The sequence below is a fragment of the Pinus tabuliformis genome, chromosome 9 (assembly GCF_031772625.1).
Source record: "Pinus tabuliformis cultivar Carrire ecotype Pingquan chromosome 9, CPIR1, whole genome shotgun sequence".
Classification (NCBI taxonomy): Eukaryota; Viridiplantae; Streptophyta; class Pinopsida; order Pinales; family Pinaceae; genus Pinus; species Pinus tabuliformis.
Window position 1 is genome coordinate 1,752,587,654 of NC_142307.1, and position 72,089 is coordinate 1,752,659,742.

A 72,089-nucleotide genomic window follows, 5' to 3' on the forward strand; every position below is an offset into this window, starting at 1 on the left:
CTATGATGGTCTACTAGAGTTGAGTTCATGCAGAGGTTCTTGGTTCACTAAGTCTTCATGATCCACACAGTGGTTTGGTCACATTGTCGATTGTAGAGATGTTGATGCTCTTGGTACTTGCAAAGGATTTCTACGTGTACGGAACAATGTTTTCAAAGAAGTTTTCATGTTGTCCACTACTCATATCTGAAGATGAGTTGCAAATGGTTTTGTTGAAGAAGGTGTTGAAGTGCAGACTATGAGGTGTTTTAGATTGATCGGAATGTGTAAACTTGAATATTTTTAATAATTTGCAAGTTAAATGTATATGTGTTTTGGGTAGAGAATAAACAAGTAAATTTTAACCACAATTTATAGCTAAAACAGAGACAAAACCAGCATATCCAAAACACATAACATAAGCATGATAAAGGAGTTCACCCCTCTCTTGGGCTACATTTTCTGGTCTAGCTTCCAATGTAGGGCCTCTTTCATTAAAAATGATCAAAGGTGTGTTTACATGCTTTACACAACTTAAAAATTAGAATTTATGTCTCCAGTGGATCTAGGACTATCAAAAACCCTTATTTTGGTTCTTTATGCACGTTATTTGGCCAAAAACTAAGAAATTTATGCTTGTTTCTTCATTTTCCCAAATTTTGTTGCTAACCATCCTCCAATTCACCCTCAACCTAGCCTGAGCACCCCAAAAAGTGGAACTGGAACACTAAATATAACATAATTCCCTCTTGATGGGCAAATTTGTAGGACTGTTAAGGGCTCCATTAAGCCCCTAGTCCCGAAATTCATGGTCGCATGACGACCATATGACCGTGAAAAGCACTAAAATTTTGGGGCTCTGTCTAGCCCCTGTCTCTGCATGCCCTTAGTTTTATGCTCCCAGATGTGACAATGGTTTGTCCCTCTCAACTCAGTCGCCCCCATGGTTATATGGTGGGTCAATATGACCTTGGGGTTGGCCCCCAACCATTTTGCACCATGGTTTTCTCTGCTCGGTCATGTACTGGCATATGATTGTGCCAAAAGGGTTGTGAGGGTTGGGCTAGGTGTTATAGACATATTTGGGCACTGCAACCCCAATCACATATGTCTATAAACCAAGGGCTTATAAGTCCCTAAAAGTGTTGTTTCATACCCTAAAGGAGCAAGGTCAGCTAATTACATCATCTCCCAGAAGTTTTCCATGAAAAACCACTCAGAACTGGTCAAAGCAGGACCATACAGACTGCCCAGTGCAAAGGGTGTGATGCATCTCACCTGCCACATGCAAAAAGTGTGATGCATACTAGAAATCCCTTCTGTAGGGTGCGATGAGCGAGAGCAGACAAATGGCACAAGCAGTTTGCTAGGTGGAGACCCTGAGAATCTTCTAGAAGCTGCTCATTTGACACTTGCCTCCCTGAATTTGCCCAAGGATGAGTAAGAGATCATGAAATCTCCAAGTGGAACCAAGAACTATCAAAGAGATGACACTAATCAAAATCCTAGAAGTTGACTCACCCCTCTGCAAATATCTATAAACGAAGCCCTCATCCTAGAGATCCAGAGGTTCAAATTTGGTAATTTGCAAAGAGGTGCTGCTGGTTTCTCTTTGAAGACATTGTTGGGTGATCATGCTTTGTGTGAGGTGAAGAGGGCTTTCAAGCTGGGAGGATGGTGCTGGGTCAGACCAAGTGGTTGTAATCCTCTCTTCTACTACTTTCACTAATAAAGCTATTTGAGTTTTCCTCCATATTCTTATGTATCTCTGAATATTGTGTTGATATATGCATTTGTATGGTCAATATATATCTGATCCTATATTGTTTACAGTGATAGATCTCTATGCTTTTATGGCATTATGTTGTTGTGAATCTACAAATTCTCTTTGAAGCGGGACAAGTAAGGAAGCAGTGGCGAGATTCTGTCAAAGGAGAAAGGAAACAAGAAAGGAGCCAAGCGAAAGACTGAGGTTGGTACTCTCTACTTCTTTCTCGTCTCTCTCCCATAAAGGAAAAACAAGTGACTTTAATCTATTTGTTTCTAAGATAGCTACCTATCTTATTGGGACTAGTAGCTCTAAATAGACACTAGGTTTCCCGATAAAAAAATGGCAACTCCGCTGGGGAGTGATTAGTTTAATTGCTTGTCTCTATTTGTTTGATTCATAAACCACAAACAGAGCCTGAAATTAAGCCAGCTAGCCTTCGAACTACATTTGATATGCAAGTGCAAAGTAGATCAATCCTACTTCAGTCAATCTCTGGGTTTGTTTATGAAGTAAAAAGTTGACTTGTGAACATCCTAAGTGCCCTAGAGGTAGCTTGAGTAACCTCATTAGATCCGCCCCTGTACTTTGTAGTTACGGACTATCATTTGCTTGGCCTAAATCCATGAACTAAGCTGCAAACTGTGACCAAAAACCAAGTTAAACTCTCATCCCTGGACCATCACACCTTCTCTTTGGCAATCTGGATGCATCGCACCTCTCGTGTGCAGTAGGTGGGATGCATCCCTGTTTTCCTATGTTACAGGTGCGATGATCAGACAAGACTAGTTCTGCCTCCAGATTTTGGTTTTTTCTTCACTCTCTTTAGCTTTATTCAGGAGTTTTGTTGTCTATGATCAGTAGACCACTATTAAAACCCCCTTACTTTGCATCATCCAACCTCCATTGTGCAAATATTTGTGAATTTTTTTATGTATTTTTTTCCATTCACAGTTCTCATTTACAAAATGGTAGCTTAATCGAACTGTCGTCTTTGGATTTGAAAGTGTTGCAAGTGTCATTTTCAGGAAAGGAAAAGAATCCTTCTCTTTTTGATAGTCGATTACACTATTACTCTTGTATTTTATCTGAATTAATAGTACTTCAAGTGTTGAAAGCAGTTTTCAATTCAAAATCTCAAATAGTCGTCTTGTCTCCCTTTTGTTTTTTTGAAAAGAAAATCGTTAGTATTGTCACTTTGAAAGAAGATATAGTTAAGATTTGTGCTTAGCATCCTTTTTGTCATTCACACATTAAGAAAGTGGATAAAAGATACATGCATGTGCATTTTCATTTAGACTGCATGTTGATTTTGATTTAGGACAGTGCATCTAGTGTGTGCTCTTTGCTCTATGTTGAAAGGATTTCGTTTCTCTTTCCTTAGTAGCTAGGATTTTCATTGTAGAAAGAAGATTAAATGACGGTTTATCATCTTAGATTGCATTTTAGGAATTGTATATCTACATCACGTGGTGAACCTTAAAGGAAAACTTCTTAAGAAATATCAACTATAAAATGAATTCAATGAACATAAAATGCTTTGGAACCTAACGCATAGCATCTAGAAGTCTATGCTAGAGATGTATTCCGGCATCATAAAGCTTGGTAACTGTCGCTTTCATCATAGGTTGGGTGATTCCTCCTCTTTGAGATGACAAGTGCCAGTACGGACTTGTGCTCCCACGTACTGTTGAGTATATATTGGGAGACCACCATAGGCTATATCCTTTATCCTTAGGAAGCTGTGTCTGCAGCCCTATCAATTGCAATGCCCTGAACACAACATTTGGGAAGATTGACTGCCGTACCGTAAAAAGTATTCTGCAGTTTTGCGATTGGTTTGGCAATCCCTCTGTCTAGATTTCCAGAGTAGTATCTTTCGTTCCTTTTCAGACTCCTTAAAGGAAAAGGTCCATCTGATCACTTGTCACTTTAGGCTCATTAAAAATCGAAGGCGACTAGAGTCATATTTAGCTTTTTCTTGACTATTAAAAATTAAAAAAGCAAGTTGTGTCAAAGCATCTAAAATTTATTTTAATTGGAATAACGTCACTGTTCCCCTGTTGGTCTTAGGTTGATAAAATGGAGTCCACCAACCAAGGATTTCCCCTCGGTGGAAATCCTAGTCCTTTCTCCTCTTGGGGAGATGTTGGTGAACCTTATATGGCCACATTGTCCCTTCCAGGATTGACAATTGGCCTGCCGGTATGGCTTTTCTCGACCTTTGTCGTTCAAAGCACCATGATTCCTGAACAATCGAGTCAACAACTAGATGATACTAGAGTTACCCCCAACATTCTACTTCGTTTGTCTCTCCCTCTCCTTCTTCCTCTTCACTTGGTGAAGATGGTAAAACGAAAAACGAAGTAACTGAGAAGAAGAAGACAGTGAAGGAGAAGAAGAAGAAGGAGCCAACGGCAAAAAGGGGCAACTGTGCATCATCTAGCGAAAATCCACACACTGCACTGTCCAAACCTAAATCTCCATGTGTCATCTGCAAAGGAGACCACTATCATCGAGATTGTCCTTACATCCCACGGATCTTAAGGGACTGGTCTCCCCGCTTGCACAATCTGGTGTCGTGAACCTCTGACAATCATGTTGAGAGTACACCATCAGCTAGTGAAAACAAAGTCACCAGACAGAAAGGAAAATCTAAATTTCCCTGCAGACTGTGTGAAGGAAATCATGCCCTCCACTATTGTCCCTTCCTGGATGAAGCTAAAAGAGTCTTAGATAATCGTCCTGCATCACCGCAGCGACTCCCTCTTGGATACAAGAAACTCTTGCCAAATCCATTACTAGTTGAAAATATGACTAACCCACCTTTGTTGTCGGTCAAAGCACCTATCATTGAAGATAAACCCTCTGAGTCCACATCGGACCAAAGTCAACAGGTCGAGACAGCAGTCGACCCCATCTTGGCTTCAGAAGATTTACCTTTAGATGATACAGTCACCAAAGAGAATGAGAACGACACTGTTCAAACTCTTTTCATAAAGATAGACTTCGATGAACATGGGGGCAATCTGCCCATTCCTTTACTACAGGAAGGAAGTTCATCATAGTTGTATCTGGTCATTTATTCGGTCCCACCTCCAAGAAACCTAGTCGTTTCCTTTGATTGGAACCTACTAGGCAGACCCCGTTTACCATCAAATGTACCATTCCGAATCATAGTGCAAACTTACAAAATGATCATGGTTAGTACCATCATTAATGAAGGGGCTTTTGTGAGTATCCTTTCCTCAACTTCTTGGAAAGTGCTTGGTTCGCCATCACTTTTGCCTGAGATGCGAAATCTGACAGGCTTCGATAAAGGAACCAGTCGACCATTAGGGATCCTTCCAAGTTTGCCTATAACTTTGAGAAGGAAAACCATTTATCTAAACGTAATGGTAGTCCAAGGACCTTTAGATTACAATCTATTCCTTGGGTGTGACTACATTTATAGCATGGGAGCTATTGTTTCCTCACTCTTTTGAGTAATGTGTTTTCTGCATGAAGGCAGAGTGGTCCAGCTCGTAGACCAGCTTTCATTCCCTGGTTCACACATAGCTAATAGTCAAATGCCATCCCTAATAGGTCTTTTTATGCAAGGAATGTCTCTTCAATCACCAGTCTATCCATCTGATGAATGCAAGTGATTCGGTGGTTGTGACTGAAACCCAGGGGGCATGCACCCTAGTCTGCTTCGACAGGAAAACTTCAGGTATAGGGTAGGTTTCCACAGAGGATATATGACTGGTCTGACACACCCATCCATTTAGGAAAATGGGATTATATCGAAATAAGATACCTCTATTAGAAGGTAGGTTTCCCGATAGAACAAATGTTTTGTCTGCAAATTGAAGGGTAACCTAGAAAAGGTAGGCCTTTCCTGATAGAACAAATTTTTTGTCTCCAAATTGAGGGGTAACCTGGGAAACTCTACTTCGCTATACCTGGGGGCATGCAAACCTTTTTGCATGAAAGTGAAAAGTGACCATTTATTTTCCTAGTTTGTAGATTCTTAAGCCTTTAAACTCGTAGGATCGGTCGTTCCTAGCTTACATAATAAAAGGAGTCAGAGCATAATTTTGAATGGTGCAAGCTCCCTGAAAAAAGAACCTATCGATGAGACATCCTTATTATACGACTAGCACGAGTAGTTTTACGCGAAGTTCAAGCTCGTTAAAAATTAAACCTAGCAATGAGCATATGTTCCACCAGAGTTTAAGCTCATTAAAAAATGAACCCACCTTCGGTAAATAACCATTGTGAATGATTATCATCAGCTTTTGAGCCTTGGTCGTGTTCTTACCGTCACCTCCACTCTGTTTTAGTCGATCATTCGCCTCCATTTGATTGTTTACCCCTTTTTGAGGAACATCTGCGACGAGTGATCCTATTAGCCACCTTCTTTACACTGTTGTGATTGAGAAAGGTCCAAGCCTTACCTGGAAATAGCTGCTAGCTAAAAACATCACTCGTTCCTCAAAAAATGAGTCTCCTTTAAGCTCTTTTCATCTGACTTGTAAAATATGAAAAGATTACCGAGCAATTGGCCTCTCTAGCTCATTAAATTGATCAAAAGTTCTATCCCTCCTTTAGATTTTAATCTTTTTGGACCCGAGGGATCATTACACAAAAATATCGAGCGTTTGTCTTGTTCGGTTCATTAAAACTATCGAAAAGTCATCCCTTTCGCATTGTTTTATACTTTTTCAGACTTAAGGGATTATATTACGAGAAAGGAATATTGGAGTTTCCTTTCCGTCTCTTTTCAGACTCTCTAAAATTGAAAAGGACGAAGTTATCCTTATCGTTAAACTCGTTAAAACAATAGCGACAAACTTGTCCATTCAGACAAGAGTGAGTTTCACTGTTGCTAGGCTCGTTAAAACATGGCGACGGGTTTTCCTGAAGGGAAAATTATAGAACAAGCATATGTTATCCTCCTCAAGCTTGACAAAAATAAAGAGATACTGGTTAGAAATGACTGGGAAAAATTGGGAAGAAAACTTGAAGAAACTTTATTGGTAGCAGGTCGCTCTTGAACAGGACACTTTTCACTCCATCACCATGATTGAGTCGGGTTGGGTTATTTCGTTCACCAGTCATATCACCATTGGTCCACCGTACCATCCACTTTTGGGGTTAACGCTACCAATCCGTTTCAGTGTCACCGATATGTTCAAGAGAAGTCGCTCAGAGAACTCACCTACCCAGCTTGTGTCTCATCCGCTACAATACCCTCATGCTTCATTCTTTCATGACCACCACCCTGAACCTTGTATCATCAGATCATTTTCACCTCTACAAAATCATTTGCTTCGTTTCGTGTTGTAGATGTGGGATCCATTAATGCCTTCCTATGATGGATCACTTCTTGTCGACATCAGCTCATTATCCAAGAAGCCAACCTAGGGACAACCTTTCCAGTACTTTGAAGCTTGCATACCTCAATAGCAAGTTTCTCACTTCCAGTGACAAGTTTACATTAATGGCCTTCGACCGAAAGATTTTGCGTGGTGTTCGACATCGACTCATGTATTCACACCACTTGAATTGTACTTTAGTACCTTGAGGGTCATCATCATCATCGGTGATTCCTCTCGCATCTGTTAACAACTTACATCATTGGTTGGTAATCAGGCGATGTCCTTCCATGTTCGACATCAGAACATCTTCTCACGTGGATCGACTTGTACTTTCAGGTGAAGATTGAATAAGTTTTGAAGACCCCAGATCTAGTTTCATCCATCTGGGCTGCGATATATTCAGGAAAATAAAGACATCAAATGTACATCATTGTTGCACAGATAATCATCCAAACTAAGGGATGATGGCTCTACTAGAATCATCAGTCTGCACACTGACGGTTGTTTGTCCTATGTAGATGAAAATGAATTTATCAAGTTGAGCATGGGAATGCTTGCCTCAGCTAGATCATGAAAATATTATGAAGATAATGTATTGTATTGTATCTTATTACAGGTCACCTTCTAATGCAAAAAACGACGGATCCTCATTATAAAGCATTTCACCCGACATCAAAAGATTTACAACCTCATGCTTTAGGGGGCAACTGTTATAGACATATTTGGTCACTGCAACTCCAATCACATGTCCATAAACCAAGGGCTTCTAAGTCCCTAAAAGTGTTGTTTCATACCCTAAAGGAGCAAGGTCAGCTGATTCATCATCTCCCAGAAGTTTTCCATGAAAAACCACTCAGAACTGGTCAAAGCAGGACCATACAGACTGCCCAGTGCAAAGGGTACGATGCATCTCACCTGCCACATGTAAAATGTGCGATGCATACTGGAAAGCCCTTCTGTAGGGTGCAATGAGTGAGAGTAGACAAATGGCACAAGAATTTTGCTAGGTGGAGACCATGTGAATCTTCTTGAAGCTGCTAATTTGACACTTACCTCCCTGAATTTGCCCAAGGATGAGCAAGAAATAAAATATCCAAGTGGAACCAAGAACTATTAGAGAGATGACACTAATCAAAATCCCAGAAGCTGACTCACCCCCATGCAAATATCTAAAAATGGATCCCTCATCCCAGAGATCCAGAGGTTGGAATTTGGTAATTTGTAAAGAGGTGCTGCTGGTTTCTCTTTGAAGACACTGTTGGGTGATCTTGCTTTGTGTTAGGTGAAGAGGGCTTTCAATCTGGGACGATAGCATTGGGTCAGACCAAGTGGTTGTAATCCTCTCTTCTACTACTTTCACTAATAAAACTATTTGACTTTTCCTCCATATTCTTATGTATCTCTAATATTGTGTTGATATATGCATTTGTATGGTCAATATATATCTGATCCTATATTGTTTACAGTGATAGATCTCTATGCTTTGATGGTATTATGATGCTGTGAATCTACAGATGCTCTTTGAAGTGGGACAAGTGAGGAAGTAGTGGAGAGATTGTATCAAAGGAGAAAGGAAACAAGCAAGGAACCAAGCAGAAGACTGAGGTTGGTACTCTCTGCTTCTTTCTCATCTCTCTCTCATAAAGGAAAAACAAGTGACTTTAATCTGTTTTTTTCTAAGATAGCTACCCATTTTAGTGGGGAATAGTAGTTTTGAATGGACACTAGATTTCCCGATAACACTAGGCCCTAGCCCTTGGCCCCCCGCCCGTGCTCCTATGGTCCAAAGATGGCCATGGGCTAGGGCTTATCTCGACCCCTCCCCCATATGTGCATCCACCAGAGTTTAAATATACCCATTCAATGATATTTGAATAAGGAACATGTTAGCATGATGGTGTTGGCCTTTGTTGATCTATGTGAGGTCTCAGTTTTGAACCCCATAGAGGCAACTCGACCTCATAATTAAATTTTTGTCAGCCATGAGGAGGCCATGTGGCATCCATTGGTTGGCTCATGTGGCATCCACTAGTTGGCTCATGTGGCACTCCCTCATTGGGACACCATGACAAACCATCAACCAATGAAAACAAACCAAATTCAAACCAATCACCTGATGCAAAGTGTCAATCGTCCATTGGCTAATGGAGGACCCAGTCACCTGCAAAGTCATGACCCAGTCAGCATACAAACTGCTAACTGGGTGTACTTGCAACTCTTTTTTCAAAAAAATTATTTGTTTCCCAAATCAATCAGAATGTAATTCTGGGAGCATCCGATGTCGAATTTGACTGAAACGATTTTCATTGCATTTAGGTCGCTGAGATATATATCCAATAATATAGGTTTTGAGCTATGTCACACACTTTCAATTTTGAGCATTATTTTGATCCACTGGATCACTCCTCCCCATTGGAAGCTTTTGGACCTCCAAAATCTCTTTATCAATCAACAAATAGATGAGGGTACATTTCCCTCACCCTTCCAGTCTTAATCCACTTAGCTTTCCTTGAATTTTTTATTTTGAGCTTTTTGTGAAAATACATCATTTTCCCTAATTTTGGAGTCCTAGTCTTGTTGTCATAGATGACATCTTGTTGCAATTTCCTAGAATATGCAGAACAAAAAACTACCTTTGAAGGAATAAACAAATTCCCTCCATGGTCTCCAATCAAATGAAACTTAAAGAATCTCAAATTCTTCTCACCTTGAACACTATCACCATGATGATGCTTACCATATCTAGCCTTGTACTTTGCTCGACTCTTGACCAAATGTGACCATCGTCGCCATGCACCATCCCTTTTAAAAGCCAACACATTGTGAAACCCACAAGAAGAAGTTTTGGAACCAATGTCCTCTTTGTCAATTTCATTTTGCATTTTCTCTTTGATCTCTACACTCTCTAACACTGCATCATGTTCACACCAATGTTCAACAATGATGCTGCTGCAAATTTACTTCATTTTGTTTACCTCTTTTAGGAGGAAACATGTTATACTCCTGAAACATCTTATCACATGAATTAGAAACATCAATGAAATCATATTTCAAATTTTATTCATATCCTTGAAAGGCTTTAGATTCTTCAACACCTTCATGTTTGACCATTAATAATACAAAGTTTTGACTAGCATTAACAATCTTCTTCATTTGTCCTGCATTTACAATAGATGCATTCAACTTATTATTGTGTTCTCTAACAATGTACTCAATCCCATTCTTGAACAAATGATATTTGTTCTCATGGCGATGAAAAATAGTTCTCGTATCATATAGATATGGGCTTCCCAAAATAATACAACATATATCGATTGGAATTACATCAAGCTCTACCTCATCTAAAAAGTTTGCAGTGATTGCAAATTTCAATTTACATCTTTTTGTCACATGCAATTTTGCAATTTCACATATCCAACATAGAGGATAAGGTTTAGGATGAGGAATGGTTTCGAAATTCAACTTCTTAACAATTTATTATGAGATAAGATTTGTTTGTGAATGACTATCAAACAATGTATCTATCTTGCTATGTTTTGATGTAACTCTAATGTGAAAAAGCTCTTTTCTTGTTTTTTCACCTTGAGTTTCATTAAGACAATTTGAATAACAAGTACTTGCAATGTCCTTACCTTTCAAACCCATGGCTATGATCTTTGTTTCATCTCTAGAATCTGAACCTAAATCATGTTGTGTAGTTTCAGTTGTCTTCTCCTAATACTCCTTGTTCTTAAAGTTTTTGGGTCTCATTTTTGGATGAAGTTTCCAGCAATGCTATTCATCATGGCCATCTTTGGAACAATGTTTACATGTGAACTTTTCTTTCTCCATCTTGATGGTAGCATTCTTCTTACCTTTTCCTCTGAACTTACCCTTTCCTTTTTCTTCAAACTCAAAGGATGTCCCATTAGTTTCTCTAGAAACATTTTCCCTCTTGCCTCTAAATGAGTTTCCTGAACATAAACTTCATATAGTTTTGTAGGGTTAATTATTAGAATGATATATCTCAAATAACTATGCAATCCTCCATTTTATTTGAGAAAACTATATTGTTAGGACAAATCTATACAGAAAATCAAATATCTTTTCCTAAATCATTGAGTAAAAGATTGCACATTTTTCCCTTTAGCTTGCCTAAAGTTTTTCCAATCCATAATAGCCTTTTGCATATATTCCAATGGATAAAGTTTCCTTCTTATTGCAACAACAAAATAATTCCAAGAGGATAAAACCTTACCATGTTTCTTCATGTCCTCTTGAATTTTGGATTCCCGCCAATTAGTTTTGTGCCTTCCAATCTAAGAGAAGCAAGTTGAGTCTTAGTTTCATCATCTTTGATTCTTTTTATCCTGCAATACACTTCAATATGACAAATCCAATTATCTAATATTTCTGCATTTACCTCTCCATTGTACATAGGCAATTCAAACTTAATATCAAGCTTAAGAAAAGGATTTTTACCATGACCCCTTGGGGAATTTGGAGGTGTTTTTGAAAGGGTAGTAGAAGTAGAAGAAGATGAGGCTGAAAATGAATATGAGGATAACGATGGAGGTGAAGTTGGTGGTTTGTCACCATTACCTCCATTCCCTTTTGGAGGCTTGTCTTCTTTTCCTCCATGAGGTAAATTTGAGATTTCTCCATACAGTCTGGAATTCCTCTCCTCATACAGAACCTTAACCATCTAAGACATTTCAAAAAATGATTTTTTGAAAGTCCTCTCATCTTCAAACATCTCTTCCGGACCTTCTTTATGTGCCATGACTATTGAAGCCTCAGGTGTGTTTGTTCTCTTTGAAATGGTTTGAGATATTGGTTCCACCAATTCTCCTTCTCATCTCTTGAGATTCAACCTTGTAAGCATCAGAAAAACACTTACAAACAAATCAAATATTCACAATAAACATGTTTATTTGATATCAAAATGATCTGAATGTGTAAACTTGAAGATTTTTAACAATTTGCAAGTTAAATTTATGTGTGCTTTGGGTAGAGGATTAGTTTACTAAACACATAAAAAAGTAAAATTTAACCACAAATTACAGCCAAAATAGAGACAAAACCAGCATATCTAAAACACATAACACAAGCATGATAAAGGAAGTCACCCCTTGGGCTGCATCTTCTGGTCAAACTTCCAATGTAGGGCCTCTTTCATTAAAAATTCTCAAAAATTTGTTTACATGCTTTAAATATCTAAAATAGAAGAACTGATGTCTCCAATGAATCCAACACTATTAAAAACCCCTATTTTGGTTCTTTCTGCAACTCATTTGGCCAAACAATGAGAAAGTTATGCTTGTTTTTTCATTTTGCCAAATTCTGCTACTAACCATCCTCCAATTGAGCCTCAACCTAGCTTGAGCACCCCAAATGTAGAACTGACACACTAAACCTGGCATAATTCCTGCTTGGTGGGTGAATTTGTAGGACCGTTAAGGGCACCAATAAGCCCAGAGTCCTGAAATTTGTGGTTGCATGACAGCCATATGACTGTGAAAAGTGCCGAAATTTGGGGGCTCTGTCTAGCCCCTATCTTTGGGTACCCTGGGTTCTATGCTCCCGCATGTGACCATGGTTCGACCCCCTAGGGTCTAGCCCCTCAGAACTCTGTCTCCATCGTGAGTCAAGGACAATGAATGAGCACGATAAGAATTATGTGACTCATGATCTTGAGTTGGCAAGAATCATTCATGCACTGAAGAGATGGATGCATTATCTTCTTAGCAAGAGGTTCATTTTCATGAGTGATGATAGTGGGATGAATTACTTGTTTGACCCACCTAATATCAATGCAAAAAACCTAGGTGGTTGGTTATGCTCAGTGAGTTTGATTTTGAGATCAGGTACATTAAGGGTAAGGAGAACAGGGTTGCAGATGCTCTTAGTAGAAGACTACAGATAAATCACATTGCAATAGTGAATTCTTATGGGATAGACTTGCAAGAGTGAATATTGTAGGTAGGGCAGCAAGATGACATGTACCAACAACTTAAGCACAGGTTACAATAGAATGGTGTAGGTGATCAGAATGCATATTATCAACTCATGACCAATGGTTTGGTCAAATTTAGGGACAATATCTATGTGTCACACAAAAGTGATCTCAAGAAGCTTATATTGGGGGATTTTCATGTCATGCCATATTCAAACCACCTGGGATATCATAAGACACTAATAGAAGTTAATAAGTTCTATCACTAGCCAAACTTGAAGACAGAGGTGGCTGAATATGTTGCGAAATTCTTGAATTTTATGTAGGTGAAAGTAGAGTGTAAGAATCTAGGTGGCTTATTACACCTGATTATGATTCCAGAGTGTAAATGGGAGGTCATTTCCATTGAATTCATTACATGTTTCCGAGGACATCGAAGCAAGATGATTTTATTATGGTTGTGGTTGATAGGTTGACTAAGGTAACTCATTTCATTGTAGTTAAGTCTACAAACTCATCTAGTGACATAACCCATATTTTCATCAAGGAGATAGTGAGGTTGCATGGTATTCCTCAGATGAATTTGTTAGATAGAGATGCCAAGTTCACTTCCATGTTTTGGAAAGAGTTGTTTTCAGGTTTCGGGACAGAGTTGGCTTTTAGTATAGCTTATCATGATTCCGCAAATAGATGGAAAAACAAAGAGTTTTAACAATTTTGCAGGATATTCTGAGGATGTATGTTATACACCAGTAGAGAAAGTGGGAAGAGTATCTTCAATTGTTATATTTTTCTTATAATGATGAGTATCATGAGTCCTTCAGGATGGCTCTGTTCGAGGCACTTTATGGGCATAGTTCTAATACTCCCATCAGTTGGAGTGTTCCAATGAACAGGGTATTGATTGGACTAGGTATCTTGGCAGAGATGGAATAGGAAATGTAGGTTATTAAAAGGAATTTGAAGGAAACATAGGACAAGAATAAGAGTTATGAAAATCAATATAGAGAATTAAAGGAGTTTTAGGTTGGGAAGCATGTGTATTTGTGCATCAAGCCCAAGAGGAGCACCCTGAGGATTGGATCATGTGCCAAGTTGGCACCTTGGTATTTAGGCCTTTTGAGATCCTTGAAAGGATTCGACCAATGGACTACCAACTTCCACTTCCTCTGAAAGTGAAATCCCATGAAGCTTTCCATGTTTCATTATTTGAAATATATGTGAATGATGTTGATCATGTGATTGACTAGTCTATATTATAGGTGGAACCAGAAGTATAATTCTAGCTAGAACCTCAGTGCATTTTGCAGTGAAATATGCTCATGCTCCATAATCGAGCAAGTTAAAGTGTAGTGGAAGCACTTTGGGCCCGTTGAAGGTACATGAGATATGGTTGATCAAATGCAGGCTATGTATCCTTATTTATTCATTGGTTGAGCGAATGTATCCTGATATATGTGTTTGATGTTTTTTTGGTTATGCCTATATGCATGCATATGTATGTAAATATTGCATCGAGTTGTCTTATAAAGATACAGTAATCTATATGGTGTTCACGGTATGATGGTCATTGTCTTGGTAGTATGGTATGATGTAAATGCTACATCAAGCTTTATTATAAATCTCCATGGGCATCATGTGTATTTTTATTTATAAGTGTCATTGAATACCGGGGATGGTTTTCCTCCAAGTGGGAGAGGTTTGTCACAATCCCTCGTCGATTTCCTATGTAAATAAAAATAAGGCTAAGTTCATGGGACACATATTTAAAGTTAAATGTTGGGAAAGACACATTGATTGGTATCACTGGTGATTAATTAATGGATATGAAAATTGGTAAAGGCATTGACGAAGGCAAAGAGGCATTAATTGGCACTTATTTATGAAAATAAAGTAAAATGGAAGAAAATGGAAATGAAGGGTCTTAGATTTGCATGAGAGGGAAATTAAAGGAAAAATAAGGAAAATGAAGAAAATAAAGGCCTCAATGAGAAAAAGGCTTCTAAGGATCAGTTCATAACTTTTGGCTATTTTAGCTTTTGTCAGTTCAATTTTGGAGCTCTCTTCTATTCATTCTCTCTCTCATACTCTTGTACACTTAGAGAATTCTTGGAGCATGCTTGCACCACTCTAGCTTTCACTTGGATAGGAGAAATAAGGAAAAAGGAAAGCATGAAAGAACAAGGGAATAGGTGTATTAGTAGCTACCATTGGTTGCTTTGCTAGTAACAAGTTGCATGTATGATTTCCTTGTTGGTTTATGGATGCATGGTATATGCATGTGATTTTATGGTTATGTTTTTTCATTAACATGATGATTTGTTTGGATTGGAAATTCCTTTAGCCTTGCCTTGACATTTCCTGGATAGCCATGATGTTGTGGGTTTTTCCACTTGATTGTTTTCTAGTTGGTGCTCATAATTATTTATGGTTGTGGCTTGGAAAAAATTCTTTGGAAGCCTTGGAACAACTTGGGTTGAGTTACTAGTCATGGAGCCTAGCTTGGCACAAACGCTTTGGATACCTTGGTAGGTTGAGTTACTAGTCCCCGGAGTCAAGTTGGGCAAACCCTCTAGAGACCTGGAAGGTTGTGGGTTGAGTTATTAGTTCTTGGAGCCTCAAAAACTTAGGTAGAGGTTGATCTACTTGGTGTTAGTGATGTCTAACCGTGGAGGTGGAATCACTGTGGTTGAGGGTTTAGGTGGTTTGGGCTCTAGAAACCTTGGTTTAGTTTTGTTTTGGTTTATTCCATGAGATCCCACATTCATGCTTGGAATATAGCGTGGGGGTGATTGGCTGAAAGAGATATTTGGTTTAGCCCAATCTATTATCGGGTGGTACATGGAAATCATGATTTGGTTGGTATTTTCATATGTTAATAAGAACTATTCTTCTTTTTTGATTCATGTATATTTATAGTGATTATGTTGGTGTTAATATGGCTAAGTTGCCATGTTTTCTATGTTGTTTATTTGTTGGTTATGAGATGTATATTATTTATGTCTCTTGACATGTTTTGATGAATGTATGAATCATTGATGAATTCATGGAATAATAATTGTTATTGCAGCTATTTTGAGAGGTCATTATACTTTCTTGGTTATTCTTAGATAAGTTTCAAACTCCTATGATCAGATATGCATTCATGACATGTAGCTTACTTGTTCACCATATGTTTGACAAAATGATTTTCATGGTTAGGCCTAGTTAGGTCAAATTATTGTTCAAATTTTTTTATGTTTAGCATCATCCTTATGTTATTTATTATTCTAGGAAGTCTCAGGTAGTTATGGGCAGGGGTTTGGAGGCCAACCTGGAATTGGGCTTAGATATCAAGACAACAGGCACTGAACTAAGAAATTTAGGTCACAACTGCATGGAGCAAGGCTTGTGTGTATAGTTGGAGTCCTTCAACCACATGTAGGCATTGTCAAGGGTGCAGTTGGGAGTCTAGGTTAGTGAAAAGTAGCCCCAACTCAGTGATTGGTCACCTAGGGTGGTTCTTTGGCCCCTGAGTTTCCAATAAGACTTGAGGAATGTCTATGAGTTGTCATTGGTCGACCCCATTTCCATAACTAAAGACTAGAGGTCGTTTCATGTCATAGTAACTCTTCATCTCATGTTTACCTTGGAAGGCTAGTGAAATTGGGTAAATATGGGAGGGGTGGTTACATATTGGTATCAGAGCTCCTAGGTTCAACACTTGGACTGGATGGGTGGAATGTGTTTATCATGCATGCATGTTAGTTGTTTATGTGTTGTTATGCATGCATTGTGATAGCTGATGATGTTGATGTTGAGACAATTTATATGTTTATTTCATTATATATACATGTGTTGTGATAATGCGGATTGATTTTGTAGATGATATAGCATCCCTTAAACTTCATTGAGGTATGTTTTATATTGTTTATATTTGGTTTATCTAACATGGTATGTTTGCAGGAAGAGGAAGATGAAGATGACTGTCAGAATGGTGAACTACAGTTCATAGGATTCTCCCTGTAGGTTAGATGAATAGCATAGTGATGAGTACTCCCCCAACATAGCAGATATATTGAGAAGTTTGAAAGCAAAGATTAGAATTTGTAAGGAGGATAATAAAATTTTCATTTGGTCAGGAAATAATTTCCACAGCACAGGAAAATCAAGGGGAAGTTAATGCAGTCATCCTTTAGAGTCTATCATATTTGTAGAGACAAGGACTTCTTAGGATTAGTCATGGACAGGACGAAAGGACCAATGAGGAATATGGAAGCAGGTCTCAATCAGGATATAGGTTTAACAGGGATGACACAATCAGAGATCGTAAGTTCTTAGATACACCTGAAAGGAGGGTTAATGACCATGGGTTCTATTCTAGTTATGGTTTAGAGAGACATCATCATCATCACTACCACCATATATATAGTAGGAGTCAAAAGTAGTAATTTCTAGAGGAGTTCAAGAAAGTAAAGCCTCCTACATATTATGGAGAAATGAAGAAGTCAAAAGATGCATAAGCTTGGTTTCTTGGGATGAATAAGTTTTTTAGATTGCTTGATTATTTAAAAAATATAAAAGTAAGGATAGTTACTTTTAATCTTAAAGGGAAAGCAACCATTTGGTGGGAAAATGTGAAGAATGTCAAACACATTCGAGAAGAGGAGTTGACTTGGAGTGAGTTTGAGATACTTTTAGGAAGAAGTATATATCTGAAAGATACTATGATGATAGTGAAAAAGAGTACTATGAGTTCAATATGGGATCTACGACCGATGAGGAGTATACTGGAAAATTCTTGGAGTTGTTGATATATGTACCTTATCTTAAATAGGAGAAAGAAAAGATTCATATATTAATCTCTGGGTTGTAAATATCATTCAAAGAAAGATTTGAGTTTGATGAACCTAGATCATTCAAGTAAGCCATCAAAAATTTGAAACACTGTTATGAGAAATCGAAGTGCAAGACCGAGTCTAAGAATGATTGGAAAGGTAATGAGAAGAATAAGGGAAAATGGGCTAAGAAGAGAGGAAAACCTTAGGATAGAAAGGATAGGGAGAATGTAGTGCCGCACAAGAAGTTCAATGTAGCTGAAAAAGGACATGAATTTCAGTCTGAAAAGAAGAATAAGGATGATGTCAGGAAGCCTTTGCAATGTTTGACTTGTGGCAAGGATCATCATAGGAGAGATTTCCCACAGCATCAGGGTGGCAAACTGAAGATATACGGTGCTTAGAAGGCACAGATAGTTGAGGATGTTGGATAGAGTACTCCTCAGATTTATGCAGCATTAGATAATAAGCAAGTTGATCATCAAGCATATATTATCAAGATGGAAGGTAAGCTTTGTGATCAAGTTGTTTCTATTTTGATTGACCCTAGATCTAACTACAATTATATCAGTCCTAACCTAGTGGATAAATGTTATTTGAATAAAGAAGTGCATGTAGAGTCTTGGTTGGTGTGGTTGGTTATAGGTACTAAGAAAAGAATTCATCATTGGGTGAGATCTTGTTCATTTGATCTTAACAGTATGTCTATATTAGTGCATCTAAATGTGCTTATGTTGGGGTCATATAATATGTTGTTAGATATGGATTGGTTGTACATTCATAGGACTAAGGTAGATTTTTATGATAAGGCTTAGAGGTCGGGTGTTTTCATAATAATTCTTTGTCTCATATCTACCCAGGTAGGCTGGTGAAATTGGGTAAATGTGGGAGGCGTGGTTACAACACAGTGCATCATTAAGTCTTAAGCATCCCTTTTCTATCCATTATCGCTTTAACATGTGTCCTCCTCTTCTTATCATGCAATTTTCACTCCTAATGGCTGATCAAGTCACCTTGTCCCATCATTAATGGGTTAATGTCCCTAACTTGATATGATCTGGGAAAACTTTAATGATGGAAGTTTATTTTAAAGTTTAAAAATTTTGGTGAATAACACTAGTCCCTAATATGTAAATTGTAAAATGTATAATTTTTTTTTTTAATATTTAGATTTCTAATTAGTAGATTTTTTGTAGATTCACAACTCATGTAATGTACTAAAACACAAGAAAAGAATCTACTCTACTCTTTAAACAGTGGAAACCAATGATCAATGAAAAAAATAATCAACAAGAAGAATATAATAAAAGACACATAACACAATTATTTTTGTAGGGAAATCCACTTCTCAAAACCCTGACTATCTATAACATTAATCAGAAATCTGAGTGATAATACAAATCTTATTCTCACAAGAACAATTCCTGCACAAGTATGATCAACTCTCTACCTCACAAGCCCACACTGACCAACACCTAGCCAATTTTTGTTGCCTACTGAGCCCCTATTTCCTTGCACAATTCTTGAGAAGAATAACCCATATTTAATTGAGAATTCCTTCTTCCATAACTCCACAATCCAAATATAGGGCCTCTTCTAATTGCATGCATGATCTATACAACTCAGATAATTCTACAACTGATAGTACAGTGTCCTTACACTCTAGTATCAACTGGGTGTTTCTCTAAACTGACATGCATGAGTTTATCATGAGGCACTAGTTTAGAACTAGTTCCACAAATAGTTAGAACTAGTTTAACTATTTATAACTCAGTCAAACTAATTTATCTAATTACAACTCAAATAAACTCATCCTGGACCCCTAAAATTTAGGGAGAACATATACATGACTACAAAAAGACTTCCAAATCGAAATTCATAAGCTAATTAATTTAATTAAACTTAATTAATTATTTACAAGTTGCTATGAGAATAGAATTCGATTTTAATTCATAGTTTAATTCAAGGACAAATTAAACTGGAATTTCATGTTTCCATTTCTCAACACTCCCTCTCAACAAGAAAGGGATTATCAGCTACCCTAATTCTGTCTCTGTGAAACTCGAATTTACATATTGACAATGCCTTTGTGAAAATGTCAGCATCTTTCTCCTCTCTGGGAATGTACTCCAACAACATAATCCACCTCAATACACAATCTCGAATATGATGATATCAGATATCAATATTCTTGGACTAATCATGAAAAAATTGATTTTTAGAGAGTTTGATACAACTCTAATTAGCATGGTAAATCATAGTTGGATCCCTCTACTAAGCAAACAAACCAACCAGAATCTTCCTCATCCATATGGCCTCACATGCTACCTGCATAGCATCCATGTACTCTGCCTTTGTCAAACTAAGTGCAACCGATCTATGCTTCCTGATGTACTAAGAAAATGCTACTAACCCAATATTGATGATCCCTCCTGATGTGCTCTTCATGTTGGATTGACTCTCTACCCAATCTACATCAGTGAAGCCTTGAAGCTTCACTCCCTCTCTCCATTTGTACCACAATCCATACTAAGCAGTTCCATTGAGGTATCTCAACACATGCTTTGTTGCCTTCCAATACAGCTTGGTAGGACTAACCTTCAATTTACTAAGCTGGTTAACTACATAGCGCATATCCAGTCGTGTGTTCACCAAATACATGAGTGAACCTGCAAGATGCCTGTAAATATTAGCTTCAACTACTTCCACCGAAGTAGTATCCTCTTTCCTCTAGTTACCTCATAGAGGAGTCTCCATGGGTTTGCTTCTCTCCATGTGGAACCTCCTGAGTATCTCATTGGCATACTTGCCCTAAGACACAAATAGTTTCCCATCACCCTGCCATACTTCCATGCCCATAAAGTAATGCATGAGCCCCATGGTATTCATCTCAAACTCTCTTGTAAGGTCCTCCTTGCAATACTTGATTAAATGATCATCATTTTTCAAAATCAAATTGTTGACATATAACACAATGATAAAAAATTTACCTTCTACCACTATGTGGTTTAGATTCACATTCACTTCACTCTTGGTGAAGCCCAACCTGGTGAATGTTGGGTTGTGTTATATTCTTTCCACGACTAGGCCCCTTAGTCAACAGGGGGATTATAGGGAGGGCGGAGCCCCCCCTTCGTTGCACTGATTGCACAATGGGGCGGTCATAGGGGTTTTGAGGGGGGTCGGTGGGCTCTACGTGGTCCAGGGCAGCACCCCAGGGAAATCTTTTTTGGACCCTTTATTAGGTGGGATGAACCTACCTATGGTTTTGTGCATGGTTTTAGCACGTGGTTTTGGGCGTGATGGTTTTTTGGTCCATGGTATTGGTTGCTTCGACATTTATATATATGTATTGTAACATATGAAGGGAACATAATGAAAAATCAATCTAGTAGTCACAGCTTTGGGATCCAGGGGAAATCTCTATGTATATGTGTTTTATGTGTTATTTTATTGCATTGTTTATTTTCTATATTTTAGAATTTGTATGCAAGTAATTTTTGTACAGGGTTGAAACCTACAGTGAAGTAGTTATCGATCCTGGTGTACCAAGCACAGGGTGCTTTCTTTATCCCATACAATGCTCTCTTGAGCTGACACACATGCGACTCAAACCTTCATGCTACTCAATATACACCTCTTCCTCAATCATGTCATTAAGGAAGGTTGTCTTTACATCCAACGGATATATCTTTCAACCCATCTATGCCGATAGTGCTAATATGGATCTGATCGATGAGTACCTTGCAATAGGAGAAAAGGTCTCATCATAATCAATCCCCTCTACCTGTGAAAAGCCACGGACCATGAACCTAGCCTTATGCTTCTCCACACTACCATCTACAGCTTTCTTTACCCTATAAAGCCATCGAGAGTGTTAGAGCCTAGATTTGCCTCAGGCTGAAAAGACAAGGTTCTAGGTCCACATCAAACCACGCTCAGCCTCGTAGCTAGCCCTACGAGGACAGGAGAGGGCTCTCTCTGGGTCAATCTCAGCAAAATATACTCAATGGGGCTGGAGATGAATGATTCAACAACTGATTTTAGGCTAGGTACTAAGTGCAAAGGTTTTGATTTGAGTTTTTTAGGGTTTTTTTGAAAAATGGGAAAGGCAAATTTGGGCTCGGGGATGAGGCACAATTTCTGCAGAGTTCCGATTGGGGCAAGGAAGGCAATCATTTTTATGCTTTAAAGTGAGTGAGATGGATAGATCAGACCAGTGAGGAGCTAAGGAGAGCAAGAGAGTCTCAAGAATTCTCCTTAAACAGATGAAAACATGAAAATTTAAACAAATTCAAAGGCAGAGCATAACAATTATGGATTCTACCTTAATCACTCATTTGTTCAAATTCAGAAGAAGAAGCTTGAAAATGATACACATAACACTAGATAAACTTACAATTACTCAGAGAAGCACACCATCAAAACATAAAGCCACATGGATCCCAAACAGTGCTGCAAAACCCTGGTCTTTCCTTAGCCAAAAATGCAGAAGTGAATGTACAATAGAGTGCCCAACTTTTCCCAAGAGTCCAACCCTGAAAATGACTTAGAAATTACATGATATAGACTAGCCCAACCCATTCCCTTGCCTCTAGGGGTCGAGCTCATCATTCTAGGAGCTGTTTCAACCAATTCTAAACAAAGCACTAAAATCTAGGCAATCAAAACAACTTGCCTCTATAAGGTAGGAAACTGATTCATTCATTAAATTTTCACTTTTTGGTGAATGAATCCTCTAGAACAAGTAACTAAGTGCCAAAATTACATCATTTTCACCCAATTACATCAAGATAGATAAAAAATTACATCACAAAGAAAAACTAGTCAAACTGGCCGAATTTCTGAGCTGGAAGGTGAAAAATTGGGCAAAAAACCTCTGTGCGCCGCGCCAATTTCTGTATGCGTCACGCCACTTTGATGCTGATTTTGAGGCACTTTATGAAGTCCAAATTGAGCCCAAGTGTGCTTGTTGGAAAGCCCTACCTGTCTAGTTTCCAACCCAAGTGGAACTTCTGAATTGGGTGCCCATTTTTCCCTCCAAAACCTCAATCTCCCAAGACTACTTCCTGTGTGTGAAAATAGGGGTAGAGAGGTCATTTTTAGGGTGTTTTTTACCTCCCGGGGACTCAAAACTTGCCCCAACTTCTTGTCCATGCACCAACAATCATTATTTTTCATGAAAAATCCAAAAATATAAAGTTTTTTGCATTTGGAGCCTCCAATCATAAGCGCGCGCCACGTGGCGCAATGCACAGGGAGAAAATCCCTGTTTTTTGTACAAAAATTTGCAAAAATAACAAAAATGCCCCAAATTTCTTGACATTTGGGCTAAAGCTTCTTTATTAAATGTTATGCTAGGCTAAAGAGGCTTTGGCCAATATCTAAAGACGATCGAGCTCCCTTTGCCTCTTTTGCTTCTTTATTGCCTTCCTCAATTTTGCCTTCAAATTCCTGATTCGGGCCTTGCACACTTTATTTCGTGCCATGTAGTGGAAAGCCATGTGTCTCAGAAATGCATGGTAATTTTTGGCCTTGTCCAACAGCCTCTCTAAGTGCATGTTAACTCTCTCGAGATTGGCCTCTCGATCCTCATTAATCTCTTGCTCCAATGACGTGAGCTCAATTCTTCTCCTTTGCACAGCTTGGCGATTCTCGCGGATGTTTTGTAGCTGCATATTGCCTGCTAATCTTCAAGCTATTTTTTCCTATGCTCCAAGTACTTCATGGTCCACTTAGCCCTCTCCACGTCAAGGGATAAGGCTTTGATCTCTGTTTGCTGCTCCTGGATGATCTCTCTAAGTTTGGCGCTTTGTGGACCCGTATCAGTATCATCATCATGAATGAGAATGAAGTCAGTCTCTCTTTCACCTGAAGGCCCATCATCCTACATTGGGATCTTGCCTTTGTCCTATACCTATGATGCTGATGGAGAAAGCAAGGCCCCTTCCACCCCGGGTGGAGATAACACTCGCTTTGTCGCTACAAACAAATGTTTGGTGCCTCTCTGATATGTGATGAATACCGGCACACTAGCAGTCTCATGGCTCTCATACTGATGAGAAGTTTCACCTTCATGCTTAACCTCTGATAATCCCTGTGAAGCTCTGAAGAAGTCACGAGAGATGAAATCATCCCAAGTGATGCCCTGTACTCCAAGCTGATGAACCACCAAAATATTAATAAGAGAAAAATGATAGACACTATTAAGTTGTTGCTGAGGGGTTTTATGCTGTATAAAGGTGGTCATCCTCTCCGGCAAATGAAATACAAAATGTTCATCATCCATACCTTGGTGAAATGCATGAGCAACCTGATGTGATAAGCATAAAGATGAGAGAACTGTCCCTCACAGCTGAAATATTTCATGATCAATCTCATTAGTGGAGCATATTCATCTTTCAGATATCGGAATGGGAACACTCTCTTGAGCTCCCTTAAGAAACTGGTTTTAATGTATGGCTCATAATGCTGCCGGTCAATCTTCTATTTCTTGTGCCATGGTTCACCAATGTTCGGTATACCGGTTGCTAATGAGGCAGATTCTGGTGTAAGTGTGAAGGTGACACCGGCTAAGGTAGCTTGATCTCCATGTAAGTGCAGCACAAAAAGACGAGCCAGCTCATGATGAAATTGGACACTAGCCACCTTTTGACAAAACTCATAGCATGATTGATGCTGAAAACACTGCATAGCAAGAGGGCAAGCCTGCAATTCTGTAAGGGTGGTCGGTTCTTCCCTAACATGTCTACCATTTTTATGAGGCCTACGGGGTGCCTGTTCTTCCAAGGGAGAGTCACTTTGAGTTTCCACTTCATAGTCCGATGAATTCTCAGATGCCATGACTGTTGTACAATATACCTTGAAGAAAAGATACTGCTGTATATGAACTATGCTTGGACTACTCTTTAATGATGTATGAAATTGTTGTGTTGTAATGAAATATAGCTGGATTATACCACTAAGGGGAAAAAACAAATGCAACCAGGGAATGATAGGAAGGGGAAAACAGTAGGGGATTAGGGAATATTTGAAATAAATTTTATTAGGGAGAAGAGGGGGATTTTATGTATGGGAATAGGGTTTAGGGTTTGGGATTATTGTATAGGGTTGGGAGATTTTTATAAGGGCTAGGGTTTTGGGGTTTTTGGATTTGAATGTAGGAAAGAACATGTAGGATTGATGAGCTTAGTAGGGGGGTAGGAAATGATGAAACAAGGGAGAAAAGGGGAAGGAGGAGAGTCCTTGGTGACAAATCAAAGATTTAAGAACCCACAACAATTTCCCTTTGAAGGCACTTTAGATGTAGGGTTTCGATTTTTGTCTCAACCTTTATCACCCATATATCACCATCACTTATCATAAAATTTAATGCAACATCAAGAAGAATGGTCTACCTGGCAAATCCATGCAAGGAATGAGCAAGTTAGTGAAATTTGAAACAATTTCGGGCCTTGGACTGTATGCACCGCACTAATAGCCCAGTGTGCCACACACTTCTAGTGCACCGCACCCATTCAGAATAACACTAGATGAAAAATCCCAATGCGCCACACCACTTGTTATGTGTGCCACGCTGGCTAACTGCAAGCTATTTCTCCCCAAAACACGCACTAGCTCACCCAACGCAGTTTCAAATGATTTTCTTTCACCTTGGCATGCAAAATGATATTGATCTTCACGGAAAAAGCTTTATAAAGACATTGATTTGATTTTTGGTTCCTCAAAACCCAATTTTGTAATGTTTTGAAATTGGCACTTTTTCACAATTAACACAACTCTCACTTTTTGTTTCCTCGATTTTTTAGTTGAAATGATGAATTTCTTGGGAAATTTTTGCAGGAATAGCTGACATGGAATTTGGCAAAGGATACAAGGGCTGCGCCTTAAGAATTCAAGAACTGAAAATTTTGGAAAATTATTACAAAAAACGAGATGTCGACTTGTCTTCAAAACAGAGTTTTGAAGAAAAGTCATAATCCATCCGTATGATGATAAAAATATTTGATATAACAACTCACTAAAAACCTCCCTCTGACCTGCTAGCTTTATTAGACCTTGTTTGAAGACCAAATTGACTAACCCTAGACCTAATGACTAAAATGATTGTTATGACCTAGAAACTGAAACATGACTGCAAATAATTTTTAAAACTTGATTTTGATGAACAGACCTGAGCCAACAGTGCAAATCATGAGGGGGATGAATGAAAAAATCCCTTCCGACAGATTCATGGCATGCTCCTAACAGAATGCAACTGATTGAGCGAGATGGGACACCTAAACATGAAATGCAAAAAGAGTTTTGATCTCTGACGGAGGGATGACCAGACCGACTCTAACAGAGAGCTCACCACTGACTTTTCCTTCACTCTCGGGACCACATGCCAAACACTATTATGAACTATGGAGTCATATTCCTCCACCATGGCATCAACTTAAACTGGTTGATGCACTGCCTCCTCAAAGGAAGATGGTTCTATCTCAACACATCCACTCATAAGAACCATGTATCTAGCGTACCTCTCAGGTGACCTCCTCTTCCTACACTGAGATGTGTCTGTTCCCACATTCTCCCATACATCATGCAATAACCTATCAACCTCTCTTGTGTACTTCACATTGAGATGTGGGTGCTCCCACATTCTCCCATGTGTCATGCAATAATTTGTCAGCCTCTCTAGTGCGCTTTCCCCCATCTCTGGAAGACTCTTCCTCAGTGGATGTCTCCACTCTTGTATTCTTTGCATGTGGTCACTCCACATCAATCTGAGGCTCCTCAACCTTAGGAGCTAAGAGCTCCACATCTGCATGTAGCTCAAGCTCCCTCTCAAGGAAATCTCGCATGGCCTTCTCCTTATCGAATCTAACATCCCTGAAAACCACTGTCACCCTGTTGGTCAGCAAGTACACCTAAACTTGTGAAGTGTATCAATGTAACCCATGAATATCCCCATCTCTATTGTTGGCTCAAGCTTCTTCCATGGATATTTGGCCACGTGGAAATATACCGATGACCCAAAAGTCCTAAAGTGACCAACATCTAGTCTCTTTCTAGAATAAGCTTCCTCTGGTGTCTTCATTCCAAGAATCCAATGTGGGCCATGGTTCTGCAAATAAATCGTTGTGTTACATGCCTCAGACCTCAAGTGTAGTGTTATGCCCTGATCATGCAACATCACCTGTGTTTCCCCTACAATTATTTTGTTCTTCCTCTTGGTCACCCAATTTTTTTATTGGTTATGGGGTGTCTTCAACTCTCGTTTAATCCCCATTCTCGCCGATAGGTTCTTAAACTCATTTAAGACATACTCACCACCATTATCACTCCTCAGAGCTTTAACCTTCCTGCAACAATCTTTCTCAACCAATGCTTTAAATTCACAAAACTTTGTGAAATTTTGATCCTTCTTCTGCATGAAAAATATTGAACATTTACGAGAAAATTCCTCAACAAATATAACATATACCTTTGTTTGGTCGTGGATGTTTTCAAGAATGGTCCGCACACATCTAAATGGACTCACTCTAGAATCACCTATGCTCAACTATCTCTATCGTGAAAGGAACCTTGGTGTATTTTCCCAAAGTACACCCCTTGGATGTATATACTTTCTCAAGTGTACCTTTGGGAAGACCAATAGTGATCTGATGCATGATTTTCAAAGCCTCATGATGCAAGTGACCCAATCGCCTATGCCACAACTCACCAATATATCGGCTTTGCACCTTCTCTACTTTCATGCTCAAATCAACACAATACCCTACCTCCAACATATATATATTCATAAATCGAAAACCTATCTTCTTTACTTGGCCCATGGCTATGTGTCAAAGGAACGCCTTTCGTTTCAAGAAACATCATAGCCTCTCTCCTCAAGCATGGAGACCTATACTAAGTTTTTATTCAACCCGGGAACATACATAACATCTCTCAGTGTGTAGCACCCTACTCCCTCTAAAAAGTAACTATGCCCAATCCAGTAGCACTATACCTCTTGACGTCACCCATATTGATATGCATCTAGAGATCTTTCTCCTCTAGGTCACTGAACAAATTCTTGTCACCAGTCATGTGGAATGAAGCTCCACTATCAAGGTACCATAAACTACACATGATTGATGAGACCATGAATGCAATGATATTAAAGTCCAATTCTAATTAAGAGGCCAAATCTTCACCTGCCACTCCTCCCGAGGACCTCTTCGTGGACTTCTTGAGTGGACAGTTTGTAGAAAAATGTCCCAGCTCATGACAATGAAAGAACTTAACTTTCGACATGTCTTTCTTCTTGACTCCATGACAATAATCTGATTTGTAATGGGAAGCCTTCCCTTTCCCCTTCCTTTCCTTACCTGCTAAGGTACAATTTTACTCATCGTCAGTATTTGATGAGGAACCATCTATGGTGTTCCTTTTGATCTACTCCTGGATCAAATCTAACCACATTTGTTCCCAATGTCGCAGCTTCTCCCTCCCATCGGCAAAGTCTTGATAACTATGGAAACTCTTGGGGAGTCCTAGAAGAGCTTGGCTCACCATATCATCCTCGGAAATGGTTATTCCAACACTTACAAGCTCATCATGATAGTGAGTGAACTTGGTCATCTATTTTGGAACGGTCTCACCTTTCTACATATTGATTTTTCGAATTTTATCTTTCAATGCCAACTTCCTATGGTCACTACTATTCTGGAACAGGTCCGTCAATGTTTTCCACATACCATACAAAGTTTCCTTCCAATGGAGACTTAAGACAATGTGGTCTCGAACTCCCTCAAGGATTATCTTCCTCGACTTTGCCACACACTTCTTCAATTTGGCCAGATTCTATGCATCCAACGATGTTGTCTTAGGAATGTCTTTCTCAATGAATTCTTTGAGGCCATTATCCTCTAGCACAACCTCCATCCTATCCTTCCAAGTTATATAATTCAAGTTTCCTTCCAAGGCATACTCGAGCCTCAAACCGTAGAAAGACATTTGTCGATCCTAAATTATGTATTGCAAATTCGAATTTCACCTATAAACCTAAACTCAAAACTTAAAAATCTCCTCTAGTATACTCTCTTAAGCTCTAATACCAAGTATATTTTCATGTAGATTCACAGCTCATGTAACGTACTAAAACACAAGACAAGAATATGTTATACTCTTTAAACAATGGAAACTAATTATCGATGAAAACAATAATCAATAAGAGGAAGATAATCAAAGACACGTAACACCATTGTTTCTCTAGGGAAAGCCACTGCTCAAAACCCTAACTATCTACTGGGAACGAGTCCGCTAAGGTCAATTTTGGGGTTAAAAACCAAAGTTTTGGGGTAGAAAGCCAAAATTTTGTATAAATAAATATAAAGTCTCCACATTTTGTGGTCACAGAGCATGAAGATATCAAGAGTCAAAAAAGGGTTTCTACCCTTAGTCTAGATAGGTTGTGTCAGCTTCATGAGATTTGCCCTTGGTTCGGGACCATGGGATTGTATAAAAAGGAGGTCTTAGAGGAGTCTAAAAGAGTTGATTGAGGAAGTGGAGTTATTGATGAGTCTATAAAGGATCTAAGAGTGAGAGTCTTAACTTAGGAAGAAGGCTCTTCAACTGAGTGCACGGATCCCTGTAGTTGTGTGCATAGGATAGTCAGAGTCTGTACTGAACATATGGATCATCAATAAAGAAGAGTATTCAGAAATTGTTGTGTATTTTATTTCTGTCAATTGCATGCAATTATGTTATGTTAAGCACCGAGTTTATGTTTTATTGATGCGCGAATCTATATGTTTTCATCTATTATATGAACGCAAGTAGAGATATATGTTTACGCAAAGATATTCTAAATTGCATGATAGAATTGGTGGACACTTAAGATAATTTGGAGAACTATACAACAATGTAGTTATAAAGGTGCATAAGTGTTGAGATCGCTTGTCAGGGTTATGTGAAGGATGATCGTATACCTCCGAGGAGGTTCTGAAAGAGTAATAGAGAAGTACATCAATAAGCCCTAGAGGCTTATTGATCTACATGAAGGCAAAGTTAAGGTATAAAACCAACATCACAACCATCTCAAGGTGGGGAAATTGGTTCTTGCATCCTCCCATATTGCTTCAGGTTATACTTCAGTCCGCACTCCATGGATTGATGCCGAAAGCACCAGTAGTGTAGGGATTTGCTTGGCTGACTAAACGTTGAACCTAGCTTAGGGCCCATCAAGCCAACAAATGGGGGCCACAAGGTAAGTACTTGAAATCATTAAATACTTGGATTAATATGCTCTTGTGTGAAAAGCAGGTCATGCAGTTACCTTGATTTTTGAAGCTACGCGAAGTGGAAGGTATTTCAGGTACGGTGGAAAAAAAGGTCCTAAATATAGCTCGCTGATTGAGCCTCCTTTAAGTGACGACGAAGGAGCAGCGCAAGCTTCTCCACTAAGCACTATTCAGTTGATAAGACTATTGTTCCCATGAATACCTACACCGCCTCCATCCTGACCTCCACCACTTACCCCATCATCCACACTGTCACCACCTCTACCATTGTTCAACATCATGAACTCCGTAAAGTTATATGTATTCAAGGGAATTGGAAATGAAGATACAGACCAGTTTTGGTTTGTCACGAAGGATGTGTGGGAAGCTTAGGGTATCAAAAATGATTAAATGAAGAAAGAAAGGTTGATTAGTGCTTTTCAGTACTGTGCAATGACGTGGTACATTAACTACAGTACTGATAACTCGACGTTTACATTGGCAGATATCCAAACTGCGTTGAATAGGGAATTCAATAGACCTAAGTCTGAAGCACAATCCATTGTGGGATTCAAATAGATTATGATGAAGCTTGGGGAGACACCCTAGAATTTGGATCAAAGATTTAAGTGTACGATCCATGAAGCCAACATGAACCTAACTGATGGGCAGCACCGCGAATGATTTGTGGCCTTTCTCCTGCCCCACCTAAGGGTTGTACTATTGATGAGCCCCAATTTTGGTACAATTTGGGCTCATTTTGGCCTATTCTACTTGCTCAAACCATTCATATTTTATTGCTTATGCATGCATTTCTTAGTTTATTCATGTTGTTTGTAGGAAGAAGGGTAGGCACTCTATCTACGTGACTAATGCATTATGATTCCAGGTTTTGGCATTAAAAGGGAGCAAAAGACAACGAAAAAGGAGACAAGGAGACAATGAGGTGGCACTGCTGGTTTTTAGGAGAGGATGTCCACGGTCTTGGGACATTCCTTGTGATTCCCACCAAGAACTCCGAGCTCCAATCCATCTCCCCTCCGAGCTTAGAAGCAGCCAGCTGTTCTACAGGAACAGCAGTTACAACTGTTCTACAGGAACAACAATTATGACTGTCCTACAGGATCAGCAGTTAAACTCTAGTTGGACAGCCGAGCTCCTAAAATCAAGGACACTTGTTGGATCATTGTTTTGCATAAGTATAGAGGCCGTAGCCTTTGATAGGTTGTTGAAACTTTCGCATTACGATTGTAATTTTTGAGCACAGCTCGGTGTTAGTTCTTGTTGTAAGCCAGTTTTGGCATAACATCAGATTATGAATAAAGAAGGCAGATTTTGATCTAGCTCTGAGTTTTCTTAAGGAGACTATAGCTCTCAGGTTAGGGCCCAACCTGAGAGCCATAGATCCCCTCTGCTGTAGTGTTGTTTGCATTTCGTTTCAGCACTCTGAGTTTTCATTTTCACATGCAATTTGAATTACAGGTTGTTGAATTAGTCTTTTTCATGAGTTTAGATAGGATTTGCTTATGGTAAATTTGTTTCCAGTTGCTTAGGTTAGCAGAGGATAGATATAATCTATTGGAGCTCCAGCAAAAAGGTTGTTAAGGCTCACTGCCATCTCCCTTAGAGATTGGGGTGTAGTCCATAACTAACCACCAAAAATACACATTTCTTTACTTGATGATTGCTGCAATACAGTCACGGTTATGTTAGATGCTTCCACATGATTCACACCTGCACACACGCCTTCATCACAGCTTCATGCACATTCTCCTTCGTGTTTTGGATTGTTGTTCATTGAATTTATACGCACAGGTAGTTTAGGTTGATGCATTTTCGGTTTGGTGACAGTCATAAGCATTTGTTTCACTTACACTACTCTCTCTCGTTCCATTACCTCATTCTCCATCTTGATCACGCATGCAAACACATCGTTGACCCCTGCTCCGCTCTATTATCTCCCAAAGTCTTTCACTCCTCACATAGTTTCATTCTCTAGCCCTTTCGTTGACCTAGTCCTCTATCTTCCAACCTACTCCCTATACTCACTCCCCATCCTATTCTTCCACTTCTGAGCCATCACCAACCTTATTCCTACCTTACACATCTCCCCCTACCATTCCATCACTCCTCCATCACTTAAAACACTCACGGTAGGTCATCGTGTAGCAATTTGTAGACATCCTGTAGAAATCTCTGCGTATCCTGTAGGATCCCCTGCAGACATCCTGTAGGAGGCCACTCACTTGGTTGCTGAGCATATGAATGCGAGGAACCTCTGTGGATGGATGCTAAGGATCCCTAGGGACCTCTCCTAGCCTCCCCAACCTGTCCCACGCTTTCCTTCCTTCTCCATCCCATCTGCACAACCAAACCCTAGTTAGCACAAAATCACAATCATTCCATCCACTTAAAGGAAAAATACAAAAACATGTCTTTTATGATGCAAGTAGCTTAGATCCATGCATTTCCACTTATTACAGGTAACAGTAGCATTGGTAGAGGTTTCATTCACATTCTTTGCATTGTAGAGGTTAGACTAGTTAAATTAGGGTTTCCTAGGTTTACATGCTTTGATTTGCTTTCAGTCCATTTTGTCAAGTAGAGTAGTTTTCCTTTGAGAATAGCTTTCGTCCATCAATTAGAAAGCTTCTTCTGAGAGCCTATAGAAGTTGGCTTGAGCCCTAGTGGACTTGTGCCAGCTGACCAAGTGACAGCTGCGACAAGAGCTAGTACTTGTGCATATAGCACCGTCGCTTCCAAGTTTGTACGAACTACCGGGTTGATAAAATGAGAGACAGGAAGCCCCAGGAGTTGTAGCATTATTGCTACAATACTGGAGCTCACCATCTTTTTGGCGCCGTTGCTGGGGAAGCGTCAGAGTATTAGTAATTGTTGCTCTTCTTCTACTTTCGTACTCTTACTTTTGCTCAGTAGTTTATTTCATTTCCATTCTGCAAAAGTAGCTTAGTATTTCTTGCTTTCCTAGCTTAGTATTTCCTGCTTTCATAGATTAGCATTTCCTGCTTTCCTAGATTAATATTTCCTGCTTTCCTAGATTAATATTTCTTGCTTTCCTAGATTAATATTTCCTGCTTTCCTAGATTAATATTTCTTGCTTTCCTAGATTAATATTTCTTGCTTTCCTAGATTAGCTTTCCAATTCCGCAAATTTCATTTGAGCAATATAGTTAGTTGTAGATCACTCTGTTTCAGTTTTGCAGGTACCAAAGAAAAAGCAAAAGCACTCAAAAAAAAAAAAGAAAAGTCCTTTCCATTTCATGCCTCGTAGGAACCGAGATAGATCAGGCAAATTCCTACCAAACACCCCCACCACATCACTGAGTCACCCTTCTCTCTTCTTTGGTGACAGTGACCCAGAGGAACCTATAGGTGAACATCCTGAGATATACCAAGACCCTATAGAAGAAGAAGAGTTAGAGACCACTCTATCTGAAGCCATGGCTGATAATAGAAGAGAAAATGAGAGAATAGAAGGAGCTTTCCCCATCCGAGAGACCAATGGAGAGATGAAAATGAAGAACATTAGCCCCTCCGCCTTGCCTCACTTCCATGGACTGACCACTGAGGATCCTGATACCTTCTTGTTTGAGTTTGCTGTCCTTTGTAGAACCTATGACTATACTGAAGATGAGCAAAAGCTGAAGCTTTTCCCTTCCACTCTTAAGGATGCAGCACTACGCTGGTTCATGGGATTACCTGGGAATAGCATCGCTACTTGGGCTCAGATGCAGCAAGCCTTCAATACCAAGTATCGGGATTACTGTAGGTCTAAGGAAACCAAGGGAGAGATCTTTCGGATGACCATGGGGAGTGATGAGTCTTTAGAGGATTATGAGGAGAGGTTCCAACTTAGCTATAAGCGGGCCAGGTGCACACTTGACCCTGAATCCCTCAAGTTGGTTCTACTCCGAGGAGTCCCTGAAGATCTCTCAGACACCCTTCACATGTTAGCTGGGGGGGACATTTACCAACTGCCTTATGAGGACATCAAGACTGTGTTTAGAAATCATTCCAGGGCAGCTAGGAAACGAGGTAGAGGAAATCTCCTCTCCACTGGTGTCCCTTTCTCCAAACATGAGTTTACAAACCAATTAGAAGATCTTAAGAGCGAGGTGAGACAGACCATTGCCATGCAGCTGGACACATTTAGGATCTAGCAGAAGAAAGAAGAAGCTGAGAGAGCCTTGGCTGTCTTCTGTCCTAGGTGCACCAGAAGACACCCTAAGAACGAATGCCCATTGCATTCGGTTGAAGTGTGTTTCGTTTGTGAGGAGGACCACCCAACAAATCAGTGTCCAACCTTACCTGGGTTTAAAGCCATGTACCAAGGGACCGAAGCTCCCACAGAGCCTCTCTATTACCTCAACCAAAGGAGGCCACAAGGATCTAGACCTTATCAGCAGGGGATGCAAGGGGCATCTCAAGCTTATTACAACCCCAACCAGTCAACTCCTATGCCTTCCTGGGGTCCCCCTGCTCATCCTTCATGGTCCATGCCTCCTCCATGGTCTTACCCACCTCAGTACCCCACTCAACCTACTTCTCATCCATATCACTCACATACCCAGCCACAGCCTCAATGGAATGCACCTCAGTCGGGGTGGAGGCCTCAGTACAACACTCCACCCGCCATTCTGCCTCCACCTCCAGTTCAACCACAACCATTACCTCCTGCTCCTCCAAGGCAACCTCAAATGCCTGCTCAACCGAACCTGAACCCCAACAATAGACAGGCCCAGCAGGTATACACTGGGGAAACCTCATGCCCTACCTATGCTGTGGAGATCCAGGAGATCAATCTTACATCTAGAAAGACTCTTCTAGATCGCCAGCCTCCTCCCCCAGAGGATGAGGAAGACCATCAGGAGAGTGAACCAAAGCCTATTCCACCCTTTCCTGAGAGACTAACAGCCACCACACAACCTAACCCAGAAGAAGATGAGCTTTTGGGTGAGCTCAAGCAGTTGTGTGTAAAAATCCCACTTCTCCAAGCCATCAAGGATGTGCCAATATATAACAAGCTGGTTAAGGAGAAGTGTTTCAAACACCCAGGCAGACGGAAGAAAGATGCCTCAACTATCAATGTCATAGGACAACTGTCTGACCTTATGCTAGGACAAGTCATCTGCCCAAAGTACCTAGATCATGGAAGTCCTGTAGTAGATGTTCACATCAATGGCACCATTATCCCCCACACCTTGATTGATCTGGGGGCGGCCATCAATGTGATGACCAGGGATACCATGCTTAAACTCAATCTTCAGGGTTCCTTGAGAAAGACCTCGACAGTACTGCAATTAGCAGATCGCTCCACCGTGACTCCCGAAGGGATTGTGGAGGATGTCATGGTCTCCATTGATTCTTGGGAATACCCTGCAGACTTCCTGGTTCTGCAACCAAAGGCCAAGCTTACTGGATATCCTCTCATTTTGGGAAGGCCTTGGTTAGCTACTGCAGATGCTTACATAAGTTGTCGGGCATGAAACATGACCATCAAAAATGGTCCCATGTCCAAGCAGCTAGTCCTATACCTTCCTGCCCAACCTTCTTTAGAGCATGATTTACCACTCTGGTTGGAAGAAGGAGAAGAAGACGAGGTGTACTCAGCACCTCTGTGCACCTTAGATACCACTAGGAAAGACCCCCTAACCGAGGATGGCTTGATCGAGACCTTGATCCAGGATCCACCTACCAGTGCACTACCCTTAGAGGAATTGGTGGAGGATGCCCAAGCTAGCACCTTAGTGGATCTTTGTACAACCAACCCTGTCACTCCCAGAGTTAAGAATGTGGAGTTCGGCCCTAAGAAAGCATTGAAGATCAGCTCCTCTTTATCTCCTTCCCAGGAAAAGGAGCTGTGTAGTCTGTTGGCCAACCACCTAGATGCTTTTGCTTGGAGCTATAAGGAAATGAAAGGGGTCCATCCTTCGGTCTGTACCCATCATATATACATCAAAGAGGATTGTAAACCGGTTAGGCAACCTCAGAGGAGAATGAATCCAGCTCTTAAGGACATTGTCAAGGAAGAATTACAGAAACTGTTGGATGCCGGATTCATCTACCCCATCTCAGATAGTGAATGGGTGTCCCCTCTAGTGTTGGTTCCCAAGAAGAATGGGAAGTGGAGAATCTGTGTGGATTACCGGGAGCTAAACAAAGCTACCAAGAAAGACCATTTCCCTCTACCTTTCATAGATCAAGTGTTGGATGGACTGGCAGGAAAGAAGTTCTTCTCTTTCCTGGATGGGTTTAGCGGGTACAATCAAATCCAAATCAGCCCGGAAGACCAAGATAAGACCACCTTCACTTGTCCTTGGGGTACCTTTGCCTACCGAGTCCTTCCCTTTGGGCTATGCAATGCTCCTGCTACTTTTCAGAGAGCTGTCTTGAGCATCTTCTCGGAGTTGGTCCATGATGCAGTGGAAATATACATGGATGACTTTACTCCTTATGGGGCCAACTTCCAGGAAGCATTGTCCAACCTTGGGAAAGTCCTAATCAAATGCACCAAGATGAACTTGTCCCTTAGTCCTGAAAAATGTGAATTCCTAATGACTGAGGGGACCGTGCTAGGCCATACCATTTCTTCCCAAGGATTGCAGGTGGATCCTAACAAAATTGCTCTCATCAAGAGGGTTCCACCTCCTCAAAAAGTAAGGGATGTCCGGAGTTTCTTGGGATTAGCAGGATACTACCAGAGATTCATTAAAGATTTCAGCAAGCTAGCCTCGCCATTGTTTGGTCTGTTGGCAAAAGATGTGGAGTTTAAGTGGACTGACGATTGTCAGAAGAGTTTGAATGAGTTAAAGGACAAGTTGGTGTCAGCACCAATCTTGAGAGGTCCAAACTGGGCCCTACCTTTCCACATCCACACTGATGCCTCGAACAAAGCCATAGGTGCAGCTTTAAGACAAGTTGAGCAGAAACTTCCATATGCCATTTACTTTGTTAGCAAAAACTTGTCCAAAGCTGAGCTGAATTACACTGTAACCGAGAAGGAATTCTTGGCTGTGGTCCATGCATTAAACAAGTTTCGACATTATATTACTGGTTACCAGACCTTTGTACATACTGACCATGCTGCTATTAGATATTTGATGAATAAACCAGATGTGAATGCTCGTATTATTAGATGGTTACTTTTATTGCAGCAGTTTGATCTAACCATTGTTGATAAACCAGGTAGAGAAAATGTTGTTGCTGACTTCTTGTCTAGATTGGATTTGTCTGCAGATGAAGATGGGACGGTGGATGACCAGATGCCTGATGAGCATCTGTTTGCTATCTCAGTACTCTCTCCATGGTTTGCTGATATAGCAAACTACCTTGTTTCGGCTCAGTTCCCTCCGCACCTCTCTTCAAAAGAGAAGAGCAGAATCATCAGAAAAAGTGCCTCATTTACTTGGATTGGGGGCAACCTGTTCAAGCTTGGCCCCGATCAGATCTTAAGGCGTTGTTTAAGGGAGGAGGAAGTCTTTGATATCCTCCTCACTTGTCATGATGGGCCTTGTGGAGGGCATTTTGCAGCAAAGAGAACTGCCTTCAAGATCCTGCAGGCAGGCTACTATTGGTCCACACTTCATCAAGATGTCAGAAGATATGTCAGCCAGTGTGACCAATGCCAAAGAATGGGGAAACCGACCCAAAGGGATAAGATGCCTCTCCAACCTCACGTGACTCTTGAGCCATTTGAGAAGTGGGGCATGGACTTTGTGGGTCCAATCAATCCTTCTTCGAGGCAAATATCCTACATCATTGTGTGTACTGACTATTTGACAAAGTGGGCAGAGACCAAAGCAATCAAAGCAGCAACAGAAGAGAAGGTGGTCGAGTTCTTAAGAGAGAACATCTTCTATAAGTTTGGCTATCCAAGGGAGCTGGTCACCGATCAAGGGAGCCAGTTCACCTCCAACATGGTCGAAGATCTACTAGCTCATCACAAGATCAAGCATAGGACTTCCACCCCCTATCATCCTCAAGCAAATGGGCAGGTGGAAGTCACCAATAGAGCATTAGAAGGGATCTTGACCAAAGTGGTGAGCAGCAGCAGAAAAGATTGGGCAGATCACCTGGTTGAGGCCACATGGGCTTACAACACCACTTGGAAGACCACCACCGGCTTCACACCTTATGAGCTAGTCTATGGGAAGAAAGCTTTGCTGTCCATTGAGTTTGAGTATAACACTTTGAGGATGGCAGCTCAGCTGGATCTAGATCTCAGCCATGCACAACAAGAAAGGCTATTGCAGCTGAATGGACTGGATGAGCACCGCATGCAGGCCCTCCTTCACTCAGAAGTGGTTCAACTTCAGAGGAAGGTGTGGCATGACCAACATCTCCATGACAAGCAATTTCAGCCAGGAGATTGGGCTTTGTTGTATGATTCCAGATACAAAGATTTCAAGGGGAAGTTGAGAACCAGATGGCTGGGACCATATTCAGTGGAAAAGTGTCATGACAATGGATCTGTCCTCATTCGAACCATTGATGAGGAAGCCATTCCCATGCTTGTCAATGGGCATCGATTGAAGATCTACAGGAAGCCTCCCTTAAGACAAGAGTTCATCAAAACAATGGAGAAGGCAGTATTGGTCATAGAGAAGGGTCCTGCCCCTGCTTTGGGCACACCCTGAAGAATCTAAAAAAAATAAAAAAATAAAAAAATAATAAAAAAATAATAAAGATCCTTGGGTGAAAACCTTTCTGAGGCGCCCAAGGCAGGTGGTAGGGGTGAAAACCTCATTGAGGCGCCCCTGCTATCTTTCAAAAAAAAAAAAAAAAAAAAAGAGATAAAGATCCTTGAGTGAAAACCTCTCTGAGGCGCTTAAGGCAGGTGGTAGGGGTGAAAACCTCATTGAGGCACCCTTGCTATCTTTCAAAAAAAAAACAAAAACAAAAAACAAGATCCATAAGTTATTTGCATGCAGATTGCAGGTGTTCTATGGAGGAGAGGAAGCCTCTCAACTCAAGGTCAAAGGTCCTTATCATGCAGCCAGGACACCTCACCAGCACCTCCTCCAAGAATGCTTATGTTCTTCAAGGTATATGCACTTTCATTATAGATTGAGTCCCCTACAGGAAGACATAGATTTTCTACAGGAAGGTGCGAGTTTCTACAGGAAGGTGCCAGTTTCTACAGGAAGAGCTGCCTGTCTACAGGAAGCTCTGTATTTCTAAAGGAAACTTCCTGTAGAGGCTCAGAACGGGCCAGAATGCATTTCATGAGCAGATCTAATGACTACGGGTTGGTGTGGATGCATGCAAGCCTCTTTTGGGCCCATGCACGACGCTGTTACCTTGCTCCACCATCCTCCTCAACATGCATCCAAGTCCCCTGCACCAGCGAAACAGATCAATGAGTTCTTGCAAAGAAAGGCATTTTCAAAGATAAACAAGCACGGAGATCTTACACGACAGGCATCAGAAGCGGGATTGAAAGACCAGATCCTCCGCCGTGCAGCATACACCCAAGGAAGAAGAACTGGTACGAGACACCCACGGGAATCCTGTAACAGTTCAACCTGCTGGAGTGGATACTGTTCACAACACCGCCATTTCCAAGGTAATGCGAGCGCATGCAACCACAGCATTCCCTCCATCGTCAGCAACCTGTAACCATGAGCCTCCGGGTCTGTGCGAGTGCGCATGCAGCAGGTAGATCCGCTCACCATCATCGAAAAACTGGAAAAATCGTGTGCAGCCACGCAGGTAAGCGTCTAACCCCTTCCTTCCATCAAATCGCATGAATATTACTTTGATTTGTTTACATGGCATAAAGGTGAATGGTTGAGCAGCCGTATGGCCAAGTAGACTGGCCACGTCGGCGAGTTATGGTATCGTTGAATGTTCGGGTGGCGGCCACAAAAAAATCAACAGCACGCACGGGAGAATCCGTGGGAATGAGTTCAGCAGAAAAAGGTGGCGGCAGATCTGTGGGAATGAATGCGGCAGCAAGTGAATACGCCGGTGAGTGGTTGATGACGTCGCTCAACGGTCCGGCGGGGGATGAGCTGTCCCCCGCGCCACGGATCGCACCGATTCAAAATCTAATCGGCTAGATTTTGACATGCATTCAATCAACCACCACTTCGAACTCGAGTGGCTATTCTGATCGTCTCTGCACCTTGATACGCCGAGCTGTTGGCTACCAGAACACCGGTGAAGTGCACCTCAACCGCGGTCCAATTGCAGTCCTCCCGGAAATTTGCGCACTGCTCCTATAGGAACACAGTTCTACAGGAACGCAGTCTACAGGAACGCAATCTTCTACAGGAACGCGGGTGTTCACGTAAAAAAAGGTGGCCGAGTAATGAGGTAACCCTGGACTTCTTATGCAAATGGTCATGTAAGGTGGTAGAATTGTCAGTTACTGTCTGGGTATAGAGAAAGTGGTGAAATTGATGTCTGTAGACTTATACTGTCATTCTACAGGATTGTTGAAGTAGTTAGACTGTGTTGTAAAATTTTGTGGATTATACGCATTGTTCTGCACTCTGTCACCGAAACTTCACACTCCTCCACCATCACCACCTCCGGTTAAGAAAATTGTGCATCATGCCGGGTGGATTTATCAGGCGAGAACCCACAGATTCAGAAAAATTGAGGAGAAATCAGGCCGTGGTAGAGCTTTTTACACGAGCACAGTGGATGTCTTTTTGTGATAAGTTGCAAGGGTACGATGAGGAAGTGGCCGAGGAATTCTTGCAGGCCCTGAGGCCAAAATCCAAGGTGCTGGCCACAGTCAATTTCAGAGGCCTAAGCTTCAAGATCACCCCGGAGTCTATCAGCAGAATCACTGAGCTTCCTATGGGTCTCCCGTGGGATAAAGAAGAACGAAAGCTAAGCCAACAAGCCAAGAAAGAGTTCTTCCGACCTGAAGAATCATTCACAGAGGAGAAAAATGGGGTGAGAAGGACAAGCCTGTTGCCACCATGGAACGAAGTCAGTTTGCAAATCATGAAATATATTACCTGTGAGGGTCGTTACAGCATTGTGTATGCATATCACTTCCGGCTGCTCAGTGAACTAAGACACCGGATTGATCTTCCTGCAGAACAGAGATTGAGCATTCCTTACTTTCTACTACAGTCCTTGATGGAGTGCGCTACAAAGCTCAAGGACGGCATTCCGGATCAGGTAGCCCACCATGGGCTAATCAAGCTTCTTGTGGAGGATGCTCTCCACTCATATAAGGTCCCCCTCGCATGGGAATCATTTAGGAATTTAACAAGAGAAGGGGACATAAAAATGTTGCTTGAAGAAACGATGTCCTCTAGCGGTGCGGAAGAAGATCCAGTAGCCAAGAATAAGAAAGGGAAAAGCCAAAAAATCCCGACTCCAACACAGAAGAAAGAACGAAAGGAGAAGGAGGAGGACAAGGATGACAGAGCAAAAGAGGACACCCCCATCCTGTCAGCAAGGGAAAAGAGGTTGAAAAGTAGGGCAGTCAAAACCGAGGTGGTCCCTGCCAACCCAAGCACCTCGTCAGCTCCTGCAGTCAAAGCCAAAAGCAAAATCCATACAGCCAAGCAAGAAAAGGTGGTGAGAGTTGCATCTGCAGGAATGCAAAAACAGGCTTCTACAGGAAGCCCGGAAGCAACACCTACAGGAAAACAAAAGCAGGCTTCTACAGGAATCCCAAGAACTACGCCTACAGGAAAGCAGACGAAGGCTTCTACAGGAAGCCCAAAAACAGAGAAGGGGTCTTCTACAGGAAGCCCACAGCTCGTAAAGAAAGGGTCTTCTACAGGAGGGCCGAAAGTGGATAAAGAGGGGTCTTCTACAGGAAGCCTGAAAATAGAAAGGGAAGGGCCTTCCACAAGGAGCACCGGGAAAGTAAAAAGCAAGGGAGAGAAAGCTGATCCTCTCGAGAAGGAGGCGGCAGCTGCGTTGGCCGCCCTCAGTACACCGGCGAAACCAACAAAAAAGAGGGAGAGGGAGATCCCTCTACCTTCTGAAACCAGGAGAAGTCAGAGGATGAAAACAGACATGTCGCAGCCTCCTCCCAGCAGCCAAACCACTTTAGGGAGTGGTCCTACTTCACCCAGTAAGAAAACTCCCTTTAAGACACCGGCCACCCTCGAGAAAGGAAGCCCGAAGGTCACCTCCTGGACACGAAATATAGGCCAATCGCCTTCCGAAGCCCAGCTCAAAGAAACAGGAAAGAGGGAAGAAGTTCCACCCTCGTCACCACCAGGGGCAGAGAAGGCAGGGCCATCAAAAGCGGAAAAGAAAGAGCCTGTTCCGGTCCCGAGTCCTCAGCCAAGGACAAGGAGCAGGAGCAAGGTTGCTCAAGGATGAGAAAATGGTTCAGCTGGGGGGTGATGATGAGCCCCAATTTTGGTACAATTTGGGCTCATTTTGGCCTATTCTACTTGCTCAAACCATTCATATTTTATTGCTTATGCATGCATTTCTTAGTTTATTCATGTTGTTTGTAGGAAGAAGGGTAGGCACTCTATCTACGTGACTAATGCATTATGATTCCAGGTTTTGGCATTAAAAGGGAGCAAAAGACAACGAAAAAGGAGACAAGGAGACAATGAGGTGGCACTGCTGGTTTTTAGGAGAGGATGTCCACGGTCTTGGGACATTCCTCGTGATTCCCACCAAGAACTCCGAGCTCCAATCCATCTCCCCTCCGAGCTTAGAAGTAGCCAGCTGTTCTACAGGAACAACAGTTACAACTGTTCTACAGGAACAACAATTATGACTGTCCTATAGGATCAGCAGTTAAACTCTAGTTGGACAGCCGAGCTCCTAAAATCAAGGACACTTGTTGGATCATTGTTTTGCATAAGTATAGAGGCCATAGCCTTTGATAGGTTGTTGAAACTTTCACATTACGATTGTAATTTTTGAGCACAGCTCGGTGTTAGTTCTTGTTGTAAGCCAGTTTTGGCATAACATCAGATTATGAATAAAGAAGGCAGATTTTGATCTAGCTCTGAGTTTTCTTAAGGAGACTATAGCTCTCAGGTTAGCGCCCAACCTGAGAGCCATAGATCCCCTCTGCTGTAGTGTTGTTTGCATTTCGTTTCAGCACTCTGAGTTTTCATTTTCACATGCAATTTGAATTACAGGTTGTTGAATTAGTCTTTTTCATGAGTTTAGATAGGATTTGCTTATGGTAAATTTGTTTCCAGTTGCTTAGGTTAGCAGAGGATAGATATAATCTATTGGAGCTCCAGCAAAAAGGTTGTTAAGGCTCATTGCCATCTCCCTTAGAGATTGGGGTGTAGTCCATAACTAACCACCAAAAATACGCATTTCTTTACTTGATGATTGCTGCAATACAGTCACGGTTATGTTAGATGCTTCCACATGATTCACACCTGCACACACGCCTTCATCACAGCTTCATGCACATTCTCCTTCGCGTTTTGGATTGCTGTTCATTGAATTTATACGCACAGGTAGTTTAGGTTGATGCATTTTCAGTTTGGTGACAGTCATAAGCATTTGTTTCACTTACACTGCTCTCTCTCGTTCCATTACCTCATTCTCCATCTTGATCATGCATGCAAACACATCGTTGACCCCTGCTCCGCTTTGTTATCTCCCAAAGTCTTTCACTCCTCACATAGTTTCATTCTCTAGCCCTTTCGTTGACCTAGTCCTCTATCTTCCAACCTACTCCCTATACTCACTCCCTATCCTATTCTTCCACTTCTGAGCCATCACCAGCCTTATTCCTACCTTACACATCTCCCCCTACCATTCCATCACTCCTCCATCACTTCAAACACTCACGGTAGGTCATCCTATAGCAATTTGTAGACATCCTATAGAAATCTCTGCGTATCCTGTAGGATCCCCTGCAGACATCCTGTAGGAGGCCACTCACTCGGTTGCTGAGCATCTGAATGCGAGGAACCTCTGTGGATGGATGTTAAGGATCCCTAGGGACCTCTCCTAGCCTCCCCAACCTGTCCCACGCTTTCCTTCCTTCTCCATCCCATCTGCACAACCAAACCCTAGTTAGCACAAAATCACAATCATTCCATCCACTTAAAGGAAAAATACAAAAACATGTCTTTTATGATGCAAGTAGCTTAGATCCATGCATTTCCACTTATTAGAGGTAACAGCAACATTGGTAGAGGTTTCATTCACATTCTTTGCATTGTAGAGGTTAGACTAGTTAAATTAGGGTTTCCTAGGTTTACATGCTTTGATTTGCTTTCAGTCCATTTTGTCAAGTAGAGTAGTTTTCCTTTGAGAATAGCTTTCGTCCATCAATTAGCAAGCTTCTTCTGAGAGCCTATAGAAGTTGGCTTGAGCCCTAGCGGACTTGTGCCAGCTGACCAAGTGACAGCTGCGACAAGAGCTAGTACTTGTGCATATAGCACCGTCGCTTCCAAGTTTGTACGAACTACCGGGTTGATAAAATGAGAGACAGGAAGCCCCAGGAGTTGTAGCATTATTGCTACAATACTGGAGCTCACCAACTATCACAACAGAAGATTGGGACCTAGGAAAAAGACCTGGAAATCATGATGAGACTGCAAAAGACACCATTGGATGATGTTACTAGGGGTTCAACAAATTCACACACAATTTCAGAATCTTTGCCTCGAAATGCAAAGCTTGAAGAAAGACATAATAGCTTGGCTAGAGGCGCACGAATAAGTCTAGTGCCTAAAATGCAAAGGTCAGGGGAATGAAAAGGATCACTGTCAAGTCTTTGCAAATTATGTTGCAACAAGAGGACCAATGCCTCTAGGGCCAGAGGCTATAGCGGGGCCAAGTACAGGGCCTGCACTATGGTGTGCTATATGCCAGGTAACTAGGAAGCATGCGAGCAATAATTTCTATCTATTGCAGAAATTCGTACATAAACCATAGAAACTCTTCTGCAATTTATGTTAATCAATAGGTCATGATGAGTGCAATTCCCATAGTTATGAATTAATGATGGACAGGACACTTGCATAGAGGGTGGAGGAAGAAATGCGGCCTCTGGACCAAGGTGCTAGGGGAGCGCGAGGTGAGTATGAAGGGCACGGCAGAGGCCAAGATGTAGGAGAGCTTGGTAGAGGCCGAGGGTAGCTTATCTGTTATAATTATGGGTGACCAGGACACTATGCGAGAGACTGCTCGAACCCGACGTGACTGTCATGCCACTATTATACTCAGTTTGACCATGTGACTGAGGATTACCCTATATTGTTGGCTAAGATTTGCAAAAAGGGGGCGTAGCCTCCATAGTCAACTCAAAACCTGCAGATGATGAGGGCTAAGCCTCGCGAGGAAGACCCTAAGGTAAAAATTATGCTAAGGAGTGGAACAACGCTCGTGAGGATAAGGGGAAGTAGCCTGTAGAGGTGAGTGGGTCCACAAAGCACCAGAAAAGGAGACCGGGTTTGATTTGGAATGCGCAAAAGAACCATTTATGGAAGCAAAGAAAGGTTTTGCTGAAGCCTCTACCTTAGGAAGTTAGGAGAAACCGGTTGAAGAAATGGACCCATCCATGATTACCACGTTCTTAGAGGCATGCATGAAACTACTCCATGATAGTAAGGTTGTGAAGGGACTACAGTAACTGATCAATCAGTGCACTGGCAAGGACAGCGCTACTTGCGAAACACGCGTAGTCAAAAAGCTTGTTAAGCATAATGCGAGGACTCGACATGAGATGAGACTCAATGCATAGATATGGGAATATGAAATGGACCAAGTTATCTTGGATCTGGGGTTTGGCGTGAATTTTTTTCTGAAATAAACATGGGAAAGAATGGGGAGACCTGTGTTGCAGTGGTCTTCAATCTAGTTAAGGATGGTGAATCAACAGAAAATCATCTCAATGGGGGGGCTATAGGGGCTAACCATTGACATCAAAGGCGCGAGCACACTGGTAGATTTTCAAGAAATAAAAATTGTGGATGATAGCAATCCCTACCCCATGCTCCTGGGGATCGACTAGGCCACTGACATGAATGGGATAATCAAATTGAAGAAGAGAAAGATGATATTTGAAAAGAAATCACTGCACGTAGTGGGGCCATTGGATCCTTCAGAAGGACTGTGCTATACAGAACTGGTCCGCAGTTATGAAAGTGATGATGATTTGGACCAGATTTACAAGATAACAGCGTGAGACCAGGATTGGGTGAATCCGACAGCAGAGAGACATATTGCATGGTACCGTGAGAGCTCCTGCACATCAGATTGAGATGAAGAACTAGAGCACTGGTAGAACCGGCTAAATGAAATATCTATGCTACGTTGTAATATGATGAGCAAGTCGTTGTTCTACGTATCATCAAGCGTAAGAAAATTCCCTCAGTATGATGGGTTAACTGATTTTGATTGCTTTTTGGATGCATTCGAAAGGGAAGTGCCCAAGAAGCATCGCTTCCAGGCTTTGGATTGGGTGCTGCGCGCTACACCTACAAGATGGTGGGGTACACACAAGGGCAATTTTGAGGATTGGCGTGAAGATAGAAGGATGACGAGGATACGCTTTGGCCACCTAAAGGTATGACTAACAGAAAAGTATGATGGGAGGAATGATTGTGCGATCATTTGGCCAAATGGACTGAAGCATATGGAGTGAAGCCTCAACTGGAGTGGGTCCACATATTTTGTCATACCTTAGATGTTATACTAATGAATTGGTACTTGGAGACAAAACTTCATCATGGTACTGAAGAATGGGATGTTTTACACCAAGGATTTCTGATGACGTTCAATTTTGAGGATGGATTTGAATCCATCAATGAAGCATTGTAGGAGGTTAAGATAGCCATATTTAGGATACCACAAGATCCTATAGACTTGATTCAACCTGATTGGACTACCTAGTTGAGCAACATGCTAGAATGTTACAATGTAATAGCGAAAGAAGAATACGAAGACATGAGAAAGATTAATATCCCAGTGACTAAAGGTCACCGCGGATTTGAAGTACCACAGCTAGAGAACCTAGACATAACTGACCAGGAAAGTGAACATTGGCACGGAGGCAGTGCCGAAGTTTGTAAAAATTGGAGGACTAGGATTTGGCTGATGAAAAATGCTTTCCCCATTTAGCGACAGACCAACTCACGCATCGCGTCTTCTACAAATACTCTAGTGTGACCACGCTAGAGACAAGGAAGTGGGTAAAAGGGGTGGATAAGGCAAACCTATTAAATATGTTGTGGGTTCCGTATTACAATGACACACCCATAACCATGGCAGTGATCAAGCAGTTGCTGTGCTTGGGGCACGATGGGTGTCTGTGACTAGAAGAGTCGATACCCATCACTGAAATGCTAATCCATAGGATCACTCGTCTACCATACTCAAGAGAAAATCTAGCCATGGCATTTGTTGGAAAGTGAGGAGAGCGCAACCTCGCTAAAGAAATGAAGGAAAAATTCAAACTCGCTAAGAAGTCATGCGACTATGCCAACACAAGTATAGCTAACCTCCCGGTCAAAGTCGCAACACAAATCTTGGTAGGATAGAGTATGCGAAAGTGTTGGGTAGATGAAGTGTCGACACTAGTAGTAGCCTTAGCAGCACAGTACGCGGAGGGTGTATAGGTTAACTAGGCATGCTACCTTTGCAGAGAGTTCCTCGCAAACTGTAGAGAGGCACAGGATCACAGCAAAACATTCCACTATGTTTGGTTGTTTTTTACCATAGTGCTAGTCATGTTGGAGTTACCTGAGGATAACCAGTTTCCTCGATCGTGCACCACCTACTAAAGGTAGTGAAGTGCACTTCGCTGTGGGCTATGAAGGACCCTCAAAGGGTCAAGGAAAACAAGGTATTTTGGATCTTAATGGAGATGAGCATCCATATGGCCATCAACTGCAAACTACGGATGTCGCCAACTGTGTACGAGAAGCTACAGGAGTATGCGGAATTCAAGGCCGACTTCCACTAGGTGGCGATACGTGTGCACAAGGACCTTGAGCAGAAATGGAATGACCTGACATAGTGGCCACAGACAATGCAATTATAGATTGGCGCACTGCCTCTTTCTTGGTAGATGGGTCTAGCAAGACCACAACACAACGGAGAAAGGAGGAGGCCAAGTTGAAGATGAAGCAATTGGTTGCAAAAAGAAAAAAGGAGGTTGAGGACAAGGCCAATGTAGAGCATGCCACTGCAAAACAGTCGAGAGGATAGGCAGAAGAAGAGGAGTGCGGCTGTGACAGGAGTTAGAAGTCACCTTCTCCGGAGACAGAGGAGGAGGAATAGCAGTCAGACCAAGGAGGAGTGACCTAAAGACCACTCCATTCTCCGTTAAGTGCAACAGAGATCCACAGAAGGTAGGGTTGTGCAGGAAGTCTAAGGCTAGTAAGACTTCTCTTGATCTAATCACTTTAACATAAGATGATTTAAATGATATCAGTGATATGGTTAGAGATACCACTGTGAAACTACTACAACAGTTCGAGCTACAACAGAAGTAGGCCTTGGGGACCATTCAGATGGGTCTATGCGAGATGCAAATTGAGGCGTCACAGGTCCAGACCAATGCAGGACAAAGCAGCATGATGTCAACTAGTTTGGCACCTAACACATTGGAAGCAACAGGGATGGTGCGCACCTTGGATCCCTAAGAAATACTATTGTTGGAGGGAGTGTTAACCACAGAGAATGAAGCTGACAGGCCCATTGTCAGCACCCTCAAAGGAATTGGGCTCAATTTGGCCACGCTTCCCAGTGAGGCACTCCAAAATTTGCAAGATGGTGTAATTGTGGAACTTCGGGCCCGTGAATAGCTCGCGTTACAAGTAATCAGTGAGCAGAAAGTCATGAATGCCCAGATAATGGTACAAAGAGATTTTTCTATCAACCTCGTCAAAGCCATCACAGAAAAAAATGATTGCATGACCAAGGTGTTGGTTTAGGCATGTAGGTCTCTCCCAAAGCTAGCCATTCTGGATGATGAGCTAGTAGCTATGCGAATTTGGAAGCTCGTTACTGGAGTGCGCGATGTCAAAATAGAGTTGGAAAAGGTTTAGTTTGACCTAAACCTCAAGATTGCAGAACTGCAATTAAAGGCCCAGCCTTCAACCCTGCCAGAAGTCAGAAAGCAATGCGAGACAACTGTTAAGGACATTGTGGCAGCAGTAAATAATGTCATAACGGATTGTACCGTGCTCTTCGAGTAGGCACTCGAAGTGGTTACTAATTTGCAGGAAGATCCCACCTTGTAAAGGTTGGAAACAAAGGCCCAGGAGCTGCAATAGTGATACAATGAAGTCAAAATGACGACATGCATCGTTGCCCTTACACAGAGGCTAGCCAAAATGTAGGAGGAAAAGGTACTAAAGGAATAGATGGATACAACACAATGTAAAGAGAGCGTCCTCAAGGCCAGAATAGGGTCTTGGCTTGATGAAGCCTATGCGCTCACCACCACCATCGAAGGAAAGTTGGCTGGTCTGTAGGTGACTTAGCAGAAGATACAGTCAGATAGTACAAGGCCAGCAACGGAGTAGCTGGTTGAGGAGATGACACAAGCGACAACATAGTGCACTGCCAAAGTTGCAGTAGTCCAAGTAGAGATGGGTGGTCTTCCCGACAAGGTCTCCACACTAGCCAAGTGACTCGAGGGTGAGACACCATGTTTGTGTTGGGGGCCTGTTGGGAACGGGTCCCCTGGATCAATTTTGGGGTTAAAATCCTAAGTTTTGGGGCAGAAGGCCCAAATTTTGTATAAAGAAATGTAAAGTCTCCACATTTTGTGGTCGCAGAGCACAAATATATCAAGATTCAAAAAAGGGTTTCCGCCCTTAGTCTAGATAGGTTATGTCAGCTTGATAAGATCCACCCTTAGTTCATGGACCATGGGATTATATAAAAAGGAGGTCTTAGAGGAGTCTAAAAGAGTCAGTTGAGGAAGTCAAGTCATTGATGAGTCTGTAAAGGAGCTAAGAGTGAGATTCTTAGAGTAGGAAGAAGGCTATGCACCTGAGTGTGCAGAGGGCTAGGGTAGAAGTCCACAATTGAGTGCACAGACCCCTGCAGCTATGTGCGCAGGGTAGTTAGAGTCTATACTAAACATCTGGATCATCAATAAAGAAGAGTATTCTGAAATTGCTGTGTATTTTACTTCTGTCAATTGCATGTGATTATGTTATGTTAAGCATTGGGTTTATGTTTTATTGATGCACAAATCTATATGTTTTCCTCTGTTATATGAATGCAAGTAGAGATATATGTTTATGTAAAGATAATCTAAATTGCATGATATAATTAGTGAACACTTAAGATAATTCAGAGAACTATACAACAAAGTAGTTATAGAGGCGCGTAAGTGCTGAGATCACTTGTTAGGGTTACGCGAAGGACGATCACATACCTTTGCAGAGGTTCTTAAAGACTAATAGAGAAGTACATTGATAAGCCCTAGAGGCTTATCAATCTGCGTGAAGGCAAAGTTAAGGTATAAAATGGACATCACAACCATCTCAGGGTGCAGAAACTTGGTTCCTGCATCCACACATACTGCATCGAGTGAGACTTCAGTCTGCGCTCCATGGATTGATGCCGAAAGGGCCAATAGTGTAGGGATTTTCTTGGCTGACTAAACGCTAAACCTAGGTCAGGCCCATCAAGCCAACACGATCTATTGTGTTAATCAGAAATCTGAGTGATAATACAAAGCTTGTTATCACAAGAACAATTCTTGCACAAGTATGATCACCCCTCTACCTTAGAAGCCTACATTGACCAACGGTTAGCCAATTTATGCTGCTTGATGAGCCACTATTTCCTTGCACAATTCCTGAGAGTAATAACCCATATTTAAATGAGAATTTCTTCTTCCATAACTACCGAATCCAAGTCTAGGTACTCTTCTAATTGCATGCACAATCTGTACAACTCGGATCATTTTACAACAGATAGTACATTGCCCCTACACTCTAGTCTCAACGGGATATTTCTATGAACTGACATGCATGAGTTTCTCATGAAATAATCTTTAGTTATCTAGAGTAGCACTGAGGATGCATCAGTGCACCACCTCACTACTAGCCCTCTGCTAGTTCCACAAATAGTTAGAACTATTTTAATTGTCTATAACTCAATTAAACTGAGTTATCTAATTACAACTCAAATAAACTCATCCTGGACCCCTAAAATTTAGGGAGAACATATACATGACTACATAAATGCTTCCAACTTGAAATTCCTAAGCTAATTAAAATTAATTAAACTTAATTAACTATTTACATGTTTCCATGAGAATAGAATTCGATTTTAACTCACATTTTAATTCAAGGACAAATTAAACTGGAATTTCTTGTTGGCATTTCTCAACAGAGGTCAAGTCTTGTCCTAGTAACTCTTTGTCTCATGCTTACCTGGGTTGGATGGTGAAATTGGGTAAATTTAAGTGGGGTGGTTACAACATGGTGCATCCTTAAGCCTTAAGCATCCCTTTTCTACCCATTGTTCCTTCGACATGTGCCCTCCTCTTGTTATGGTGCAATTTTCACTCCTAATTGTTGATCAAGTCACCTTGTCTCATCATGGATGGGCTAGTCTCCCTAGCTTGATCTGATCCAGAAATTTTTTAATGATGGAAGTTTATTTTAAAGTTTAGAAAATTTGGCGAATAATACTAGTCCCTAATATGTAAATTGTAAAACATATAATATCTTTTTTTCTAATATTTAGAGTTCTAATTACTCTATATTAGTCTATATAAAATTTTGGTGATTTTCAAGGTAAAATACTTTTATACTATAAAATTTTGTTGAATTAGTTTTATAGAAAATGGAAATTAGTGAATATTATTTTTGGAAAAAACATGGAAAATTATCACCCCTCCGAATATTAGCCCCTAAAATTTTCCTTGGATATCCCCTTTTTTGCTATTTTTGATAAGTTATATGTATTAGAGAAAGAATTTCTTCAAGCTGATGTTTGTCACCATGAGTGTACCATCATTTGTAGGTGTTCTAGATACAATTCCCATTGCACTCTCATCATCTACTAGAACAATGCATCTAACTACCCATAAGGTTACCTCTAAAGAAGTCTCAGAAGAAAGTATTGAGGAGGAAATAGAAGTTTTCAAACCTACAGTTCCCATCCTTGCAGATACACAGTTCTTTATAGACAAATTAGTTGAAGTCTCATGGAAAGACATTAAGGACACTTTCATGCAGAAGCAGTTCCTTGAGGGCTTGGAGGACAAATAAGTTTATATCAACATTAAGTGATCTCAGATACACAAGATTGCATGCAGATTCCTAGTGATGCCTTGTGCAGAAGCCATTGAATGGATCTTGTCACATATGGATGATACCAATTTGGTCCTATGTAGTGAAAGTGATGTTGAGATTGCCTCTTATTATGGACATGACATGCACTCTTATTATAAGATGTTAAAACCGAGAGAGTATGCAAATACTCAGTTCTATGCAACATGGGAAAGTCTCAACACTAAGGATATCATCAAGTCTTGGTGCCAAGAGCCAGCCAGATTCCATCATAGACCAAGTGCAGTATACCCAACAAGAACTCTCAGAAAGGTCTATCAGTATCTCATAGCTATGTGTTATAGGTTGCATGGGTGGAAAAATGCAGAAGTCTTTGAAGAGAATTTGATTTTCTTGCTCAAATTGGTTTTCACAAGAGGTAATATTTTCAATTGGGAAGATATCTTTTCTTATTAACTACAACTTCCAATATGATAGGCCAAAGAAACATTGCAAGCAAAATAGGCACTAGAATTTTACACGTCAGCTTATCTACTAGATAAGATATGCGATCGATATGCATTTATGGGAATGAATTGGAACTGGACCCCACAATACAACCTTCCTCTCTATTTCCATTTCATATTATTATCAGAGATAATTTCATATAAATTTACAATCAAGGGGAAAAACATTTCTTTGCATTATTGTATAAGATTATCTATTAAATTGATCCCCCTTGCATGACTTGACAGGTAAAGGAGGAATTATATGCCATTGTAGATTGCTTCACCACATTAGATGGCACATACATTATATGCTTTGGATTCCAGACAGTCCCTCATGTTATGCCATGATATGTGACCAACAAGGAGGTCTTGCAAGAAGTTTCCTATCAGCTCAATAATTAACTTTCTGGACTTATTCACTAAAGGAAGAAGGAACCTTGGCCCACTTTCCTTTTGAGGATTGGACTATATGTTTTGAATAGCCTTAAGGAAAAAAGATTTAAAATCAAATAACTCAATCTCCTTTATTTTGGAACTTGGGGTTATCATATATATGATCCTAAGAAAGTATGCAAGCAACATTGTGACAAGATACAACACACTTGGGGATATGTACCAATGACTGTTCAAGAGGATGAAAAGTTTAAGAATTGGTACAATTCATTAAAAAATAGATACCCAAGAGATTATGCAGGTCCTTCCCAAGATCCACCAATCCCAGATGTACAGACACAGGAAATACAACAATCAGAAACAACACAAGAAAGTGTGGTAGCTTCTAGGAAGAGGATTAAGCATGATCCAGTAGTAGAAGGTAGCAAAAAATTTAAAGTTGATCCCTTGAGTAAAGGTGCTATTGAGATTGAGTAAGAAAATAAAATATTGGAGTAAAATATACAACAAGAAGAGGAAGAAAAGAGAAATTAGGATGGTGTGCTTAGACAGAAAAAGGAAGAAGATGAATATAGAAGGATAGTCGAAGAAGAGCAGTGAAATGAGAAGGAAGCAACACAAAAATTGGTGGAAGAAAAAATGACCCAAGAATTATAAGTAGAATTAGAAGAATAAGATCTTGTTGAGCCCATTGAAGATGAACCATACATTCAATCAGACCCACCTCTTATAGGTGGCCATCTCCCCTTCGATGAGATGGGAATTGTCCCTCCACCAAAAGATAGATTTATGGATGTGTGTAATGTTACCTTTGATCAATTAAAGAAGAGGATTATGCAAGAAATATGGAGGTACTTCTCGAATGATCCTAAACATCCATTCTACATATACATCAAGAAGGTAATATCTACTAACACTTGAAGAAACCCTCAAGTAGTTATGGTAGCCAATGTCTTTTTGTGACAACATCTTAAGACAACTCAGAGTATATTATGAGTGAGAATGCATGGTTCAGGAAGTTATTGGTTGCAGCAAAGTGAAAAATATATCACCTCACCATAGAAAATCAAGAACTTACTTCTAGTGGTCTCAGTACAAGGTAATTCTAGACCGTTATACTTGAAGAACTAGGGTCGATGAAGGACAATATGGACAAATTATACAATGAGATGATTCTCTTACATGAGATGGTGGCACCCTTGATAGGAATAAAAATGAAAGCTCAAGAAATCTTGAAGCTCCTAAAGGTTGCAAATAGAGTTGTTGATCTAATACATGAGTGGGGTGTCAAGTACCCATATGTTCTAGAGTGGTTAGTCAAGAAGGAAAAAATTGTTGTTGAGATGGATAGAGTATAGTTTAAGCTTCATATTGAAAATTATACATGTCTAAGAAATCAAGTGACAAACACTATAGCTACTTATGGTTGACTCCATAGCAATTTGTAGTCCCTGATACAAAAACATGGAATACGTTTTGTGGGGGAATTAGGATAAATCAGAGGAAATGATATCATTATGTAGGAGACAATGCAATATATTGAGAAAATTTGGCAAGCAACATGGCATGAAGGCTTGGACATCACCAAGGACATTATCCTATAGCATGCAATTGCGCCGACTAAAGTTCATATGAAGTTATCATGGTTGTGGAATATTGTACAATTTGGCTGCAAATCGATACTAAATAAAGCATTGGAGGTGAATATATGATACATTGTGGATTTTCTTGTCCAAGTCAAAGTCATCACAACAGAGTTTAGAGCATAGCACTCATATATTAAAAATGAACTCCATATTGAAGTGACTGATTTGTCTCTTTCTTCCATGTGAAGATATTTTGTCCTATTATAGTTTTGTCTTATGTAGCCATCATCTTATATGTAATTTTTATTTTGTAAACAATAAGTATAATGTAATGAAGTTCAAGAGGCCCATGTGGAATATGAGGAGACACATGTGGAATACAAAGAGTCATAAGTAGAATGTGAAAGGCTATATGGAAGCCCATAGGTCATAAAAGTTGAAGAGTCATGAGGAAACTCAAGAGTCATAGTCTTTTGTTATATATAGGTCCTCACAACTCATGAAAAGGGCTAGGATTTTAAATATTTGGCCTTGGCTTCTCTTGTTTTGCATAAGGAAGAAAAACATACTTTGGAGAAGTAATTTGTAGCTTCATTTTCCACTGTTGGAGCTAGTGTTTCACCTGTGTACCAGTGTACTTGGAATCTTTCATTAATTATCAAAATCTCCTTAAGCCATCACTCTTTCATGCATGTATTGCAAATGTAGTAAGGTTGTTCTTTTTATGTTTGTCATATATGTTGATGTAATACATATTAAAGATAATGAACTATTTTGTTGATTTCTATATGAATCTTTTTTAGTGAGCATTGTTTATGATTTCATGATTATTTTTCACCTTGTAAACTAATTTGTAGGTCGATCAAGAAATTATTGTTCTCCACTCATGAGTATATCTTAAAATGGGCACTGTCATTTCCCTATTAGAAGCTCATATTTCTATTGTGTGTGGAGGTTCCCTTTACATTCTATATATGGTGTCACACAAAGATTACATCCTTGCTACCACAAAAGGCGTGTATATTATTTCTTGTATATGTATTGCGGCCAAGGCACACTCCTAAATAAATTGTAATGGTGGCCAAACCATATAACCGGATGGGACTCTTTTACCAAATGGTGTGAGGTAATTGGGACTTCATATCATGGAGATCCCCTGTATGTTGGTGGTATCCAACACCATCAACACTCCCACTGGATCCCTTTCATTCTTAGAGAAGTCTATAAAGGGAGGTCCAATCTGTATCCAAAATTGTGTGAACTCATCCTCTCACATTTGAGGCTCACATTAGTTATCTTTATGGTTTGTATAGTCTCTACATAGGTTTTCATTATCTATGATGGCTAACTCTTATCTATGATTAGTGATAGTTCCTATTTACAGTATGGTTTGCACTTATTTGAGGTTCTTACTCTCATGTCCTATAGCTTATGAATAGTATGGTTGACACCTATGATTTGAGGCCCGCACTCTATAGCTCTATTTCTAAGGTTCACTCTATGTGCTTCATGACCATCTCACAATGATCCTGCAATATATATATATATACCATGATATTTCATTTTATGTGGTAGGTTCATCTAGGAGGTTGAATTATTCCTCTTTATATAGTCTTCCAAGCGCTTGACTAGGCCTCTCCAGGCGGACTTCATATTTTCTGGATGAATTCACATTTGTTGGCTGAGATGTCACTTTTTTCCACCAAGAAAATTCTGAATAAGAGGGCCGAATTGAAGTCCTAAATCACTGTTAGGAAGGGTTGAAGTCACAACTGTAATAACCAATTAACTACCCAGAAAATGTACTCGGTCAACTTCAAAAGTGATTACAAAAGGGACAACGAAGCTCTCTGCAATTCTTGACCACAAGAGTATCAACACAAGCATATATATAATCCATCCAAGTCACTATATAAATGAACCCTTCAGGAAAATGAAACCGTAGACAATATAACCTTCTTAAGCTTATTCACACTTGTAGATATACCCTATAATAGAAGACTTAACTATTTGCAATTCCAAATCGAATTTGATGAGCTTGATGGTAGTCGGAAATATTCCCATGATAGCTTATTAATAAGCTTCAAATGAAGGCTAATTAGCCCTAGTAGGGACGACATGATGAATTCTCATGGAGCCAACTTATGGAGGTGAATGAGTTGAATTGAAGGTGAATTTTGCTTTAGGTATTTGATGAAATTTTTTGACCCTTTCTACTTAGTTTTTCAACATGGCCAATTTAATATTTTACAATATAACAATGACCATGACTCGTGAAAAAACCCTAGGAGAATCAATGTGTGTTATGACCTAATGACCAATGACCTTGAGCATGTGTTGGGTCTCATAATTTTCATATTTTCCTTGCCTTATTTCTTAATTTTCATATTATTTTCCAAGCCTCTTTTGTAATTAGGCTATGCTAATTTGTGTAGTATGGATTTTAGTAGTATTTTATATGCATTTATTATATTATTATTTTATGAACAAATTCAATCATTAAAGTGTTATTTCCTATTGAACGGATCTTCATTATTGGACAAGAATCTATTGATACTTTTATATTCGATTTTGCTTCTTGGAATGATCATGGGACATCAAATAAGCCTCAGGATGTTACACTATGATTTGAGAAAATTAGTTAAAAACGACCTTTTGACTTGGTCTTCTGGATGCATTAAGATATTTGTAGCTTAAACTCGTTATTAAAAATAGATTCTCTGATCTTTATATTTTACTGATATGATATAAAACCTATCATTAAGCCTCGAAAGGGGTTGTTCAAATTTGTAATATTATTTTTTACACAAGCTCAAACTTGTGAATACATTAATTGTAATTGGCTCTCTGCAATCTAATGGAAGTGTTTATTACTCAGATTTAGTCTATTGTGCTGATTTCTTGATCATAAGGTAGTTTGATTCTAGATTTCGGCCCAATACAAAAACCAATGTTTTCTTCTCTTGTATCATTAAATTGGTGTTTTATTATACTATTCCAGATATTTCTATTTGCGCAATTGTTCTTAATTTCTTGCTTCCTACTTGTTATATTGAATTCTCTATTCTAAATGAGGTTTATTGAACTTGCTATATAATAGATCTATTATAGTTAATTTATTAAGAGTAGCATACTTTATTTCCATTTCCTATAGATTACCATAGATTTCTATTATGTTTTCTTAATCACTTTCAACATTACGATTTTGTAGTGTTTTCTTTCTGTTTTGTAGTTTTTGTTCCCTAAGAAATAGCTTGATTTTCATAACGTTTCCTTTTCTTGTTTCCTTCAGAATTTTCTAGAAGTTAATGTTTTGAATGGTTTGCAATAATTAGAGATTGCATCTTGAATTGATTCCTTTGATATTATAGCTTTAATTTTCAATATGATCATAATAACTAGTCATCTCTGCATTTCTCTTGCATAAATTTTGTCGATAACCTTGTAATAGAAAAATGAAACTTCGGGTTGATAAATTAATGTGTAGTAGTGGATTGGTCCTTTTAGGAACAATTAATTAGCCCAACATTTTGGTATCATTGCTAGGGAGGTTGTTAAAGAGAGTGATAGTTGTATCCTTAGTGATGGGTAATAAAGACAGAATGTAAGAACTTTTGCATGCACTTAAGTAAAAAGCTTGTTCCAGTGCCTGCCCTCAGCTCATAAATTTAGATTGTCTAGTGTGTATGACTAGAAAGAAGCCTGGGACTAGGAACCATATATAGATAGATCAGAAATCCACTCTAAAAATTACGAAGACCCAAGGTCAAGTTGGCCTTGGAAGAATGAATTTTATAGATAAAATCATCTACAAATCAGAATCTCAAGCGTCAATAGGTCCCCGAGTAGTATTTGGGAAGGGGTCTACTGCACGAATCCTAATGTGTGATAATATAAGATGATGTCGAACACAAGGGAAACCACTCAGTCAAAGACCCATGATACTGATCGATGCTAAGCACAAGGTGAGCTATCAATAATGAAAATAGGGCCAGGGTGCAGCTCTAGGCCTGTCCTCAGAGCAATATGTCGTCATCGATAAGGACAAGACCCGCCAGCAAGAAGTCAATGGAGACCTTCTCAAACCGGCACGAGTAAAGGACCAATATAACGGATGTGATGATAGACATGATACTGAAAACCAGGGATGGCAGACTGAAAAATGAGTCAAGAGACATCGCAGAGAGGCCGACTTAGGCTAACTTCCCTTGAACAAAAGCATGACTCAATCTGACTATGTGTCAGCATATGATGACTCTGTATAAGTTTGTCATGCAGGAGGCATGAACGAACCCTCCATATGATTTGAAGAGATAACCAATCAGGGGAGAACTGACTCAATAACAAGGTTAAGGCGTACCTAAGTCAAACTAAATCCCGCCCAAATGGAGGAGACTTTCTTTTGAGTGCTTTGTTCAAGGGCGACACGACTAACTCTAGCTACCAACAATAAATGGAAATATTGTCCCGTTCCCACTCTTTTTTTGGGATATATATTTTTTTTGTCTTTTTCTTTTAAGCTAGAAAAAGAATAATAGAATGCTATAGTACAGTGGAAAGAACGAGTGTCGAAGAAACAGATGATCTAGTTCCTGGGATTGGAACGTTCCTGTGATCAATGCAGGGAGGTGAAAACTAGTCAATGACACTCAAAGGTGTGTTCCTTCCATGGGTCAAGGTGTGCCAAGTTGCAGAAGTTAAAGGTATGCAAGTTTGATTTTGCAGTCGGCATGGTCAAAAGTTGGCTTAAACATGAGTCCAAGTGAAGCTGGCTCAAGGCCAAAAGGTGAAAATGGTCAAAATGCAATGCAGTAGTACAACTCAACACAAAGGAGCCTCTAGGGTATAAGGCCAGAACGAAATGAAGAAGCAAAGAGGAATGAGTCTTCATCACATAAGTCATGGCAAGACTACAGAGGACTCCTGAGCCTAGGGACAAAAAATCAGCATGAGTGCCAAGCGACAACAAGGTACTAATTAGGGCACCCATGATAAGGTAGGCTCTACCACACAAGTCATGATACTTCTAAGCAATGAGAAGGTTCTGCACCATAACTTGGTGGGGTTGATCCTAAGGCCAAATGGGAAAGGAAACTGATAAGTGCACAATGTAGGCAGAAAAACCTAACCTATATGCTAGTTTCGAGAACCAATACCTGTCAGAACGGACCAACCATAAACTTTCAAAGGACAAATTTTCCAAGTTCTTATATATACAATATGGTACAGGGAACCACGCAACCTTGCAGCTTACGTATAATAGCTCTTGTGGACAAACCCCTTGCAGGGATTGGACCAAGGACTCCTTTGGTAGTCAAGACTCATGGCTTCAAAGAGTTCCTCCTGTGAAGGAAAAACAAGTTCTAAGAAATCATGAGAACTACAAGGATCAAAAGAGGGAATTAAGGGGGCCCATGTCCCTATAGGAAGAATATCTCGGTCAACTGGCGGGACCAAGTCCCAAGGAGAATAATAGGTCGAAGGATCCTTCTTAGAAGTGATTGAACATTCAGGATTCACTGCCAGATAATTGACCTGTGGCAGGGTAGAGTCTATTTGAACACTTGGAACAAACCAAGGGGTATTCTGTAGTAAAGTTGAATTAGGGTGGTAATTATCAGATGCAAGCTGATCAATAGTGACAATATTCCCGTTATGAGGAAAGCACAGTACTCTAAAGAGTGAAGACACCACAGCATTCATAACATAGACATAATCACGCCCCAGTAGCATATTAAATTCTAAAGGGCTATCAACCACCATCATATCGATTAAGACAGTCTTCCCACCTAAAGTGATAGGCAATTAAGGAAGAACACCCATAGATACACCAAGTCTTCTATCATAGGCTAACAACTGACTCTGAGCTGTCAATAACTTTGGGGAACCCAAAGCTTTCAAATTCAAAGAGAATATAATACTTGCAGAGGATCCTTCATCCACCATACATCGATAGACATTTGTGGAATTAACTCTGACCTTTATTTGGAAAGGTGCAACGGAAGGAGGACGAGGCTCAACAAGACTATCCCAATCAAAAGAAACACTCTTAGAACTTGGAGGGGGAACATTCGAAGAAACTGGAATTCCCCCTATACCAGAAGACTCTCTACTAGAGATCAAACAGACTCTTTTGTTAGGCACGTCACCGCCCAAAAGAGGAGTGTAATCAGCCAACGATTGCACTGGCTCTAGCACATTATCAACCAATGGTTGATGGGATTGATGAGAAACCATATCATATCTAGGAGTAGAAAAACGTTCAAACTCGTACCATATCCTTTGAACCTCTGGAATACCAAGGCATAAATGAGTAAGATGGTCTCCCTTACATATCTTACAAGGGAACTTAGGATTAAAAATTCTACGTCTAGGTTTCTTATCAACCTCCAATCCATCAACATGACTAGCAATGGTTTGCAGAGAGTCCTGACCATGACTTGTAGAGGATCTTGACTCTTTGCTAGTATGACTTGCAGCGGTTGAAGGCTCATCTTCAACATGACTAGCAGAGGTTGATGATGAAGTGCTAGTATGATCTGTAGTGACTAGACTTGTGCCCCAAGTATGACTTGTAGCGGCTGAAGGCTCATCTTCAACATGACTCACGGAGGTTGATGATGAAGTGCTAGTATGACTTGCACTGACTAGAATTGTGCCCCGAGCATGACTTGCAGCGACTGAAGGCTCATCTTCAACATGACTCGCAGAGGTTGAAGATGAATGGATAGAATTATTCTTCTTCTTTGACTTCCTCTTTCTCCTCTTTTTAGATTTCTTGTTACAAGAGGGAGGAGAAGAAGGAATCCCAGATTTCTCTTTGAAAGAAGATGAAAAATTAGTAGCCGTGTGATGCCCTTGAAATAAATCATTCAACTGAGAAGCTTCAAGAGCATTTGGAATATTCAGAGTGGACCACAGCCAAACGGGTAGTCCAACATTCAACCCAGGAATATTCAAAGTGGCCATCAAGGGAGTACCAATGTTTCCAAAGAAAGGAAAAGCACAAGGATCTCCTTTTGGAAGGGTACCTTAGTTGGTTTCCATAGGAATATTAGCCATATCAAACTGATCTGCAGAGCCTTCCCTTACGGGAACGCAGAAATAAATTTTCAAGGAATATGTATAAGCAATCAAAACCTTTGCCCTTGAGGAGGCAACTCCACAACTTCTGAAAGAACGACCAAAAGCCTTTAAAGATCGGTAGAGTAGTAAGCCAATCACTCAAAACACAAAGTCCAAACGTGACTAGACAAAAATACCTAAAGCCAACTATATACAAGGAGCAAAGAGCACTCACTAAAAAGTCCCTAAAAGAAGTCAGCCAGTCAAACAACTTCCAAGTATTTCCGCTCCGGGTGATTAGGACCGGACACCAAAATACAATAAAGTGGAGTAAGGGGCCTTCCAAAGATAGTCTAGGATAATGATGGCCTAGTCCTATCAGCGAAGGTAACAGAAGAAGTTATGCTGACCTCCTAACAACAGCCTGCGTCGGTGCAAGCCCCCAAGCTTCACATGGGTGTCCTCTAGTAGTACCGTTGAGAGTGATACAATGTCGACCTCAGGTGCCACAGGATTCCTCTCCGCAGCCACCTGTGTAGATCCCTAGGAGTAGCAACTAAGGTTACCAACTCGTATCAAAAGCCAGGCAGAACAATTGTGAGGTTAGATCCGACAAGTAGGAGAGGGCGTATCTCTCTTCCCTGTCTTCAAGAACCCTCATGCTTATCTCCCAGATCTGGTGCTTTCCTAGTCTCCCTAAATTTATTGGATTTTCACTCACTATTCAGACTCTTATGTTTGACAGTTTAAATGGACTTGGAGAGTTATCTCTCCACTCACCTAATCCAAGGCCCTAAAATATCCTAAAACTTGTTGGTGTGTCTAACTTGACAATTATAAAAGGTTATAGTATATTTTAATTAGCGCTTGTTTTTAAATGGGCTGTTCTTTAAGTCAAGGGATAAGAGGAAGTGAAACTAGTGGTGTTTCGACGCAAAAGAAATTAATAAAAACCAAACTACATGCAAATTCACTTGTTTTCATATTTCGATGAAAAGAAATTTCTACAGGGTTCAGAGGAACTTCAAGAAAAAGAAAAAATTTTCTTCTCTTCTCTTTTACTCACGCTTCACACTCACAAAAGTTAACAAAGCTATGGATGCCTAAAAAGATGTGCAAATCTATCCTAATGCAATGAGTACATGCTGATGCAAGACTTAAGACTACTCTAAATCAAGAAATGAAAGTTACTTGTTTATCAATTTTTATTTTGCCACTTAAAATGTTTAAATGGAATATGAGTTGCTACCATTCATTTCGTCTAAACACTAAAAACAAGTTTCAAGACAAACAAAAATACACTTTCATTCACTAAAAGGAAACCAAATGAAAACAAAGTTCAAGAAAGCAAAACCAAGTTTTTCAAAACGTTTTCTTCAAAAGCAAAAACAAAAATGTCTTTTCAAAAATTCTCTCAACAAGGCTGAAACTTTATGATTGAAGAATAGGCAACAAACACTTTTGCAAGTTGACAACACGCAATGGATGAAAACTCAACAAAAAGAAATGTGTTTAAAGATGCTCTTAACAATCAAAAGTAGGAATGAAAGCTTTGGTAGCAAAGACCAAAAGATCAAAAAGACAATTTTCAAGAAAGTTTCAATCAACAACTTTCATGAAACAAGAAAAGTAGATGGTCACAAAAACTAGTTTTGTCAAGCAAACAAAAAGGTCACCAAAAAAAAGATTTAACACAAAGATTGAGATCAATCTTCATGCCCTGATGAATCAGAGCAGCCAAGATTCCCAACAAGAAATCTTGCGTGCTTAAGCAAAAAACGATGACGCTTGCAAAAAAAAAAACAAGACCAACACTTCTCACGATTAGAGAGAATTTGAAATCAAATACTTGTTGTAAAACTAACAACTGACACTGGAAAGTAACTGTTTAGGACTGAATCAAACTAGCAGATAGACCTTCAGAGACAAAAAGATTTAAAAAATCTTGAAAATTGCAAGATATACGCGACTGTATCGATGTACAGTTGCATGTATATGTGACTATGCCTAAGGAAACCTGCATATACGCAGTTTCACTTAAGGAAACATGTGTATATACGCTTCTGTAAACAAGAAAAAAAACGTATATAAAAGATTTCAAGAAAAACTAGAAAACAGTCTGAAGAAACTGACCAAACTTACAATTAAAGTTCCTACAGGAACAGACTACATAGCAACAACAAGAAAACAGATAGCTGAGCCCTGATTGGCTTGAACACACCCAAACTAGGAACAACAATGGTGTTGTCCCGAGTGGAGTCACCAATTCTATTAAGGGAAAAGTTCCCCTAGGGTCTTGGGCTGATACCCTAGCAGAATGAAAGTTGTATGTACAGAGAAACACACATTCCATATAGCCATGATGCTAATATAAGAAAACTCTACGATAAGGGGCGTACCTGAGGTCCTACTTTTGAGAAGGTCCTTCTAGGGTCCAAACCCTTCTTGGAGTTCCTTTTACTCCTTCAACCTGCAAAACAATCAATTCAAGAAAGTACAGCAGTATATGGACTAAACATCATAAATAAATCATCTTCATAATATATTGAAAGGTAGTTAGTTATGCAATTAAACAACCATTCATACATGAATCATAGCATGGATATCATAAACATGAAGAAGATTTATATTAGGAACAAAGACATGTGTTTATTTTATTATAGACAAATAAAGTATAGAAAGGAATAATTTCACCTGAGTCATCCTTTTGTAGGCTCCAAGCGGAACCATCCTCTGGATTCGTCCAGTCTCAAGCCTTTAAGAAAATCCTTCCATGACTTACTCCATGATATTACAAGTAGTAGATGGACATCATCACACAAGGAAACAAGGGTTTCCTGTGAAAATGGGGGAAGTGCAGGAGGCACAAGAATCTTCAGACCTGGTCAGGGAAATCTCAGCATAATAACCTTTCTCTCTCTTCTCTCCTCCTTTAGGCCTTCACATTGAAGCCTTTTTATACTTCTTCCAAAGTAGTTTTTTAGTTGGGAATTCATTAGGAACAGTTGGGCCACGGGCACTAATAGGTGATCAATAGGTAAAACCCGCGATCTCCACCTGAAATTAAGGAGATTTAATTTTTCTTAAGTGTTTTAAGACATATACGCGGGTTGGGTATACACAGACCTGCGTATACACACGTTTATCTTAGGGAAATGTCACGTATAGGGAATAAAACACTGTTTTTTAAATTTTGGACCAGGTCTGGAAGGAGGGTTTGCCCTGGGCCATGAGTGCAGCATCACAAACCCCAAGAGTGAGATTTGGAGCTATAAAAATGGGACTGGGGGGTGATACTATAACTTCATGGGACCAAATGAAAGAAGCATTCATTACTAAGTATTTGGATTATTGCTGATCTAGGGATCTAAGGGAAGAAATATTTAAGATGATGTCAAAAGAAGATAAAACTTTGGAAGAATATGTTGAAAGATTTCAATATAATTTACATAGATCACCATACACTACTTTATCTAAGGATGTGTTAAAAATTGCTTTTATTAGAGGTATGAAAGATGAATGGACAAAAATGTTTAATTTAATGGGGAAGGGTGACATTTCCAAAGAAGAGTATGATGACATTGTAAATTTGTGTATCATGCGTTCACGAGGGCGTACACGAACCAAGCCTAGGATTCGCGATCCTCTCACCAGATCCAGTAGAATTGCAGGTGGAGGAGCTACACAAGTAGAAATTGGTAATCTTTTAGAAGATTTTAAAATTGATATTTAAGTACACTGACAAAGTAGTTAAATGTTTTACGAGTAAAACAAAACCATGCTGAAGTAGAAGAAGCATTGGTTTTTTTCCTTGTTGTCAAAAGAAGCACAGTCGTAAAGAATGTTCGTTGGATACAATCAAGATAAGTGTTATTTTCACCAAATATCATTCGACCGATCGTTGTCCTTTGCTTCCTAGGTTGAAAGTTGTATTTAAGGAAGCTGAAAAAGAGTTAAAGCCAATTTATTTTGTGGCACAATGACAACAATGGCATAATCTCCCATAAGGTATGTCATAGGACCCTTATATGTTTTTTCTAGACAATTTTCTCAGCAACAATTTCCTAGATTGAATTGGTAGGGCCAAAAACATTCTCCTAATACTTGGCAGTTGTAGCCATACAATTTATCACCCTGAACAAATCATTCATTCCCTAGTCCTTCTTGGCTGAATAAAAAATATCCTACAAATTCATGGTGGAATATACCAAAATATGTGTACCCTCTACAATGGGAAAATCAACGTACTCAAGGACCAATGTGGTCCCAGTATTTGCAATGCCCCACTGGACCAATTAATCAACCAATGGAAGTGATGTCGTAGCCAAAAGATCAACTACCAGTACAACTTCCATTTCAATTACCTCCAAAAGTTTCACCTCCACTCCAACCTAAGTTAGTTTCACAACCAAATACAAATCCAAATAATAGACCTGTGATTTTTTCTGAAATTCTATAAACTTCACATTTCCCCCCTTCTTATTTGGAATGCAATGAACTAAATCTGAGATATGGGAGAAGCATATTTCCTGAAGATAACTCAAATCAAGAGCAACCAAAAAATGATAAACCCACTAAGAATTCTTATTTGACAGAACATTTGTATAATGTCGTAATCGATATTGAAATAGAGTTGTCTAGAAAACAAACTATAAATTAGGAACCCACTGGGATTATGGATACTACTTCTCCATTCCCTGAGAGATTAACCATACTAAAATCACTTGTACACCTTGACTTTGATCTCTTAGGATAATTAAAAAATTTATATATCAAAATTCCTCTCCTATAAGCTATTAGAGAAATACCTATTTATGCTAAAACCATCAAAGAATTATGTGTTAAGAAGCCTGGTAGGAAGCCAAAAGACTCTCCTATAGTCCATGTTTTAGGGAAACTCTCTAATCTCATCTTGGGAAAACAAATACCTATTAAATATGATGACCCTAGAAACCCTATAGTTACTATCCAGATTCAAGGATATACTTTCCCAAACACTTTGGTGGACTTGGGAGCAACCATAAATATTATAACACTTGAAACTTGTGGACTCCTTGGAATAACTATATTTAAACTGACTCCAACCATGTTGGAACTAACTGACATATCCATAGTAAAATTGGAAGGGACATTAGACGATATCATTTTCTTTGTAGATTCATCAGAATACCCAGTGGATTTTCGGGTCCTCAATCTTAAAAAAAACTAGAAGGACACCCTTTGATATTAGGAAGACCATGGCTCACCACTACAGATGCATACATAGTGCGTTGAATTGGAAGTAAGACCATTTTTAAAGGACCTTCTATCAAGAATCTTATCTTATACCCCCTACTAAACCCAACATGTCGACTCATGATTTTAGATGTTCCCCACCTGAATATCAGAAAGAAAATTTATGCTCTCCTCTCACTATTGACAAAACCATTATCTTTAAAAGATGGACTGAGGATGATATAATTAATGGATTCATTAATCAACCTTCCCTTATCGAGAACCTAACTTGCCAAATCTTAAAAGTTATGCTTGATAATGAATCCCAAGGAGATCCATTAAAGGACTTGAATGCTGAACATATACTCATGATACAGTTCATAATAGCATTCCTATATAAATTGATCTTGGAAGGACATTGAATATTAATGGTAGTCTTAACGGCCTTCAACGTGAAAGGATTCTTCAAATTCTTAAAAAATACAAACAATATTTCCTAGGAATATTGAGATATGAAGGGCATCGATCCAAAACTCTGCACACATCATATTTATATTGAGAAAGGTGCCCAAGGCATTTGCCAGCCTCAAATAAGACTAAAGCCACACTTCAAAGATATAGTAAAACAAGAAATTCAAAAACTTCTTGATGTTAATTTTATATATCCTATTTTTTATAGTCAGTGGGTTTCACCATTGTTGGTAGTCCCTAAAAAGAATGGAAAATGGATAATTTGTATCAACTATAGAGAATTAAATAAATCCACACAGAAGGATCATTTTCCCCTTTCATTTGTGGATCAAGTTCTTGACACTCTAGCTAGAAAGAAATATTTTTCTTTCTTAGATTAGTTCAATGGATATAATGAAATTTAGATATCCCCTAAACACCAAGATAAAACCACATTCACCTATCCATGGGGAACATTTGCATATAGAGTCGTACCATTCAGGTTGTTCACTGCACCAACCACTTTTTGAAGGGAAATTCTTAGTATTTTTTTTGATTTGATTAACGAGGGACTTGAACTATATATGGATGATTTTACCCCTTATGGTAATGATTTTGACCAAGCCTTGCATAATCTTGAGAAGGTTCTTGCATGATGTATAACTACCAGGTTGTGCCTCAATCACGAAAAATGCCATATGATGATGACATAGGGCATAGTTTTGGGACAATTTATTTTTGTTGCAGGCATTCAGGTGGACCCATTTAAGATTGAGGTAATTATTAAACTCCCTATTCCTTGAACACAGACAAAGGTATGTAATTTCCCTGGTTATGTTGGTTATTATCATCATTTTATAGAAGAAATTTAAAAAATTTCAGTACCTCTATATGTATTGACTAGACATGATGAATTTGAATGGACTGATAGATGTGACACTACTTTTTCAAGTATGAAAAGGTTGGTCTCAATAGCTCCTGTGTTGCAAGGGTCAAACTGGAATCTATCATTCAATATATCCTTAGATGCATCAGATGTGGTGTTAGGAGCAGTCCTTAGATAAGAAGAGGATAAAATTCCATATGACATTTTATACATAAGAAAAAACCAACCACCAGCTGAGTTGAATTATACTGGTGTTGAGCACTGGAGAAGGTATGTTATTATCATTTATTTTTTCTCTTTTATTTAAAGCTCATAACCTCTTTACATCATGAACTAGGTAGATAATAAGAAATTATGATAAAATCTAGAAGATTTGTATGTAACGCGAAATAACTAATAACTACCCTTTTCTTATGTAGAAAAAGGAGAAAATGGAAGATTTCGGTCCCAAGGGAAAATACAAGACAAAGTTAATTGTTGTCCCTTTGACAAGGAACCGCAGGAAAACAAGGCGATCGAAATTGGAGTGTATCAGCCAGGAAAAGGAAAAGGAGATACCAAATTGGCGCAAGAGAACAAGAGGATAACTGAGAACTAATAGTTTGGCGAATCCCTTAGGATCCTTTGATCCTGAGGGATCTCTATCGTAACAATTTTTTGTATCATTGATATCTCCGCTCGGCTGTTATAAGAAGGGGTAGCACTACTAGCTTGGGGGGATGAACTGTTGTTGTTTTTATGAAATTCACCTTTGCGTTTGAAACTTTGATCATTGACTCTCATTGAAGAGTGATCCATTGTAACTCTATTTTGATGATTTAATATATAAATTTGGTTGTTGTTCCATCTTTGATTCTGGAGTAATCTCAAGCAGTGTATCCCTAGAGGCTAAGGGCCCGGCCTTGATGGAACACTTGCTCCTGTACCATCATTTCCAATTCAAATGTTGCATTGTTCATTCTGACTTTATAGGGCATTGTTGTTCCTTTAACCATTGATATAACATTGTTGTTCCTTCCCGATTGCCATTACTATTCGATTACAGAGTAACCGTGTTGTACATTCATAGATCGGTATTATTGTATTTATCTATGGTTCATATTTGAACGTGATTTTTGTTCATTTGGGATAGTTGTTCCATTGTGAATCACAATTTCTGCTCTTTATAACTGTGATTTATACTTGTTGTATCAAAACCAGATTATTGTTCCTTTCAATATTAAGCGTGTCATTTGTAATAATTGACCTGGTTTGTTGTGCATTTATTCAAGTTGTTGTTCCATATTTCATTTATGTTAGTTTGTCGTTCTGTTTCCATTTGTGGTCAAATTCATCTTTAAATTAAGGATTGTTAGTTAATTCCTGAAGGATACAATTACTGTTGCATTCATTTCCGTAGGTTAAGGTTGTGTTGTTCAATCCTGTTCATAAGAATAGTTGTTGTTCAATTTCCTGTCACTTGAATTATCATTTCTTTGGTGTACAGAATGATCTGAGACTGTAGTGAACATTGACATATATTGTCTAGTTCCCTGATTGATGATCTTTTCCTTGATCGCCTTTTAATTGCATCAGTTTACAGAGGGAGGAGTTATCATTACTGTACCCTTGACTGATAAATTGCTATAGCTTTCTGAGTGCATGATTTTAGTTTTAAGTTTCTTTTATGTAAGTAGATGTTATTCCAAGCATCTGTTTAATCTTGTATTTAGAGAATTATACTACTAGCATTACTCTAACAAATGACCGCCTCAAACTGAGTACACTCTTTGAGATAACAAATTGTTCCTGGATTGATAATTAATGTAGGGTAAGTAGAGGTGAAAAAGACCCTATTTACTGCTTGACATTTTGGCACCATTGTTGGGGAAGAGTGTAGCCATTTGTTTCTTTTCTAGAGTAATGTAAGAACTTACTAGGAGAGAACTAGGTTTTAAAAATGGAAGGTAAGAACCTGCGTACGGAGCATGTAATAGCCTTGCTCCCCTACCCGCTTTCCTGTACATTTGTTGCTATTTTTTGGGTAGAAATTAGCATTTGATTTGTGTGCATGACTAAGCGGAAAAATCCTGAAAAGAATCCTAAAGCACTACCCAAGTCTGATAAAGCTAAGGGGCCGGTGACCCTTGGCCGATCGACCTTTATAGACGAAATCCTTAAGAAAGCAGAATCTTAGCCTTTAGTAGGACCTAGAAAAGTTGCTTCTAGACAACCTACTAGTTCCCTTCATGCCACAGGATCACCATTTGTAGCCTTTGCTGAGGTGCATAGTCAAACTGAAGAGAAAGATTTTCAAGAAATTGAGAATTCTAGCTCAAAATCATTGCAAGAAGGGAACCTTAGCAACTTCTGTGATGGGAGAGGAGAAATAGGGGAAACTGAAGAAACAAGATCTCCTCTTGGGATAATTCAGCCATTACACAACCCAAATAAGGGAAGTGCTGCAAAAATAATTTATAACAAAGTTGAAGAACCTCAAGAACCAGAATCCCCCCAGACATTAGGCACTCTCATCATCCCAGATAAAGGAAGTGTTGTTAAGGCTATTCCTATTGAAGCCATTCCCTCTCGTCAGCCTAGGAATACCCTCCTAGATATCCCAGAAGGTTATTGGCATATATTTGACCAAATGGACCAAAACCAACCAAACACCCAAACCTCTACATTGCAATACCCATTGTGGATACTGCAGCTAATGCACCTATGAAAGCAATTCCTTTCTAGCATATCCCTACATTCCATGGCCTTACATCAGAAGATCTGGATGCATTCTTCTTCGAATTTGATGTGCTGTGTAGAGGATATGACTATACCACTGATCCCCATAAACTAATATTATTTCCCTCTACATTAAAAGGGGCTGCTTTAAGATGGTTTATGGGATTGGGTGGTGGTGTTATAAATAACTAGGATCAAATGAAAGATGCTTTTCTAAAGAAATATTAGGACTATTGCAGGTCTAGAGAATTAAAAGATGAAATATTTCAGATGGTAGCTAGACTTAATGAAACATTAGAAGAGTATGTTGAACATTTTCAGTATAATCTTCAAAGATCTCCTTATGCATCATTACCCTTACCTAATAATGTATTTATAACAACATTAATTAGAGGAATAAAGGAACAATGGATAGGAAAAGGAGATATTTATCTGGAAAATTTTGCTAACATTATTGATTTATGTATCAGGAGTTCAAGAGGCAACACAAGACTAAAACCAGCAGAACATGACAGGTTTACAAGAGACAACAAGATCTCTCGAGAAGGAGTAACTTGGGTAGAAATTGGAAATTTATTAGAGAATTTTAAAACTGACATATTGGGGACTCTAACAATGCAACTTGATATTATGTAGTCCAAGCAGAAGCAAGCAGAGGCAGAACAAAATTTGGCAATCTTCTCTCCTAGATGTAGAAAGAAACACAACCATAAAGAGTGCCCATTAGATGCGGTTCAAGTTTGCGCCATTTGTACAAAATACCATTCTACAGAGAGTTGTCCCTCATTTCCTAGATTGAAGCAGTATACAAGGAAGTGGAAGAAGAGCCAGAACCAGTGTACCTACTCAATCAGCACCGTCAATGGCAGCCATGACAGTTAGGTATGTTTCCTAATCCATCTTCTTGTTTTCAGCCTCCACAATATCATGCTCAGCAATATAATACAATGTGGCAAAATCAACCTCCCTTCTCAAAT